General features: G+C 34.6%; 3 pseudogenes; 2 read left to right on the forward strand and 1 right to left on the reverse strand.

Annotated features, from left to right (window-relative positions):
- Window positions 1–7,620: 7,620 nt before the first annotated feature.
- Window positions 7,621–34,596, forward strand: LOC149537594 (phospholipase A1-Igamma3, chloroplastic-like; annotated as a pseudogene).
- On the forward strand, window positions 9,575–10,821 carry LOC149537595 (cytochrome P450 709B1-like; annotated as a pseudogene).
- LOC149537596 (cytochrome P450 709B1-like) lies at window positions 31,296–34,293 on the reverse strand (annotated as a pseudogene).
- Window positions 34,597–72,089: the final 37,493 nt, after the last annotated feature.

The following is a 72,089-nucleotide window of genomic DNA, read 5'->3' on the forward strand; positions in this document are numbered from 1 at the left end:
TGACCAACAAAACCAATTGTGTACATTTATTTGTATGCAAAAAAAATTTAATTCACCATAATTATTATTAAATTTTGATATAAAAATTAAAATTTCAGCAAAATAAAATAATTTTTTCCCTTGCCTCAAACAAAACAATCACCCTCTATTAGAATTTTTTCCTACACATTAAATTTTGAATTCATTAGGATTTTAGATATTTTTCTTGGGAGAGGTTTCCTAAAGTTATCCCTGCTCATTAGATCAATTTTAGAAAAATGTCTTGCACCCCTAAAATAGTTAACTAAATATCCTATCATAAGCATGTGAAATTTGTACCTTAGGGAGATTTTTTTAGTGCTCTATAATTGGTGCAAAGTCTCTAATTTTAATCTTTCTTGGGTGCTAGTATTGCACATGGGCTTAGGCTCTTTTCAATTAGACCGACTTCAAGCATTTATTTTTTTAATAAATTTCCTCATTATGTTGTGGTCTAATCTTGTATATAACCTTTTTGGGAAATTTATATCCTAGAACAAGGTCTATGCAATGAATTATTTCTCTCATGAGAGGTAGGATTCTAGACATTCCATTAGCTATGGCACATTTGTACTTATCAATAATTTTCTTAACTTCTTCCTAAGACACAATTGGTCCCTTCTTTTTTGTAGCTTCTACCTTCAAACATGAAATGTTAGGTTCTGATTTTGTATTCTTCCTTCATCTAATTGACAATAGTTTCTTGGAATTTAATATATAGGACATGTACCTAATGCAAAAAGTGGGTCATTTTCTCCTTTATCTCCTTGACAAACTCCTTCTTACCCATCACTATGATGTCTTTTGGTCTAATTTTTTCCTGTCTTTGTTTAATTAGAGGCCATAATTCAATGACCTTTCCATTATTTATGATAGCGTATGTGTTTTTGACTCCATCATGTTGATCTTTTAGGTCATACTACCATAGCCTACCAAAGAATAAATAACAAGCATCCATGTTGAAAATAACAAATAGAAATTTGTCTTTATGTGCTCTATATAAAATTTAATCCAAGCTTGTTCTTCCACTAATGTTTTGTAACCTTTGTTGAGCCAAGACACATTTTAGGGATATGGGTGAGGTATTCCTATTAACTTCAATTTATCCACCATCTTAAGAGTCACAAAGTTATCTATTGAACTAGAGTCTATCAAAACTTTGGAACATTTCCACCCTGACTTACAATTTCTCTTAAAAAATGGATTCTCTTTGTGGTGCCTTTGATTATGTGAGCATCTTCATGAGTGTTATGCTCATCATCATGAGATCCTCTCCTTACTCTATATATCTATAAGAGTCAAGATCATGTTGTGAATCAGACTCATGTGCAAGATATTTCTTTCTATCTCCTTGAGATCTTGAACATGTCTTCCCTAGACACTTGGGTACCATATGCTCTTGATGGTTATAATTGTCACATCTAATTGTGTCAATGATTCTTTGTGGTGATCTCTCTCTAAATTTTGGTCTTCTTTCCTTATACTTACATGTAAATTTTTATGTTTTTACTTCTCTATATGTCTCTAGTTCACACTAAAAATTTAGGAATTCTTCCCTTGAATTTACATTTGTCCCTTAGGAATTGTCTTTCTCTATTTCTAGTGCTATTCTCTTTCCTTCTTTTGATTTCCGTCTCTACCTTTAAAGCTAGTTGATAGCATTTAACTACTGTATTGGGGCTCAATAGTTGTAACTCTTATTGGATGCATAATTTTAGGCTATTTAGGTACCTTTCTACCTTATCAGTCTCAAGATTTGTGATATTTGACTGGAGACTCAACTTTTGGAACTGTTTAGTGTAAGTATAGATGTCCATGTCTCTTTATTTGAGATTCTGCCTCCTTTTTTGTAGTTTAACATCGTATTCTTCAATAATGTATGTCTCCTTCACCATATACACCATTTTATTCTATGAGCATATTTTGTTCTTATCTTCCTTGGCTCTTTCCTCTTGCATTAAACTCCACCATGTTAGTGCAACTCCCTTCAATCTTTGCCTGTATAACTTAACCTTTTTTGCCTCTCAAATTTTCTCACAATCAATATAGTTTTCCAAATCCTCAATCCATTCTAGGAATATATTTTCCTCCATATTGGTATGTCTAGATGACTAAGATATCATTGTATGAAAATTGCTTGCATAATTATTTTTCCTTAATCATTGCTGTTGCATGTCCAAACTTAAAATGGCTCTAGATTTTTCCTTCAGTATCTAATTTGGATGAAATATAAGTTGATTGAGGGGTTTTTGAACCTCCTTGATAAGATGTCAAGATTTGGTTTTAACCAACAAGCTTTAATATTGAATTGCAATAGAAAACCATAGAATACAAAATCCTGAGTTGTGTCAATATTCTCCCAAAGTAGGATACATAATAGTGATGCCCAAATAGAGTTATTTTTCACCCATGATCAAATCAACCCAAATTTTCTACTCTTGAGGAGTCCTCGCACCTAGAGAGCTCTTATAATATGTTAGAGTTTTAGGTGACTCTACAACACCCCGATGATTAAATGAAATACTAAGATAACTTCAACAAGAGAATGGAAAGACAATTCCAATAAGATTTAAGAGTGATATTATTTCCAATGGACATCAATTATGTTCTAATAAAATAATTAATGTATTCCATTAATTCAACAATAATGAATTATAATGTAGAAGTGTTTTCTTATATAGGAAGACAATAAAATACAATGATAAGGAGAAGATAAGCTCATCCACACAAGGTGAGATCACATGTATACCAAAGGTGGATCACTATCCATTATGCAGTGAAGTGTGTGTAACATGTGGAGGATGATAATGTGATAAGTACAATAAAGGTGGATACCACACATAAAGTATATTGTGATAAAAAATATCACTATCTACAGTGGAATTTCTCCTATGCCATGTGTAAATGGAGGTATGAATTCCTAAGTATCTCATATGAAAACCACTTTTGTTTCATCCAAAATAGACACTAAAGGAAAAATCTAAAGCCATCTAAAGTTTGGTGATGCAATAATTCAACAATTTAGAAAAAAAAAAACTATGTAAGAACTTTTCAAATAGTGATCCCTTAGCCATCTAGAATCCTTCACAACTGGCCAACATGTGTCCCTAAAGATAGACTAAGATATCACTAAAAAAGGTGAAGACTGATAGATTTAATGAACCTATGATCAAGAGATGCAAGATCTATAGCCATAGTGGCTTCACAATAGGTTGACACATGTTTGTAGCTAATGGAAGACAATGTAGTGGGGCTTGCTTTCTAATTGATATCCAAGTGTTTTATTTTCATTGATAGAATTTCTGGTCAATGTAGAAATATGGAGGCACTAGTACTTTTTGAAAATGAATCAAAACCATAATAATGTGCCTGAATAAAAATTGATCAACAACTCAAATTTGAAATTGTTACATGGTAGTTTTTTTGTTAATTTGGTTGCAGTACTCAATTTTAGTGAAAATTAATGTGGAGTGCATGACCATTAATGTGTAAGTTAATAGATTCTTCCATGGTGATCATCGCTCCAAAAATCTTTTATGGAACTCAGATAAAAATTGCACTGTGATAAGATGTTGTTAAGAGAAATTGTAGAGCTTGGGTTTTCATGGTGGAAATTGTAAGTTCCTATATTAAAATAGTTGAAGTTAAGGTGGAAAAATAAAATTGCAATGGAATAGAAAATAGTTCAATTTCAATGGCACGATACCACTATTTTCAATGTGTGCGAGATAGTATACAATTAAAATGTAGAAGATACATAGGTGGCAACTGATATGAAAAAAAGAAGAAAGTTGAAGATCATATGCCATTACTTGAGGATTGGGTGATCATTACAAAGAACTGATAGAGGAAGGACATATCACTTGAATATGATTCTTTGCCTTTGAAGATAGTTTTCTATGAACATACCTACATAAAAAACCAAGACTGGCCCTAAAAATTTGGGTTGTCATCTATCTTTGTAAATGTTTTCTTTGTCTTTAATAAGTTTTTTGAGTAATGTCAATATTTTTTTCTTTTCATTGATCATTTTTTTGTTGTAATTGAAGATTTGTGTCAAAAGAATATGTGACATGTGTATTTCTCTCCATTTTGAGGTTTGCTACAATCCTTACCTATAAAAGGATTCCCAAGACCTAGAAAAAGGGTCAAAATTCTGATCTTGTGAATAAAAGCATTCATTTATGCCAATCCAATATTTAGTGTTAGTTATGATATGCTTGAAATTGGAAAATAAATTAAATGAAATGTAGATAGTATGAGTATATTTTGGTTTACTTTGAAGCTTAGATTTAATACTATAGATATATGAATTTCAACAAAAATCAATACAATGAAGTGATTTTTGGAGTTACATATTTTAGATTTTATCTCTTTTTATATTGTTCTTTAATTTACTATGATTCAATTACAAAGAAATTAAATCAAAATTGTAATTCATTTTGGGTTATATTTTTCATTGCTATTACTTCAATGCATTAAATACATTCTTGGCATGATATGAGAAAATCATAAGGTTTCATGACTAGGCTTTTATAAGAAAAAGATACAAAATGTGCATTGATTCTCATTTGCAAGTTAGAGAAGTAAGTAAATTATATTGTATGATTTTTGTGAGAAATTTGAATGGATAAAGCACTAGTCATAGTATTGGTTTAAATTAAAATATTGAAGATTTCATAATTGTAAACATTAAATTAAATTAAACTTACCATATGTTATATTATATATCTGAAGATTTCTCTCTAAGTTGGCTTGGAGATTGCTAGAATGGATAATTAATTGTTATTCATTTCTTTTATTTTCTCTAGGTTAGAAGAAGTAGGGGTTATTATCTTCTTTGTTGGGGATTAAACTAAATGTGATATTGTAAGAAGAATGGATTTAATCCCAAAGACACTTGCCTAAATTTTGCTGAGTTCAAAGAGGAGAAAGATGAGTTTTCTTTGTCAATTTGTCCTTAAGTCTATCACATGATCTACTTGTCATGGTAGTTAGCTACCCGCTAGACATAGTTTGCATTCCATAAGGTAGTTCAAATTCTATCAAATAATGAGCCAATAGGATATACAAAACAAATTATATTTTTTGAATACCCTTTTCAATGATATATTGATTCCCAAAACCTTATAAATCCACACATTTAGTTAAGTGTTATAACCATAATAGCCTACTAAGCCTAGAGAGATCTAATTAAACAAATATTATGAAGCAACCCTATCATAGGAATGTGATTTCAAGCTACTTCCACATTGATCATGTTAAAATAACTATGCATCACTAATTTGGGCCCTTGAAACAAATTTTGTAACAAATAAATTGACTTTTACATCTTCAATTTTAGGTGGACACATAGGGATGTTCACCTAGGGCATTAAAAAACTTGGTGTTCCCTGCATTTTAAGAAAAAGGAAAACTAGAGTCCTATAGTACATTATCCTAGCTTGAATCCCTTAGAAGGTCTTGGAAAATAGACCCAAGGGAGTCAAGTTATTTCTATTTTGTTGGGGAAACCCTTAAAATGACTTGTAATTGATAAGTCTGTGCTTAAAAATGATTTATTCCTCCTCTAATCATTTTATAGCTTCAAATCAAGATCCCATAAAATCCCATAGACTTATCTATGATGTTTGAATGATTTACAACTTTTATCAATCAAAATAAGGATATATGGAAAATGAGGACACCATAAATACTAGAAAACACACTTATTGATGCTTCTTCGATCCAAAAAATTGTGTACATGAATGAATCATCATTCCCTTTTGAAAGATCCATCACTGTAACCTCTAAGAATGTAGCTAAATCATTATTTTTCCCAATTCATGCAAGTTCAAACCAAAAAGAAAATATTTGACAAGTTTGCAATACTTGCAATCATGCAATTTAGCAACTTTGTGTCATTATCTTATAACTAAAGCTTTGTTTGGATTTTCTCCCCCACCTACCTAGACATACCTTAAGACATGTTGATACTAACTTAAAGAACTCCAACATTTTTTATTTGCACTTGTCCTATGTGGCTATGACTTGGAAGACTCATAGGATTGCCTAGCCAAACATGCCACCATAGCTAGGACTTATTGAAAAAAACCACACAGGCATGAAATTAGCTAGGCTAAACTATTACTTGATCCTATATGAATGTCAATCAACCTTGTTTAAATCTCTCATTCACTAATAGCTTGGCCTTCATCTTGTGCTTCTAGACCAGTTTCATCCTAGGATGCTTCCACTTTTTTGGTTTGTTGGTTATCTACAAGATTTCTTTTGGGTGTTTGTTGCTTTATTTTCTAGACTATTTTAGTTGTTATGGTTATCAAGACCCATTTTCCTTTAATATTTTTTTTGAGTTTGACAAACAAAAACTTGTAATAGAGATTAATTTATTAAATATAAGCATAAAGAAAATAAATCATAACTAAAATTTACCCTTTGCTCAAAATAATTTGGCAAATTTTATGTTATTTTTTTTACAAATTATAGAATTTAAAATGCCTTATGTTAATCTTAAAATTGAGTTATACATAGATTTTCTTTAACAAATTTTGATTGAGTGAACTAATTTATTAATAAAATAGTACTTTCTAATTATATTAAACACAATAGTTTAATATTAATTATAATATTATAATGATTGAATATTGATTTAAATATATAAATTAAATAATTATTTTACTTAAACAACTAACACTTATGATGTCTTCTCGCATACTTTTTCTACATTTTTGTAAAGATAAATATAGAAATATAAAAATTATTAAAGAATAATACAAATAAAAATAGTAATTTATTTATTTAAATATGTCTTGAAACACTTGTGTGTGTGTGTGTGTTTGTGTGTGTGTGTGTATGTGTATACATACATACATACCTACATATATACACACACATTTTCATTTATAAGTTGACCATTAAATCATGTAATATAAGTATCTATTATGTTAAATATTTAAAATTTAAAATACTTTATCATGCTTTTGAACTTAAGTTAATTTAACAAATGAAATTGTACTCTCGTACATGCTCATGACTATTTTCCATTCCATTGATCAATATTGTAAATTCTTCCACACATAATTTTATCCATCACTTATTCAAAAAGCTTCTCCGATTTGGCAGATCTCTTATTTTCGAGTTATCAAGAATATTAGGTCCGTTTGGTTCGTGGAATTTAAAAAACCTGGATTTCTACAAACCTAGGTTTAGCCAAATCAAGGTTTTGCATATCTTCATTATGATTTTTGGGATTTTACTGAAACTGTTTGTTTCACTCAAAAGATGCATGTGAAGTGCGTAAGCTTAGAGTTGAAGGCAAATTTCAAAAAGTAGGCCAATCTATTCTTTTTACACTTCTTAAAAAACAAAACTAGGTTTCGATTTTCAATTCCTGCTTGCTAGTAAGAATTTGGAAAACCTGGTTTTGAGGCAAAATTGGAAGTCACGTATGCTAATTCCATTTTGCAAATTTTGAAAGAAATGCACAAATTTTCAAATCCAAATTTTGAAAAAGCCAATTCCTGTCATCTTCTATGAACCAAACGGACCCTAAACTTATTCCACTTCTAATTTTCCTCCAACATATTTAGGATATTTTCAAAGATGGGAGCTTCACCGCTTTTGTTTCGTCTTTGTCGTTTCGACCTTCGAGACAATTGCAGATGTTTCGACCCAGCTACGGTTGTTCTGACTTTTGACTACGAATCACCTCTTCCAAATATTTTGTTGCGCAAAGGAGAAGACAACACGTACAAGTAATAATCGGTCTGAGAAATTCCGTGGCCAGTTGTGTTTTCATATCAGCCATTAATTTCTTAGTTTTGGACCAAAATAATACAAGTGGACAAAGTCAAGTAAAATGTTTTGAAGTCTTCCTGGTCTACCTTAATGCCATCCAATTGATCCGTCTCATTTCATTCTCTATTTATACCCAGTGCGCTGAGACTTTTAAAAAGAATGAGATTTGCGAATGAGGCCTAAAAACAGAGATTAGAGATTTGGGTATTAAACAGAAACTAGAACATTATTCCATCATCTCATCGCAATCAATTCTCTATTTATATCCGAAACGCTTAAGCTTTTAATACAAAGGAAATTCGTGAACAAGGCCAACGAGAAGAGATTTAACTATACACTTGAAGTAGAAAATTCTTTTTCCGTTTTTCCTTGATAGCTGCAAGTTTTTCTAACAAGTGTAAGCATTGACAGTATGAAGTATCTCGATTACCTTTTGGCCACTCGAAGGAGGCTCAAATTTACTTATTCACGGTCTGCAATGCCATATCTCCAAACAAAATATCTAATGGAGATGGAGAAGACAAAACAGAACAATAGAAGCTTTGTGAAATATGGTGGCATATTCAGGGTGCTAGTAATTGGAAAGATATGCTGAATCCCATAAACCCACTTCTCAAAGCAGAGATACTCAGATATGGTGATTTTGCACAGCAATGCTACGATGTAGTTGACAACACGCCGTCTTCCACATATTATGGGAATTGTAAGCGCAGCAAAAGCTCTCTCGCCCAGAGACTGGAATTCCTAAATCGTGGGCGTGGATATAAAGTTACCAAATATATCTAAGCCAATACGAGTCTTCTGGAATCCATTTTTGGGGAGGAATCAAGTGAGGGGGTTGCCTGGATTGGTTACATTGCGGTTTGTACTGATCCGGATGAGATAAAGAGACTGGGAAGACGCGACATAGTTGTCGCATGGAGAGGAACACAGACTCCCTTTAAATCGATGCAAAATCTGAGAGACATATTGGTTCCTGTTGTGACATCAGAGGCTACACCGTGCTCCAACGTCCAGACCATTTCAAATCCAGATGTCAGGATAGAAAAGGGTTTTCTCAGATGTTATACGTCTATCAACGAGAATTCTGTTAGATCCAAGCTGAGTGCAAGGGACACAGTAGTCGGTGAGATAACCAGATTAGTGAAGGAATACAAAGAGAAAGAAGAAGAAGAAGAATTGAGCATAACATTTACTGGGCATAGTTTGGGAGGTGCACTTGCAACCCTGAGCGCATATGACATCAAAGAAACCATGGTGAATAAGTTTGGTTGGACTTCAATTCCCATCACAGTGTTTTCCTTTGCGACTCCTCGCGTAGGGAACCTGTCATTCGCCCAACATATGGAGCAGATTGGCGTCAAAGTACTTCGTGTGGTAAACAACAGAGATCTTGTTCCAAAAATTCCTTGGATTTTCGTCAATGAAAAACTGGGATGGCTGACAAGGATTCTGCACTGGCTTCCATGGGCATATGTTCATGTGGGAGTAGAGATTTGTTTAGCTAGCAGCAGCTAGCCTTTCCTGAAGCAAACGCATAACCCTACGAATTTCCACAAATTGGAGGTTTATTTGCACGCACTTGAGGCCCGGCTTAAACAGCACACACTAACCTTTTGACTGCTTAGGTGGTTGTGGGCCCATTCTTCCCTCAAAACGTTCGTTCATGTCTGCTTCCGTTAAGAAAGTAATCGCCGTTACCATTTTGAATTCGAAAATTATTGCTGCTCGTTTGATGGCATAGAAAGAAGCGAAGGACATGAGTACAGTACTGGACTGTATACATCGCAGCTGTCACGGAACACTTCACTGCCGAGACACTTTTCACAATCTTCAAAAGCTGTTTAAGCCGGGCCCTTGTGAATTAGAGCTAACTGCTTTCATGGACAGACTTAAAGCAGAAATCTTAATGAGGGTCAGATTTGGAATGGACTACAGCAAATATGGGAAAGAAATATGCGAATACATGAGGAGATTAGAAGAGATAATGAACCATAATATTCGATATCTGTGGCTGCCAAGTTCTAGGTATGATATGATTCCTTTCAGAATGGGAAATTTGAGATTTGGGTTGTTTTCATCATAATAAAGATGACTGTTTAGAGCTCACATTTATATTTTTCTAAAAATAGATATATTCCCATACCCTCAAAACTGGAGACTTGGAAGCAGATTATAGAGAAACGAAAAGAGAGTAAATCGCATGGGAGTGATCTTCTTGGGTTGATACTCTCAGAAATAGAGAATGTTTCTTCAGATGGTAAGCATTTTAGCCACACACAAAAGCAAGTAATGGACAAGTGCAGAGCATTCTTCTTGGGAGGAAGAGAAGCAACGAGTGTTCTCATAACATGGACAATACTCCTGTTGGCACTCAACCAGGACTGGCAACGAAAGGCTCACGAAGAAGCAATTGCAAACGTTGGAAACAGCAATCCCACCGTGGACTCTTTAGCGAAGCTCAAAATTGTAAGTATTTGATAGTACAGATCTCGCTATGGAATTCCTCCAAAGAGAAACATTAATGAACTAATACTGCAAAATGTTTTTTGATAAATTGGGATGATATTGAACGAGACGCTAAGGTTGTACCCACCAGTAATAGGCGACGTCGGGCAGGCATTCGAGGACATAAAATTAAGAGATGATTTTATAATTTCCAAGGGTGTGAATGTGGTGGGAGAAACATTATTAGTGCACAGGGATTCTAGGTACTGGGGAAGTGATGCAAATGAGTTCAGGTAAGGGCGTTTCAGAGATGGAATAAACAAAGCTACAAAGAATCATCCGTATGCATTCATGCCATTTTCTGGAGGGCCAAGAGCGTGCATAGGCCAGAGCTATGAATTACTGGCAACAAAGGTTGTGGTGACTATGCTGTTTAAAAAAATTAGTCCATTTAGTGCCAGCAGTGGATACAGGCATGAACCTATAGCCTTATTCACTTTACGTCCTCAACATGGGATGCCAATTATGGTGGAAACAATTGAATGCGATGAATACTAGTTGATGGATATATAATTTAATATTTTATGTTTGTATGTTCACATTGATCTAATTAATTATTTTATATAGAAAAGTAATAGGTGTTTTTTAAAAATATTTTCTATAAAATATTTCTTATTGTATTGAGCCTATTTAATTAGTAAGAGTTAGTTATTTGGTAGACCCATATACAACGATTCCATTGTAGGAAGACAAAATGTACACTAATAAAACATATTATTTTTAATCAATAAAAAATAAAAATATATTCAATTTTCTTTTAAATGTATTTGGTGATGGAACATGATTGATGAGAGCTTCCTATGTAAAGTATGAGATCTAGTTTGTCCCTAACATACATGATACTAAAGAGCATGTCATGTCTAACAGAGCAAGTTAAAATAAAATAAAATAAAATAATTTTCTTTAATGTTGAATTCAAAATTGTTATTTGATATTGCACATTTATCAAATTATAATAACTCTTCTATATGCATTATTATCACTAACAGGAATAAGCAGATACTTTGTTAAAAATATTAATATAAATAATGGAATTTACAAAAAAGATGCAGTGCTTCTGAGGAAAACTAAACTTTAGGACACACTTGAATTTTTCTTAATGTCATGAGACCAAACACATCTCTTAGAATCTAGATTGAAGATATACTCCATCTACTAATTAAAAAGCACTAAATGTGTATTGCCATAGCTACATCTATACCATTTTATCCTTTTTATATAATCTAAATTCTATCATTTTACCAGTTCATTATTTTACTGGCCATTATGGAATCAAATGTCTCCTAAACTAAAAACCAACATAAATACTAGCCCAACATTATCAAATCATGAGTAATGCATGACCAACCCAATAGAACTATAACTGATCCACAAGTATTAAAACATATGTTCAATACATGATTCCTAGAATTTTTACAAAATAATTAGGATATATGTGGAAATTGAAGAAGTTTTTCATGCTTACATGGAGGGCCCAACTATTTCTTCCATAGAGGGTGGACAAGCATCTTCTATCTTGTTGTCTAGTCTCCCTTCTTCCTCTCCACCCCTTCTTCACCTTGAGAATATTTTCATTTAGAGGAAAAACTTGGATCATTCTGCATCCCATTCATCCTTTCATCATGTTTATTTTATTTACCATTCTTTAGATTCATCTAATGAAATCCTAAGCTCTTCTTGTAATACCTCAGTTATCCCCATAGATTTCTTTAGAAAACTCACAACTCTTTTGATTTCCACCTCTCTAAACACCTAAAGTTCATGCTTCCACTTCAGTAAAATAAAAAATATTCTAATTTGTTGTAGATAATAGAATAAAAAATTCCTATTTCTAATAGGAGTATCCATGATCATCCTTCCTTTTTCTGAGACATGTAGATTCCTCCCTAAAACTTATGCCCTTAATAGAATGTCTGGAAAAGCCAATAAAATTATTTCTTGAACCAAATTACCTCTATGAATTAAGGAAGAGGATATATATATAATTTTGTACATGGCATTCCTATACCTCTTTTACAAAAACATTAGGCATTTATGAGAATGTCTAGTTGTGGAGTATTTAACCATATTTATATTAAAAATTTGATCAATTCTGTTCCTCAACAAAGGTTCAATACTTTCAAAATTCTTTATGTATCCTCATCAGTGGTAACATCACATATTTTCTCTCAAATTTGTATCTTCCTCTACTACTCTTCTCTTGTTGTTTAGTAATCTATTATACAAGTCTTTAGAAATTTTATTTTGAATACTATAAGAATTTTCCTTAGGGAAAAATCAAACCAAGATCAAGAAGCACAAGACAACCACAATATTGACCAAATAATGTATGATTAGAATAATGATATGAGAATGAATAATTTTCTCAGATATTGATTTTGCACACACTAGGAGTGCCTATATATAAAGGCCTCTAGACTGACTAGGAGTCAACACACTGATAAGTCTTACAATAAGGCAAATGTCAACCAGGAGTGGATTATCCACCATTAAGCATAGGAGTTAGTGTAATGATGAGAAGATAAGCCTAAAAAGGTGTAGCACGTAAAATTATGTTGTAGACACCATGTGCTTAAAATAAGAGTGCAAATAACTGTGTTGTCAACATGAAAACTCAGTTAATTATGCAAATTCCATTGTTGTAGACACGATGTGCTAAATTAGAGTTACTTACTCCAGTGTTGTCAACATGACAACTCATATGAGTATGCAAACTTCTATGTGTCTAAGCTAGAAATAATAAAATAATGCATTTATCCTAAGTAAACTTAAGCATAAATAATAATTATTTACACTAACACCCCCCATTAAGTGCAACTTAAGGGAATACAAAGCTCACAAAAGCTATGATAAAATGTATAATGGGTCTCGGCTATTAGGCCATGTTAGGTACCCAAGTACAAATGCAATGTTTAACACACAATGTAATGCAATCCCTCTGCAAATGGTGAAAGAGGTTAAACCTCATGGGAAAAACCCTCCCCCAAAAAGAGAGATACATACAATAAAGAAGATGCATGAATGGATGGAGTAATCAAGACCCCCTACATTATGACATACATCAGGCATATACAATAGAGAATCCCTTGATGAAATCCCCACCTTAGTGAAGGATCTCTAAATGATAAGTGTCTGAAGACAAAAGAAAATCCAATGCTGACAAACAATGTTTCATCCTTGAGGAAGAAGAAACACCAAGTAGAGGTGCAAGTATACCTCCCACATGCATAGGATGATGGAAGAGGAATCAAAATGTAGTATGTAGTGGATATTGCCTCTAAATTTTGCTCAAAAGTTGACAATTCCTTGATGAATGAAGATGCCATGAACCAATGTCATGGATGCCAAAATGAAGGTAGCAAACAAGGTAACATGTCCATGGATGAAATTGAATCAAACTCCAAAGATGATGAAGCATCTAAAAGGAAGATGTAGGAAGAGAAGGAATGTCACCTCCCCTCAATGATGAATGCACACCTCTAAAAGAAGCTCCTTAATGACTAAAGAAGCTCCACCATGAAAGCTAAATGATGGTCCTCCCTATAGGAAGAAATGGTGCCATAAGTGTTATAGAGAATGCTCCCCAATTGGTAGAAAAAATTCTTAGAAAATATGATGTCTAAGGAAACTGGAATACAATCTCCACAGACTGAAATGTCTCCTCATAAGTGAAAAAGTCCTTCTCCATCCATTGTAAAGAAATGTCCACAATCATGTCAGAATGATCAAGTGGTTGAGGGTTAGAGTATGCCCTTTCAATGAGTGAAGAAGAAGTGTCCTCAATAAAGAGAAGATTGATGTCATCGATGATGTCTCCCACATCTTCAACGTGAGACTCCATGAACAACCCTACAATGTTTGGAAGGAATTCATCCCATGAAGCTGAAGTAGGAAGACTTTATGATTCCTATTGTACTAAATCAGGAGCATCTATGGTTGGCACTAGATCAATAGAATCAACAGGAGTATCAGGATGTGTGATCTCATCTAGAGTTGAAGGTACTATAATTGGAGTGACTAGTGATAGAATGTCTTCTAAAATGGAGGAATTGTGGGATCTCCATATGCTTTCTAGAGACCTATCCAAATGTCATAAGGATTATTGAACTTGTCAATGACTTTAAAGCAACAATGAGTGACACTAAAATAAATGACATCGAAAATTATTTTAATAGGTGTCTCACTAATGGAAGAGTACAATTTGTTGGAACATAGATAAGGAAATATTTCCTTATGCTCTCTTCTTACATGATCAATTATCAAGGCACTCCATTGTTGATAGTTCCTCTTTTTCAACCTCAGTCTAACACCAAACTAACATGTGATACAAAAATCCATGAGATCAATGAATGTTTACACCTCTCAAAATGCAAAAAAAAATCAATCAACCCCCCCCAATGCATGATTTGGCACTTTATAGGTAGTGTGATTACAATAGGCCACTTTGTAAATTTTATCGTTAGTGGACTTTTGATTTTTCTTTTTACAACCTCCTCTTATAGTTCAAATCTAGAACTTTACAATATAGCTTAGAAAAACAATAATTTTGAAGCAATACAACACAATGAAAGGACCTATTTCTAAAAGTGATATTTCTATCCACACAAACCTATAATCTAATTGCAGATCTAGAAAGTAGATGAAAAATTATTTGCTTTGAAAAAAAAGGAACCTATTTATGTGTATAGATGAGCTTGTATGAAGCATTTGAAGTTGCAAAATGCAGGATTAGATAGGTACAGTCACCAAAAACTATAATTTATAACAAATCCATGCACCAAAACTAGAAAATAATGGCACCAATGAAAAGTATAGAAAATTCTAGCGAAAATAAAAAAAAATTACACCTAATTTGGAGTTTGGATGAGTGAGATATGTGCTCCCAAAGTTGGATTGTCAAATCAAAACTAAATTTGGAGAGGAGTCTGAGTAGCAAACTATGAAGTTAAATGTGACATCGAAAGGGTCATCATGGTAGTGTGAATTGGCCTACTGATGATGGTCAAATAACCATCAAATTTAAACCAATAAAAAGGTGACATCAGTGAAAAAGATGTTCCTGGGTGACATGACAGGTGATGTCACTTCTAACATCAAAATTTGTACAAACATGGCGCCTAAGGTGTCTGTCTAAGTTAGCAACTTATGTGGCACTATCAAGATGTATGGCTATTGATCTATTGTTGACTATAATGTGTCGCATGGAGGAAGCTGAGGTGGCCAACTATGGAGTGACAGTAGTGTCAATGGCGGTGAGTTATGGATGGCAGGAATATTCGATGGCATCGACAGGGGTACCACGGGTGGGCTGGATGTCAAAAAGATGAAGATGCTAGTGAGATGATGATTGGCAGTGTGATTTTCAATGGGGTGTTGTGGAATTTAGTCCCACATGCACCCTTATTTAGAGTGCTATGGGATTTAAAAAGAAAAGCCTGCAAGTTGTAAAACAATTGGAAGGGTCATTGGAGTCTAGTGTTGTCAAAGGGTTAATGCCATCAAGAAGTTGTAGATCAGCTACGTAGCCATTGATAAAGCCCACTAAGTATGCGTTTGGTTGTGTAATGTGGTCAAAATTTATAGGAATATTGGCTGGAGAATATGTTGATATTATAGAGAATATTCCACTTGTGAGGGTTGGGATTTCACCACCCCATTCCTACCAAAAAAAACTTTCTCTATAGGCTTGACATGCCAATTTTTTTTTTTGACAAAATGCTCTGAAAAATACAGAGAAAATAAAATTAATAGATCTGAAAATGATCATACCGAATTTCCAAATTGGGCCTTCCGGTGCCAGTTTGCAAAAAAGGTGCCTCAATTTTGACTATGGCCCAATATAGGTGAATTTATAGTCAATTTTCACTGAATCGATGCTCTGGATGCAATGGTGAGGTTTGCTTTGGCTCTAGATGCTCCTAATAGTTGTGGATACGCTAGATTTGAATCAAGGTGTCCTCGGAGAGGTGAAGCAAGAATGATCTCCAATGGCTATGAAATGATGTCTCTATGGCTTTAATACCATGTAAGAATTTTCCCTAGAGAAAAATCAAGCCAAGAACAAGAAGCACAAGACAAGCATAATATTGACCAAATAATGTATGATCAAAATAATGATATGAGAATGAATAAAGTTCTCAGATATTGATTTAGTACATACTAGGTGTGCATGTATATAAAGGCCTCAAAACTGACTAGGAGTTAACACATTGATAAGTCTTACAATAAGGCATATGTCCACTAGGAGTGGATTATCCTCTATTAAGCATAGGATTTAGTGCAATGATTAGAGGATAAGCTTACAAAGGTGTAGCATGTAAAATTATGTTGTAGACACCATGTGCTTAAAATAAGAGTGTGGATAACAATGTTGTCAACATGACAACTCAGTTAATTATGCAAACTCCATTGTTGTAGACACCATGTGTTAAATTAGAGTTGCTTACTCTCGTGTTGTCAACATGACAACTCATATAAGTAGGCAAACTCCTATGTGTCTAACCTAAGAAATAATAAAATAATGCATTTATCCTAAGTAAACTTAAGTAAAGTGTAAATAATAATTATTTACACTAACAAATACTACCAAATATTTTATTTCTCAAAATCATGTTCCTCACTATAGCTTTTTCTAACTTCCTTTTATCCATGTTACTATAGAAACTCTAATATTTATTTAACTAAAAAAAATTATCATTCTCAATAATCTGCATATCCAAATTTTTAACCTTCAGCTTCTAGGCTTTCTTACCAACTGATATTATGCCTTCACCAACTACTTGCTCCACAATTTTCTCCTAAGTCTCTTCCTCAAACTCATCAGACTCACTGATCTACAATGTTTTCCTTCTCTTACTCAGACCACTGGTGGTTTGCTTGGTCCTCTTCCAATCTTTTAGATATCCTCTACACAGATGTTATAACTACCACATCTTCATTATGTTTCTTCTTCCTACTAGATTGCTCCTTGATAGGCTGTACTTGTGCAACTATGGCATAAGGTGCAATATGTATCTGTGAAGTAGATCCTACTACTATCACTCCCTCTGAAGGTGATGATATGGCAACAGGAGTAGCTACAAATATGTCTAATTGGCTATTGGCCCTCATTTCCAACGCTATACCCTTGATCTCATTAAATTCCTCTCTTTGTATTCCTAATTCTTTGAGAATGGATTCTATCCTTTTCTCAACATTCTTCTTTGTTTCTTTGCTATTAAGTTCAAAGAAAAATTCCTTCATCTTTTCTTCATAAGTTCCTCATCTAGGGCATTCTGTATCCATTTTGTATTGAAATATAATCTTGGCATATCCTTCAATGAGTTCTCTACTCATTTGATAACCCATAGATTCTATGAGTTTAACTCTTAGTTCCACTTTCTCCACACAAGTTGTGTAAGTCTCTACCATAGAACATATTTCATCCTTGTATTTCTCTACCATAGTAGGAGGGATACAATATCTGTGCTTCATTTTTTATTGAAAGTCCATCATTTTTTCAATGTCCTTATCCCTCTCATCTTCACATTTTTTCCTATAACACTAAGTGATTAGCTTCATTGTGCACTCATCACTATTCCAACTTGTCATACCAGAAAATTGCTTGGTTGCATGGAAAAACAAATGGGTCAGTAAGGACTCAAATCTAAAAACTACATTCTTAGATTTCTTGAGCTTTGTAATGTTGTCCAACAGTTGCACTCTAACAATCTTGCACATGTTCACATTTTTCCTTTCAATAGACATCACATATGTTGCATGTAAAAATCTTGTCAGCACAAAATTTAGAATTGAATTGTGATTAAGCTTGTATCAAATATTCTTTCTCAACACTCTAACTCCAATATCCTTAATTTGATCAAAATTCATATTTTTTCCATCAAATTCAGTCCTCATATTTGTTTTGACAATTTTCCTAACATTTTTGTCATTTACTAAATTAAAACCTTCATTGCCCAGTCTAGTGACCTTATGAATTAGGTCATTATCAATCACAATAGGCATATCACCTACCCAATATATCTGTTTATGTACTCTACTTAGGATAGTCCTACTCCATTCATGATTATTGAATTTCGTATAAAGCATATACTTGATCTGATTCAACTCATTCAAGAATATGTACTTAGGTTTCAATGTTAGATTTCCATTACACATAATAGGTCTAAATCCTTATGAATATCTTCATCTCTAATAATCTCAAATTTATAGTGAATGTAGCTTGTAACATCTTCTACATGAAGTATGTTAGGTGGGATTTGCGAGAATGCTCTCGAAGGATCATCAATTAAAGAAACAAATGGGCACTTCTTAAACTTATACCTTGGCCTCTCACTAACATCACATATAGACTAGTTTACCATTATGCTAACTGACTATGCTGAAAATTCTAGTTGAAAGATTCATAAAATACCTTGATTATCATGTATTAGGGCTTCTTCAACTTTTCTCTTTAGACACTTTATCTTGCTTCTTAATTTGATGTCATATCTCTCATAAATGCTCCAAATTCTTTACACAAAAAAATGGTACCAAAAATATAGTTTGTTATCTATAAATTATTTTAGTTTTAACTTTGCATTAAATGTGTATCTACTTTATCTTGACAATCTATTTCTAATTACTAGTAAGCTTGATTTCTTCAATAAAACATACTATGATCCTAAAAATGTTTGCGTATTTAACCATAGCTTCTTCACTAAATCTTATACCTTTTGTTGAGTGCACAACTTCTAATTCATTTTTTAACAATAGTTCTAATTAACTAACACTCTACTTCTACTAGAAATGCTTAATTCAAATAGGATGAGTCACAAAAAATTTCTGACTTCAATCCTCCATCAAGTGCATCAAAATGCTTCCCTTCTAAAACTATATAAGAACCTATTTCAAGGAGAAGTCTTTTCAAGACTAGATGTAAGATGGTTGGAAAATGTTACAAAGTGATCTTTGACAGTGGAAGTTCTACAAATTTGGTAGGAAAAGCTAGTTACAAATTTTCAATTGCAGAGGCTAAAGCATCCTAAACAGGCTATCATGTCTCATCGATCAAAGATGAGCATAAAATATTGGTAAGTGAGCAATGCCTTGTGAAATTCAAGATTGGACATTACTTTGATGAAGTTCTATATGATATTATGCCTATGGATTGTTGTCATATTTTGTTGTGTAGACCTTGGCAATATGATAGATATGCTATACATGATGGAAGATTGAATCAATATACTCTTTGGGTGAATGGGAAGAAGCAAATATTGTTGCCTTTGATTGAAAGTCCAGATGAGGTAAATTGTACTACTATGAAAATTTGCATGGTGAATGGAAAAAAATTTGAAAAGGAAATGGAAAGGAATCAAGTTTGTTATGCTATAATTCCTAGAGGATCAAGTTGTGTGCTAGCAAGCAGTGTTAGTTGAGTACTAGTTAGTGGTGATCGAGTGGTAGCAAAAACTAATGAAAGAGGAGTACTAGAAGAAATTGTTAAATTGTTGAATGAGTATAAAGAGATTGTCGCTGATAATATTCTTGATTGTTTTCCTCCAATGAGAAGTATAAGTCACTCTATGGATCTGATTCCTAGAGCTAGTTTTCCAAACAAAACACCATATAGATTGACACCTACAGAGAATGAAGAACTTAACAAACAAGTGCATGAGCTATTGCAGAAAAGTTTGATCAGAGAAAGTTTAATTCCATGTGTTGTACCTACTATATTAGCACCTAAAAAGAATGGAGAATGGAGAATGTGTACTAATTCCAGAGCTATTAACAAGATCATAGTGAAATATAGGTTTCCTATGCCAAGGATGGATGGAATAATGGATTTTTTTGAGTGGAGTAAAGTATTTTACCAAGATTGATTTGAAGAGTGGCTATCATCAAATCAAAATCAGAGAAGGCGATGAATGGCAAACTGCTTTCAAGACAGAAGATGGTTTGTATGAATGGTTGGTTATGCCTTTTGGTTTAACTAATGCACCTAGTAATTTCATGAGGTTGATGAATGAAGTTTTGAAAAGATTCTTGGGTAAGTTTGTGATCATTTATTTGGATGATATTATGATATTCAGTAAGATTAAGGAAGAACATCTTGAGCATATTAGACAAGTATTGTAGAGGTTGAAAGAGGAGAAGTTGCCAATTAAACTAAAAAAGTGTTCTTTTATGCAAGAGGAGATTTTTTATTTGGGATTTGTGATTTTAGCTAATGGATCTTGAGAAAATTAAAGCAATTTTGGAGTGGCCTACACCTAAGAATGTGGGTGAAGTAAGATCATTTCATGGTTTGGCTAGTTTCTACAGAAAGTTTATAAGGAATTTCAATTCTATTTGTAATGCTATGACTAAGACAATGAGGGGAGATAAAAAAGAATTCAAATGGACACATGCAGCTGATAAGAGTTTTGAGACTTTGAAACAAAAGGTTGCCAAGTTACCTGTATTGGCTTTGCTTGATTTCAATAAGGTATTTCAAGTTGAATGTGATGCAAGTGGTAGTGAAATAGGAGCTATATTAAGTCAAGAAGGTAAGTTTTTACTTTCTTTAGTGAAAAGTTGAATGATGCTAAAAGGAAGTATTTTGTGTATGATCAAGAATTTTATGCCATTGTTCAAGCCTTGAAGAAGTGGAGACATTATTTGATTCCTAAGGAGTTTGTGTTGTATACTGATCATAAAGCTTTACAATACTTGGGAAGTCAACATAATTTGAATCAGAGAGATATTAAGTGGGTTGAGTACGTTTAGAATTTCACATTTGTGATCAAGCATATGAGTGGAGTTACTAACAGAGTTATTGATGCATTGAGTAGAAGATGTTCTTTGTTGACTAAAGTGAAGGTTGAAGTTCTTAGTTTTGATGAAATGAAATTTTTGTATGATGCTGATCCTAATTTTTCTGAGGCGTGGAGAGAGTGCAGAGCACCAAATCTAACAGATCACATAAGTAAATATGATGAGTATTTCATTCAAGAAGGTATGTTGTTCAAAGGTATTCAGTTGTGTGTTCCTAGAAGTTCTATGAGGTTGAATTTGATTAAGGAAAAGCATAGTGGTGGATTGGCTGGACATTTTGGAATTGATAAAACATTAAGTTTTCTGAAAGACAAATATTATTGGCCACAAATGTATAAGGATGTTCAAAAATTTGTAAAGAGTTGTGGAGTTTGTCAAGTTGCAAAAGGAGTAAGTCAAAATACAGGTTTGTATACACCTATTACTATTCCTGAGAAACCTTGGATTGACATCAATATGGATTTTGTTCTTGGATTGCCTAAGATAGTGAAGGGATATGATTCTATATTTTTTGTGGTGGATAGATGGTGCGGGAGCACCCACATAAAGTATTTAGGTCAAAGTTTTATATAAAGTATTTAGGTCAAGTTTTATGTATTTAGGTCAAGTAGGTCAAGTTTTATGTATTTAGGTCAAATTTTATGTATTTAGGTCAAGTTTTATGCATGATCCGACTTGAGAAATTTATCTTGATTTCATAATTAGGATAAGATAATTTTCTTGGGATTTGTATAGATCATTGTGGGGTCATTCTTCCCCATTCTATACTAATCTAGAATTTTCTATTTTGTAATAATCTAGAATTTTTCATAGACCATCTTAGCAAGTATAAATAGAGTTTTAGGTTTAGGTTTAGGTCAAGCTTGAGAGCAAATTTTATGGATACAAAGTTACGAAAAGATCTGCAGGAAGAGCTAATGTATGTACTGTTCATTTGATATATTAAATAGAAGAATTTTACTGTCTATCTCTTGCTAGTGTTGGTTCCTATTGCTATTGTGTTCGCTTCCATTGTGTTTTACCTCTACATCATTTTTGGTATCAGAGCTTGGGGAAAGCTCTTGAGGCAATTAGATTTTATGTATGGATCGAAGTCAGAAGCTAAAACATCAAACATGGTCACTAATGCTAAACTGGCAAAGAAGAGGCAAGAACAAGAGAAAATCAATAAGTGGTTATTAGATGAATTTGAGAAGATGAAGGGCCGAATGGAAAAGAAAGCAAAGGTCTCCTTAGAACAACAGGAAGAAGGGGAAGAAGAGGATACCCCAGAGTAGGAGGTGGTTAACTTACCTGTAGATCATAGATACTTTATAGAAGCCCTTGAGAGAGTTGGTAAGAAGGATGCCAAAGGTGACCTACCCATCTTCTCAGGAAAGATGGATGCTGATGTTGTTGTGGATTGGATAGAAGCCTTGAAAAACCATTTTGAATGTGAAAATATAGTAGAGAAGGATAAGGTAAAAATTGCCAAGTCAAAGTTGAAGGGACTAGCCCTCACTTGGTGGAATTTCATTCAAGGAGAAAGGGTCAAAGAAGGTAAGAACATGATAAGTTCATGGGAAAGGATGTGCGCCAAGGTGAGAGAAACATACTTACTTGAGGATTATGAAATCCAACTTCATCAAAGGAGACAAAGTTTAAGACAAAAGGAGCTAGATGTAACTGCCTATACTAAAGAATTTCAAAAATTAAGCCTGAGGTCAAAGCAGAGTGAATGTGAAAGTATAAAAGTTGCTAGATATCTCAATGGATTGAGCTTGAACATTCAAGAAGAACTTAATTTATTATGTCTAGATATAGTACAAAAATGTTATCAACTAGCATTGAAGGTGGAAGCCAAATTGAAAAGAAGGCAAGAGCAAAATAGTAGAGGAAGAGGAAGAAATCAAAGGGGAAGAGGAAATTTCCAAGGAAGAGGACAAAACCATGAAGATCATAAGGAGATAAAGCAAGAAACCAGTCAAAGTGAAGAAAATTTCAGAGGTAACTTCAGAGGTAGAAGAGGAAATCCAAGAGGTGGATTTGGTGGTAGAAGGGAAAGTTCAATTGTTTGTTTCAATTGTAATAAGGAGGGACATTATACATCTAGGTGTCCAGATAGAGCAAGTTCAAGTTCACAAGGTGAAAGAAGAACCCATTTGGTTCAAGATGATGACTACCAAGAGAAGGAGATGGCTGACTCAGATAGTGTACCTGAAAGAGGAGAAAGTTTAATGATGAGAAGAACACTTTTGAAAGTGACCACTACCATGGAACCACCACAAAGGAAAACTATCTTTAGGACTGCTTGCAAATCTGGAGGTAAGGTATGTAAAGTCATTATTGATTCAGGATCTACTAAGAATTTAGTTTCTCTTGAGATGGTTGAGAAGTTAAAATTTAGGAGAATACCTCATCCTTTTCTTTATAAGGTTTCATGGCTAACAAAGGGTCAACAAATTCTCGTAAATGAGCAAGCATGGGTTGATATTCAGATTGGAAAGTATAAGGACAGAATTTTGTGTGATATAGTTGATATGGATGCATGCCACCTATTATTTGGTAGGCCTTGGCAGTATGATTTACAGGCACAACATGATGGAAAACTCAATATATACACCATCAAGAAGGATGGAAAGGTGATTAGATTGATTCCATTTGCTGATCATGAGGAAGTGGAAGAAAATAAGGAGAGGGAAGCCAAAATTATGATGGTTAATAAAAAGGATTTCTTACGAGACATAAAGGATGAACCTAAGCCTTGTTTTCTTTTGATGCCTAACCCACATCCGCAAGAACTCATTAGAAAAGATAGAAAGGAGGTTAAAACAAAGAAGGAAATTCCTAATGAAGTGAAAGAACTTTTGGATAAATATGAAGGTTTTATTTCAGAAGGTATGCCAAAATCTTTACCACCTATATGAGACATTAGTCATTGTATTGATTTCATTCCTGGAGCTACTTTACCCAATAAGGCTGCATACAAGATGACACCACAACAAAATGAAGAGATTGCCAGACAAGTAAAGGAGTTACTCGATTCTGGCTTGATTACAAAATGCTTAAGCCAATGTGTTGTACCTGCTATTTTGGCACCTAAGAAGGAAGGCACCTGGAGGTTATGCATTGATTCTAGAGCCATTAATAAGATTACAATAAGATATACGTTTCCAATGCCAAGAATTGAAGATTTGCTTGATTGTTTGGGAGGTGCAAAGTATGTCTCCAAGATTGACTTAAAAAGTGGGTACCATCAAATAAGGATAAGAGCTGGAGATGAGTGGAAGATAGCATTCAAAACCAATGATGGATAATATGAATGGAAGGTAATGCCTTTTGGACTCTCTAATGCTCCTAGTACCTTTATGAGACTTATGAATGAAATACTCAAGGACTTTAATGGCAAGTTTGTCATAGTATATTTAGATGACATATTAATTTTCAGCAAGACAAAGGAAGAACACCTAGAGCACATTGACATGGTTTTGAGAAGACTTCATGAGGAGAAATTGGTAATAAATTTAGAAAAATGTTTTTTTATGCAAGAGGAGCTGACATACCTAGGTTTTGTGATCTCTCAAGGTTGCTTGAAGATGGATAAAGAAAAAGTAAGTGCTATAATATCCTGGCCACCCCAAAAAATAGTTGGAGATGTTAGAAGCTTTCATGGTCTTGCTACATTTTATAGGAAATTCATAAGAAATTTTAGTCATATATGTGCTCCTATGTTAGAAACTATTAAAGGATGAAGTGTGTGTAAGTTTGCATGGAGTGAATTAGCAAATGAAGCTTTTGAGTTGCTTAAGAAAAAGATTAGTGAGCAGCGAATTCTTTCTTTTCCTGATTTTAACAAAGTTTTCCAAGTAGAATGTGATGCTAGTAAGGTTACTATAGGGGCAGTTCTTAGTCAAGAAGGAAAACCAGTGGCTTTTTCAAGTGAAAAACTCAATGAAGCCAAGCAGAAATACTCTTCATATGACTTAGAAATGTATGCATTGGTTCAAGCTCTCAAAAAATGGAGACATTACTTATTGCCAAAGGAGTTTGTTGTGTATACCGATAACGAAGAACTTAGTTTTCTAAATAGTCAAGACAAATTAAGTCATAGGCACATGAAATGGATGGAGTATTTATAGGCCTATACCTTCACCATCAAGTATAAGAAGGGCATATCAAATAAGGTTGTTGATGCTCTTAGTAGATGGAATCTGATTGTCTCCCAGATACAACTAGAAAGTGTGGGCATTGAAGCACTCAAGGACATGTATGTAGTATATCCAGATTTTGGTGACATCTACAAGGTATGTATGGAGTTTGGTGAGAGATACCATGATGATTTTCCTAATTTCTTGATACAAGATAGACTTCTTTTTAAAGGAGGACAATTATGTGTACCTAGGTGCCCTATGAGGAAAAACATTATCAAAGAGAAGCACAGTGGAACAATGGGTGGACATTTTGGTTTGGACAAAACCTTAGAATTAGTTAGAAGGTACTACTATTGGCCTCAACTTTAGACTAATGTGAGAAACTTTGTGGCAACATTTATGATTTGTCAAAGGGCCAAAGGAAGGAGTACAAATGTTGGGCTTTATCAACCTTTGCCAATACCATCTAGACCTTGGGAAAGCATAACAATGGATTTTGTAATGGGGCTGCCATGGACACAAAAGGGGTATGATAGTGTATTTGTTGTAGTAGATGCTTCAGAAAAAATGGCTCACTTCTTACCCTGTAAGTCAATCAATGATGCTTCTCATATAGAAAATCTCTTTTTCAAGGAAGTCATCAGGATTCATGGGCTACCCCTCAATATAGTTTCAGACAGGGATGTGAAGTTTGTAGGACACTTTTGGAGAACTTTATGGAGGAAACTTGGAACCAATTTATCCTTTTCATCAGCCTACCACCCTCAAACTAATGGCCAAACAGAGGTAGTTACTCGAACATTGGGAAATTTGTTAAGAACCCTCACAAGACAACATGCAACAAAATGGGATCTAATCCTACCCCAAGCTGAATTTGCATATAATGACTCCATCAATAGAAGTACATGAAAATCACCATTCCAAGTGGTATATGGAATTCATCCTAGAGGGATTTTTGAGGTAAGGGATATGAGTTCACAACCACAAGTTAGTGCCCAAGGAGAAGAATTTTCTATTGCAATAAAAGAAATCCATGATGAAGTCAAACAAAAACTCTAGAATAGCTCTGACAAGTATAAGAAGCATGCAGATTAGAAATAGAGACATTTAGAATTTGAAGTGGGAGATTTAGTATGGGAAAATCTCAAGAAGGAGAGGCTACCAAAAGCTAAATCTACCAAACTTATGTTGAGAAAACTAGGTCCTTGTAAAATATTAAAGAAGTTTTGACCAAATGCTTATGAGATTCAATTGCCACTTGAGATTGGTATTTCTCCCATCTTCAACATAGCAAACCTCACACCATTCAAACCAACCATTGAAGAAATTGATACAAGACAAATTGCTAATACAAAAGACATTCAACATCTACCATTTAAGCAAACACCACAACTAGATAGGATACTTGACACCAAAGTCATTAAGTAGCGAAAAGGACATGAGTCCAATTATTATTTGGTAAAACTCAAAGGTTATTCGGATGTAGATGTTGTGTGGATGACTGAACAAGATATCAAGAAGCAAGGTACCACTCTACAAGAGCTCATCTCAAGTGGGCTTGAGATAAAATTTCCTAGGGAGTATGGTGCAAGAGCACCCACATAAAGTATTTAGGTTAAAGTTTTATATAAAGTATTTAGGTCAAGTTTTATGTATTTAGGTCAAGTAGGTTAAGTTTTATGTATTTAGGTCAAATTTTATGTATTTAGGTCAAGTTTTATGCATGAGCCGACTTGAGAAATTTATCTTGATTTCGTAATTAGGATAAGATAATTTTCTTGGGATTTGTATAGATCATTGTGGGGTCATTCTTCCCCATTCTATACTAATCTAGAATTTTCTATTTTGTAATAATCTAGAATTTTTTGTAGACTGTCTTAGCAAGTATAAATAGAGTTTTAGTTTTAGCTTTAGGTCAAGCTTGAGAGTAAAGTTTCTGGATACAAAGTTACGAAGAGATCTGCAGGAAGAGCTAATGTATGTACTATTCATTTGATAAATTAAATAGAAGAATTTTACTGTCTATCTCTTGATAGCACTGGTTCCTATTTCTATTGTGTTCTCTTCTATTGTGTTTTATCTAAGATGGCTCATTTCATACCATGTAAGAAGACATTAGATGCTAAGCATGTTGTTGAACCTTTCTTTAAAGAAATTGTGAGATTGCATGGAGTACCGAGAAGTATTATTTTTGACAGAGATAGTAAGTTTGTTGGTTATTTTTGGAATACTTTTTGGAAGAAGATGGGTACTAAATTGAAGTTTAGTTCTACATTCCATCCATAGATAGATGGACAGATAGAGGCTGTGAATAGAAGCTTGGGTAATTTTTTGAGATGTTTAGTTGGAGACAAGCCAAGTAATTGGGAGATGGTATCAGCACAAGCTAAGTTTGCATTTAATAATTCTGTGAATAGGAGTACAGGGAAGACACCTTTTGAGATTGTTACTGGAATGCATCCTAGAGGTATATCAGATTTGAGAGATGTTGTTGGTGAAGAAAGAAGAAGTGCTATAGGAAAAGAATTTTTTGATTTTATGGTGTCTTTGCATAAGGAAGTGAAGTTGAGGTTGGAACGAATTAATCAAAAGTATAAGGAGAATGCTGATCAATCTACAAGACATCATGATTTTCAAGTTGGTGATGAGGTGATGGTTCATTTAAAGAAAGGAAGATTTCCTACTGGAACATACAATAAGCTGAATATGAAGAAATTTGGACCTTGTAAGATCTTGGAAAAGTTTGATAGTGGCAATGCTTATGAAGTTGAGTTACCTGATGACATGGATATATCTCCTATATTCAATGTTTTTGATCTATATAGGTATCATCAGTTAGATGATGAAGTTTCTATACTTGATGGCTATCCTAAGAAGTAGATTGAAGAGGTTGAACAGGTATTGGATCAGAGAATTGGTAAGAGTACAAGAGGAAAGGATTACTATGAGTATTTGGTGAAGTGGAAGAATAGACCTATTAAAGATGCTACATGGATTTCTCAATCTAAGTTGGATTTAGCTTAGGTTGTGATGCTTTTATGATTCAGGAGAATCATTTTTTTCTCCAACCCTTCTTGTTTGATGCAGGAGCATCTTGGGTTTTCCTCGTAACCTTGCACATTTTTGTTCATTCTGTTAGTTGCTACCGAGTTCTAGTTTCTAGTTGCTACCAAGTTCTAGTTGCTATTGAGTTCCAATTGCTATCAACTTCCAGTTTCTAGTTGCTACCGGGTTCTAGTTTCTAGTTGCTATCGAGTTCAGTTCTAGTTGCTATCGAGTTCTAGTTGCTACTAATTTCCAGTTTCCAGTTGCTACCAAGTTCTAGTTGCTACCAAGTTCATAGTTACTGCTATCTAATTGCTTTGGATGCCGAGCTCGTGTGGATGCCGAGTGCTAATTTTGGAAAGCTTTCTTTTGTCGAGTAATTTGTGTTTAGTTCTTGTTTGGGCTAACTTTGTTGACATTTAATTTTGGTATAGGTAGTTATATTTGCTGAGAGCTGACTTGTGGCTTCTCTATGTTCTAGAATGTTCTGTAAGCCATTTTGACAAGTATAAATAGGGTGTTTAGGCATAGAGTAGGGCAAATTTTAGAGAGTTTAGAAAGATAAGGCATATATGTTTGGAAATGTGAATTTAAAGCTAGATCGTGTATCTAGAAGTTGTATTTTGTACCTAGCCATAACCCAGAAGGCCTTATAGCTAGGCATATATGTTGTTTACTTGATGAATTAATAAAGATATCTTGTTCTCTCTTCTCGGTGTTGTGTTTTCCATTGTGTGACTCTTGTAGGTTGGTTTGGATAGCTGGGTGTGCCCTAGGCCCTAGTTGTTCTATTCCTTCCTATGTCAACAACACTAGAGTAAGCAACTCTAATTTAGCACATGATGTCTACAACAATGGAGTTTGCATAATTAACTGAGTTTTCATGTTGAGAACATAGTTATTCACACTCTAATTTTAAGCACATGGTGTCTACAACATAATTTTACACGCTACACCTTTGTAGGCATATCTTCTCATCATTACACTAACTCCTATGCTTAATGGGTATAATCCACTCCTAGTTGACATTTGCCTCATTGTAAGACTTATCAGTGTGCTGACTCCTAGTCAATCTAGAGGCCTTTATATATAGGCACTCCTAGTGTGTGCTAAATCAATATCTAAGAACATTATTCATTCTCATATCATTATTCTGATCATACATTATTTGGTCAATATTGTGCTTGTCTTGTGCTTCTTGATCTTGGCTTGATTTTGTCCTAAGCAAAATTCTTATAGTATTCAAAATAAAATTTCTAAAGACTTGTACCATAGATTACTAAATAGAAAGAGAAGAGTAGTAGAGGAAGATACAAAATTGAGAGAAAATATGTGATGTTACCACTGATGAGGATACATAAAGAATTTTGAAAGGTATTGAGCCTTTGTTGAGGAACAAGATTTGATCAAATTTTTAATATAAATATGGTTAAATACTCCACAACTAGACATTTTCATAAATGCCTAATGTTTTTGTAAAAGAGGTATAGGAATGCCATGTACGAAATTTAATAAATATATATATCCTCTTCTTAATCCATAGAGGTAATCTAGTTCAAGAAATAATTTTAGTAGCTTTTCCAGACATTCTATTAAGGGCATAAGTTTTAGGGAGGAATGTACATGTCTCAGAAGAAGGAAGGATGATCATGGATACCCCTATTAGAAATAGAAATTTTTTATTCTATTATCTACAACAAATTATAATATTTTATATTTTAACAAAGTGGGAGCATGAACTTTAGGTGTTTAGAGAGGTGGAAATCAAAAGAGCTATGAGTTTTCTAAAAAAATCTATGGGGATAATTGAGGTATTACAAGAAGAGCTTAGGATTTCGTTAGATGAATCTAAGGAATAGTAAATAAAATAAATGTGATGAAAGGATGCATGGGGTGCAGAATGATCCAAATTTTTCCTCTAAAGGAAAATATTCTCAAGGTGAAGAACATGTGGAGAGGAAGAAGGGAGACTAGACAACAAGATAGAAGATGCTTGTCCACCCTCTATGGAAGAAATAGTTGGTCCCTCCATGTAAGCATGAAAAAATTCCTCAATTTCCACATATATCCTAATTATTTTCTGAAAATTCTAGGAATCATGTATTCAACATATGTTTTAATACTTGTGGATTAGTTATAGTTCTATTGGGTTGGTCATGTACTACTTGTGATTTGATAGTCTTGGGCTAGTATTTATTTTGGTTTTTAGTTTAGGAGACATTTGATTCCATAATGGCTAGTAAAATAATGAACTGGTAAAATGATAGAATTTAGATTATATATAAAGGATAGAATGGTATAGATGTAGCTATGATCAATATACATTTAGTGCTTTGTAATTAGTAGATGGAGTATATCTTCAATCTACATTCTAAGAGATTTGTTTGGTCTCATGACATTAAGAAAAATTCAAGTGTGTCCTAAAGTTTAGTTTTTATCATAGGCACTCCATTTTTTTGTAAATTCCATTATTTATATTAATATGTTAACCAAAGTATCTGGTTATTCCTTTTAGTGATAATAATGCATATAAAAGAGTTATTATAATTTGATAAATATGCAATATCAAATAACAATTTTGAATTCAACATTAAAGAAAATTATTTTATTTTGTTTTAACTTGCTCTATTAGACATGTCATGCTCTTTAGTATCATGTATGTTAGGGACAACCTAGATCTCATACTTTACATAGGAAGCTCTCATCAATCATTTTCCATCACCAAAAAAAAATTAAAAGAAAATTTAATATATTTTTATTTTTTATTGATTAAAAATAATATGTTTTATTAGTATACATTTTGTCTTCCTACAGTTGAATGGTTGTACATGGGTCTACCAAATAACTAACTCTTACTAATTGAATAGGCTCAATACAATAAGAGATATTTTATAGAAAATATTTTTAAAAAACACCTATTACTTTTCTATATAAAATAATTAATTAGATCAATGTGAACATACAAACATACAAACATAAAATATTAAATTATATATTCATCAGCTAGTTTCCATGACATTCAATTGTTTCCACCATAATTGGCATCTCATGTTGAGGACTTAAAGTGAATAAGGCTACAGATTCATGCTTGTATCCACTGCTAGCACTAAATCGATTGAACCTCTTAACCAACATAGTCACCACAACCTTTGTTGCTAGTAATGCATAGTTCTATCCTATGCACACTCTTGGACCTATAGAAAATGGCATGAATGCATACAGATGATTCTTTGTAGCTTTGTTTATTCCATCTCTGAAACGCCCTGGCCTGAACTCATTTGCATCACTTCCCCAGTACCTAGAATCCCTGTGCAAAAATATTTTTTCTCCCACCACATTCACACCCTTGGATATTATAAAATCATCTCTTAATTTTATGTCCTTGAATGCCTACCTGATGACGCCTATTACTGGTGGGTACAAAGGTAAAGGATTGGAAAAACATCAATAAGGAATCATAGAGCCTATTGAGCCAATAATGAGACCAAAGTATGAAGGAATAGGATATATGACATATGAAATAAATGATTATATATTTCAATAAAATTTGTTCAATGTAAACAATATATGCAATGTTCAAATTGTAATAGGAAAGGGCAAATGAGAGACAAGTGTTGGGATCTACATCCATGTAGTCTTTGTGGATTAAAGAGTCATTGTGAAAAGACATGTTGGAATAGAGAGTGTAAAAAGAATTCTATGGAGAAATGCTTCAAAATGGACGTTGGATGGAGTTATCACAGCTGATAGTATTTGATGCCACATTTTCATTTTCTTTATCACAAACAACCTCAACAAAGTCACACTTTTCTAGTGATGAATTCAAATTATCTATACTACATGAAACATCACATACTGATTTTTCTTTGACACATGCATTTTTTTAAGTGATGGATTGATTTAGTTCATCCTTTAACAAGTCATTTTCTTCTTTTAATTTCTTCATTTTCTCCTCTAATTCATCTTTAAACAAGTAATTCTCTTCTTTTACTTTCTTCATTTTCTCCTCTAATTCGTCATTTCTTTTCTTAACATTATCCAAAAACTTCAATTTTTTCTCTAGCTCTCCATTTGCATCTATATAGTCATTAATTTGATTTAAAAATAGCATCTTTCTAGATTCGTTTCATTTCTTAACTGTGTAAGTTCTTCTTGCAAACAATTCTTCTCACAAATTAAGTCTCCATTTTCTTTCTTCACATTTATTAATTATTTTTATAAAATGTCTATCTCAAAAATTTAATTTGCATTTGTCTTTAACACTCTTTTATCTTGCTTCCCCATTGCAATTAATCAACAAATAACACTTTCTTTGAATCAACCTAGCATTTTTTCCACATTTCACAATCACATGACAATTTCAGATTTTCTCATATATTCCTTTAAAAATTCAAATGTAAGATTATTGAACATGATCACCATCTCAACAATATCACACCAAACTCTCTAACCTTTTCTCTACATTGATAAAATATATAATTTTACCTCCAACAATCTCAATCTTCTCTTAATGTAGTAATAAACAAAATACCAACAACCCTTCTCTTGAGTAATCTTTTACCATACATTTTTGTTCTCCTTTAGACAACTACTTCAAAAAAAAAAAAAATCTATTCCACTGCCCATCTTGGCTTTCCAAACACCCAAGGGTTTCTTTGATGCTGCTCAATCAGATTATAACCTGTAATAAAAAAATTCATACAAAAAAATTCTACCACAGCCCAAGAGTCAATAATGCTCTGATACTATGTTGAAAACTAGATATCACAGAGAGACATTAGAATATGAGTAGAATAGAAGAAATATAACTCATTTTATTAACTCATAACTCTCTATGATTGAGATACATCTATTGTAGTTTTACCTCTAATTTATAAAGGCTTCCAACAACTAAACTAGTAGAGGAAAGTTTTAGGGTTTTGACAAGTGGATGGTTGAATGAGGCATAGGACTTAGTCCATAGGGAGATGTGGATTTCTAATATTCAAATTTCTAGGAGTATACAGCTGGTACTACAGTTTAGTTGCAACAAACAATTGACATGGTCAGAGGATGATTATTAATATTCCAATAGGGTACAACCTTAGCGTCTCATTCAATATCATCCCAATCTATCAAATTTTTTTTTGCAGTATTAGTTCATTAATAGTTCTCTTTGGAGGAATTCCATAGCAAGATCTGTACTATCAAATACTTATAATTTTGAGCTTTGCTAAAGAGTCCATGGTGGGATTGTTGTTTCCAATGATTGCAATTACTTATTCTTGAGCCTTTTGTTGCCAGTCTTGGTTGAGTGCCAACAGGAGCATTGTCCATGTTATGAGAACACTCGTTGCTTCTCTTCCTCCCAAGAAGAATGCTCTACACTCATCCATTAATTGCTTTTGTGTGTGGCTAAAATGCTTACCATCCGAAGAAACATTCTCTATTTCTAAGAGTATCAACCCAAGAAGATCACTCCCATGTGATTTACTCTCTTTTCGTTTCTGTATAATCTTCTTCCAAGCCTCCAGATTTGAGGGTATGGGAATATATCTATTTTTAGAAAAATATAAATGTGAGCTCAAAACAGTCATCTTTATTATGATGAAAACAACCCAATTCTCAAATTTCCCATTCAGAAAGGAATCATATCATACCTGGAACTTGGGAGCCATAGATATCGAATATTGTGGTTCATTATCTCTTCTAGTGTCCTCATATTTTTGCATATTTCTTTCCCATCTTTGTTGTGGTCCATTCCAAATCCAACCCTCATTAAGATTTATGTTGTAAGTTTGTCCATGAAAGTAGTTAGCTCTAATTCACAAGGGCCTGACTTAAATAGCTTTTGAAGATTGTGAAAATTATCTCAGTGGTGAAGTGTTCCATGACAGTTGAGATGTATATAGTCTAATATTCTGCTCATGTCCTTTGCTTCTTTCTCTGCCATCAAACGAGTGGGAATAATTTTTGAATTCAAAATGGTAACGGCGATTACTTTCTTAACGGAAGAAAACATGAATGAACATTTTGAGGGAAGAATGGGCCTACAGCCACCTAAGCAGTCAAAAGCTTAGTGTGTGCTATATAAGTCGGGCCCACACTTGATGGGTTTTAAGGGAATCACAAGTTTCCCTTTAAGCCCTCTGGAAGGGATCTAGCTCTAGTTAACTAACACTCTAACTTATTGATTGAGAGCCTGCACATCCCTCGTAAGTGGTGGGCCAAGAGAAATAAAGAAGTGGTGAGGCAGATAGATGGTATGTTGGTCTGCTCTCCTACAACTCCAACACCTGTTCCTCTTCCACAGATTCCCCTCTGATGTACTTATTGAACTTAATTGATTATTTTCATCTTTTTTTTTTTTCTTCTGATGAATATTCCTTTTCAATTAATAAAATTTACTAAGATTACAATTCACAAAAAAGGGGCCAGGGGATACAAGATCACCTCGCGAATGAGTTCAAATGGTCGAAGCCAGAATAAACAACATGGCCATAGTTAGAAATTATAAACTATTCATAAAAAAAAATAAAAAATTAAACAAGCTCAAGCTGCCAAGGCATTACTAGCAGAGGGAGGAGGATCATCTTTATAAGGAAATCCCCATTCATCAGTGGGATTGTGAGGCAGACTAGGAATAGTCCAGCCATCAGCAGCATCTACAAGATTTGGGGTAGTTGTAGTCTTCACATCCTTCTTGTCTGGTTGCGGAGGAGAAATTGCCAAGGCTAGTCGAGGAAACTTGCCAGAGTGCGCCCGTCCAGGGAGAGGAGCCAGAGGCCAGCCAGAAGCTCGCCCAGGGGGGTAGCTGGGGACCAGCTAGAACCACCACGCGATGGGGAATCAGAGCAACGCCTCCAACCGCCATGACCACTGCTGGGAGAGTAGTGGCGGAGACCCTAGGAGTGCGGCATGTGTGAATGGTAGCAAGAGGACTAGCATTGGGAATGGCGACCACAAGACGACGAGGCATCGGCCGAGGCATCTGGAGGCACTCTAGCAATGGTGCAAGGAGCATTTCCCCAATGATTTAACAATTCCTGTAAGTGAGCAACCTCCAGGGAAACTTTATTAGCTTGCACCTGTATCTGCATAATGACATTGTTACAAATGCATGCCTTAGTTTACATTGCAATGTTAACATCCAAAAAATTGTGAGTGAATAAAATTGCATTGCTATCTTTCCATAGAGAAAACAAAATTTCCATCCTGAAAGTATGCCAAATCTAGGAGAACTTCCAAGGAAATATAGGGGAATCACCCAGCAGGATCATGTGCCATGAAAAAGGTTTGGGCCTGAAAGGCTTGAAAAATTCATGAATCCAGTGCCAATAATTCTGAGCATGCTTGCAAAACCAAAAAATATGCAAAAAGGACTCAAGTTGGCCATAGAAGGGGCATTTGGGATCAGGAACCCCAATGTGCTTGAGCCCAGGCCCCAAGGGAAGACCTTGGAAGGCAAGGCACCAAGCAAAGTGAGAAATCTTAGGTTCTGTAATGGCACTCCAAATGGTGTCAAACCGTTTTCTCCATTGAGAAAGCAGAGAATGCAAATGCCATCGTTGATTAAGTGTGTCCACCATTGGAAGGTGGGGCGAAAGCCATCTGTATCCCATATTGGGCTTATAATTGGTAAATGGAGTGGCAGGAAACCACTTCCAATCATACCACCAAGGACGAATAGACTGAATCCCCACTTTATGAAGTAAGTGCACAGGGATGGAAGAAAAAAGAAGGTCGTAAATATGGCAATCGACACGAACAAGGCAGTATTCAACTTGCATATCCTCCCATGACCTGAAATTCATCGTGGCTCTTGAAAAAATGTCCTGGGTAGTGTGGATGCCACGTTTAAAGAAATGCAGAGCACTGACACCTTAAGTCTTGGCAAGAGGAGTACCTTGGAAGGCAAACAGGGGAGACCACCAAATGTTCTATTGATTTAAGGACAACCCATTGCGAAACTCATCACCAGCCCAACAAAGCCAAGGTTTAATAGCTTCCTAGGCTTTTCAAATGCTCTTTATAACAAAAGAGCCTTGTATGACCATTGGTTCATGCATAGTGAGAAGGGTCTGAAAACCAATCCCCTTCCACACTGGTCTCTTAGCAGGGAAGCCTGAAGAGATGCAATGCCTGACAAGAATTTTCAAGGCTTCATCTCTAGAAATAGCTTTGATAATCCATTTAGCATAGAGGGCAAGGCCTTGCTTCTGAGTGGAAAGAAGGTCGAGACCCCCAGATTCCCTTGGGAGACAACAAAAATCCCAAGAAACTCTGTAAAAACCATGATGGTCAGAACCAAAGGCCCAAAGAAAATCTCTGAGAAAACATTCTAATTTGAGATAGGAAGCTTTGGAGGGAGCGCAACATGAAGAATAATACACATGGGTGGCAGCCAAAATCTTAGAACAAATCTAGAATTTACCAGCAAGAGAGACCAGCTTAGTGATCCAATAATCAAGCTTTTTGCTAATCTTTGTAAGCACAGCATTCCAAAGTTCCATAGGGGAAGCCTAGAAAGCAAAGGGAATGCCAAGGAAGCAGAATATTTCTCCATGAGTAACCCATTTCCATTGGAATTGGTTGAGCCAAGGTGGAGCTAGCAAAAAAGATTGTCGGTAGCAGAGTGTTTTATGCCATTGAATAGCAGAGTCAAAGGCTTGACAAAAAGTGTCAAGACAATTTAAAGCATTTTTGATGTTTTCTTCATCTTCAAGAAGAGTAAGAAAAGAATCATCAGCAAAATGACCATTGACTAATTGGGAGGAAGAATTAGGCAAGGAAATGCCACGGACCAGTCCTGAAGACACAAAGTGAGCAAGTAAATAACCAAAACCTTCAGCAGCAAGAACATAAAGCACTGGAGCTAGCAGAAAACCTTGTCTAATGGAACAAAAAGTCCAAAAGCTTCAGATTGCAAATTATTGATGGTGATGCAAGCATTAGCGTCACCAAAGAGCATCTCCACAGACTGATGAAAATTGGGACCAAAACTCAGAGCCTGAAGCATAGCCAAAATGAAAGGCCATTCAATGTGATCATAGGCTTTAGCAAAATCTATCTTTAAAAAAATAGCCTGCTGCTTGGACTTATAGGCCCATTCCATACCTTCCTAGATAACAATGATGTTGTAAAGAATATACATGGATTTGATGAAGCCAGTTTGTTCAGGCCACACAATTAGAGGAAGTATATGGCAGATTTTGAGAGAGAGCACCTTAGCCATGATCTTATAAGACACATTCAGGAGGGTGATGGGCCTCTAGTTGCAAATGTCCTCAGGATCACCAGCTTTAGGTATGAATTTAATATTGCCTTTATTTATGATCACTCCTAAGCTTTTAGAATGGTATGCTTCAAGATAGACTTTCTGCAGATCAGGACCAATTTGCTCCCAAAGATGTTTGTAAAATTCACAGGGAAATCCACCACACCCAAGGGATTTTTCATTCACCATGGAGTAAACTACCTCTTTAAGGTCTCGGAGGAAAGAAGTTGCTCACAGAAAGTGCATTTCTCGACCGTGAGGTGGTTTGGAGTAATAGTAATATACTTTCTGAGAGCCTCCTCCTGAGCAACCGAATGGCCCTACGAAGCAAAAATGTTCTCATAGTGAAGAAAAAAAGCTTGCAGGATGTCAGGCAGACTAGAAAGAACATCAGTTCCCTATTTTATCTTTTTAATCCCAACATTGGTATGATGGGCTCAGAGAGCCTGGAATAACTCCTTCGAGGCTTTGTTGCCAACCTCCAACTAGTGGAGACAGGCTTTGATTTCGGCTCCTCGGGCAGCATAGTTATCAGCAATTTTCTTTTCATGGTGAAGCTTGGCAAGCTAAATTTGAATATCCACATCAAAGGGGTTGAAGGTGAGCGCTTCAGAGGCTTTTTTGAGGGCAAGGGTGTTGGCTTCATAAGACCATTTTTAAAAAATTGCCAGTTGATGCTCGTAGATGTGCAAAAAATGAGTCGTTCTGGTAATGGAATCATTCCACCATTGAATCCAACCTCAATCCAAATTCTAGACACGTTGTATGTGGGAGATGGTGGAAGCATGCAACAACACAGACATGTGGAGGAAGAATTGAGACTTGGCCACTTTGGGGACAACTGTTTGCCAAAAAATGCAAAAATAAATGGGATAGTGGTTTGACAACGTCACATCTATCAAGGGAATGACAGTTAGATCACGATCTTCAAAAAAGGAAAAAAAAGATTGCACCGAGATCACAGTACGATCAAGATGTTTTAATATGCAGTCAGGACCATCTTGAAAATTGGACCAAGTGTGCCAGGCCCCACTATCATGATGGAGGCTAGTATTGGGATCAAAAAGGCCCAATTTATGATGCATGTAAAACCAAGATTCTCTTTCTCCAGTTGTCCAATGGAAAGGCCGAATGCCATCTTTGTCAGAGGCCACTTCAACCATATTGAAGTCCCCACACAAGACCCAAGTAGCTGGCGACAGGTTGTCAGCAAGCCAAACCCATATTTGTGCCTTTTCCATAGCATCATTTAAGGCATAAACATTAATGACTCCAAAAGAATGATTTTTAATGGAAAGAAAAAGCCAAATAATACAGTGTGTGGGGTCAGAACGGTGCAAAATAATAGCAGAATGAAGGCGAGGTGACAGGAGAGTAACTACACCACCTCAGCCAACTTCACACTGAGAAGAAAACATGAAGCTATCTTGCCAAATGATGCGACATGCAGCAGAAAGCATGAAACCAGAAATCTTAACTTCTTGCAGGCAAAGAAAATCTAAATTCCCAAGTCTATGACGGGTATCCCAGATATAGAACTTTCTGGGGAGGTCTGTAAGACCTCAAACATTCCAAGAGAGGAAGTTCATGAGAACTCTTCCATATCATCCTCGTCCTCTAGAGAGGAGTAACTATTCTACAAAAAGGTAGAAATCGGGTGGAAGTTAGACAAGAAATCCTCTGGACTTATAGCCTGCCATTTGACCCCTGATATCTCCGCACGTCCAGGAGGACTGTGAGAATGCCTTGTTGCTGGTGGTACTATGGAAGAGACTGCAAGAGGAGAACGAGCCCCAGCCAAGGATAAGGCCCTGACGGTCGCCTTAATCCCCTGTGAACCAGTAGGGTTTGAAACTTGCGAAACTGGAACAAGTGCAACGGAAGCTGCTTGCATCTACATGCTAGCAGGTGCTGACACTTCGGTGGAAGCAAGAGGAATCGTGGTAACTTCCACATAGGATGGCTTAGGGGCCAAAGGATTCAAGGCAGACTTGCCTTTGCACCCAACAGTAACCCATTCTTCTTTTTTTCCTTCGACTTGTTTGACAAGCATCACTTTAGGCTGGGGTTTGACCCTAGGCATAGCTAAAGGACAATCCCTGATCTTGTGTTCCACAGACTGGCACATATAACAAGTGTTAGGTAGGTTCAAGTAAAGCACCTTCTGTGTGAAGGTTTGAGTGCCAATCTAGATTTCCACAGAATCCTTGAGATCTTTAGAAAGATCAACTTCAATGCGAACACGCCGTTGAGGGTGAGCATTAAAAATTTCTCTAGCTCCATGGTAACAACTTTTCCAAGGGCTTGGGCAATAGACTCAATAAAAGGCTAGTAGGGCAAGGGTAGACCTGGGAATTCGACCCAAAGAGGAACCCTACGCTTTTTATCATCTGAGACAAAGAAGTCTTGAGACCATTTTTGAAAAACAAACAGAGGGGAATGCACAGACCAAGGGCCGTTGGTAAAAACCATGTCTGCTTGCGACGGGTTAGCAAAGAAAAATTAAAAAAAACCTTTGGTAAGGTTTTGCACAGCATCAAGGCAGACTCCACGAGGAGTCGAGCTTTTGTTGATCCATTCTCTGAGAATAGCTTCAAGGGGAGTCCTACCAACAAAATACCCTATCAAGGTATGTTGTTCTAACTAGTCACATGTAGCATCAAATTCTTGCAAAGGAAGGACAATATCAAGATTACATCATGGAAAACCTTTGAGACAAACTTGTGCGAGCATTTTTTTTGTGGCAGCGCCATGGTAGTCCGAATCAGGAGCATGAACACCAAAAACAACTGGTTCACTGATGGCTGGAGCCATTATATCCTAACCTAAAGCTCCCACAGTAAATGCGGTATGACAAGTGCTAAAAGAAGGGGAGTGCAAGCGAAGGGCCATTATTTTCATCTTTCACCACAAAGAATCCCATTATTCATGATAAGACATCTGAATCGCTATTATTCATATTTTCATTGGTAATAAGTCATAATTTTATGAGATTAATATTGGAGAATGGTGCTATACAGGCTTGTTTATAGAACCACCGAAGTTTATGTCAGATAGTTTTTATTATTGAACTTGATTAGGCGAAATGGGGCACTGACTTTCTAAAATTGAGCTTTTCATGTATTTTTTAAGGCTTCGAAAAGGGATTTAAATTTGGACAAATGATGTTATGTCGGTGCATTCTGATATGATTCAGGCACTGCAGGTTTCTATTGTGTCCCTTTCTACCCTTTTTTGGAGTTAACCTCTATAGGGTTAAATGTTTTCATTGATTTATACTTTCCATTTGTCAGCTTGTATAGAGTTAATGAAACTCTTCATTTACCTTTGTACCGTCCATTCTTAGTTTGAATGGCTTAGTTTTTTCTAGTGGATCAAACAGAGTAGTTTAGTTATCTAAATTAATTAGATCCAAAGACAGTTCTTATCTAATATAGACTCCTTTTTTAAAAAAAAAGGTTGAGTGACATTCAAATATGAGAACAATGATTAAAGTTTTGAAAATCCACTTGTTCTTTTTTGTTCCTTTTGGTTCCAATAAAACATTGGTCTATGTGGGCGTGAGAGAAAGAAAATTTACTTCGAAGTTTATTTCAGTGGATGTGTCATTCTAATTTACACAATGTAGAAATCCACGACAACTCTCATACACCTTGTCAAAAGTGGATAGACAAAATAAACTAAAATAGAAAAATACTCAATGTGGTACAACACTAATATATTTCACTAACCATTTTGTCCAGAAACGACAAATAGACTTTTCTAGAACTATCTAAACATAAATAATTTTTACAATTTTACAAAAAGTTGTTTGGGATTTCATTTAAAATTTTAGGAATTCAAAATAAATTTTTTTTTTTTCATTATAAAATATAATACAATTTCAGTTAAAGATCCTAAGAATTCAAATTAGTTATTTAGATTTTCAAACTTCAAATTTAGTTAAATTTCTATCAATCAATAAAGTGATGCATTGCATTGCATTATGAGAGTATAAATTGACCTTATCACAATGTTCAAATCCTTAGATGTAATACATGTTATATTTTTGAAGTATTAGATAGCAGCCATAAGAAAGGGTGGCTAACCCTAGAGTACAAAAAGGCTAAAGAATCAGCCAGAGGTTACCTTCCGCTTATCCAACCGATACTAGTTTTATACTTCAAAAAATAAATAAAGACAAGCTCCAAAATAGAGCAATCCTTACCATTAGTTCTATTACCAACCAACAAATGAAATGGAAAAATATACTAGCAGCAAGGGGACATATTGCTGTTGTTAGCACAGTGCCCGATCATATACATATATTTTTAAAAAAAACTGTATGACACCAAGTTTAAAGTGATCCAAAACATAAAAAACAAAAAAAAAAAAGATAGGGCTAGTTTCCCACATTCTTTCTTTGTTCCTCTTTCTTCTCCTCCTCAGGCTCTTCCTTATTTAATTCTACCCCTTCCTCTTTGATAGATTCGTCCAAGAGCATCTTCAGCCAATCTTCCACTAGGAAGCCATATATGGAGCAGGTAGTTTTTCTCTCCTTGCCCAAATCCTTCTTAGGAAATAGAAAGTAGTGGTAGTTGAGTGGATGATCTTCATCGAGAATTCATCTAAGGTGTCAAATTTTAGGTAGATGCCAATGTTGTTATTGGCCATCTCCCTCATCGAATACTCCAGCCTCTCGAGCTGAGCCTTGCTTTTGCTTTGGCCATTTCTATGTTTCCATTTCTTCCCCTCAGCTTTGGGAGTGTCTTTCATAGGAGAGGTCCTATCCTCCCCCACACTTCTAGTTGGGGATGTGACAACTTACAGGGTATCCGAGATGTGTGAGGGACTAGGTGGGCTAGAGACATGGTTCTTTCTAGTGTCTTGGTGTGGCCTCTTCCTCTTGGAGATATTTTTCTCACTCTTAGTAGCCTTAAAGATAAAGTATTTTTTAGGGAGGACTTGAATTTCTCTATTTGGAGTCATTTATTAGTTATCTAAGTTGTTTTCTTACTCCTCCTCATATCTATATTTGACTCAATGAGGCTTATTTTTACCTCAGAGCCAAGGGTTTTTTTTAATACTCTTTTGTGGCTTAAGCCGGATTTAGGGTCCATGGAGATTTGGAGAGTAATGGTAACCAACAAGTTGACTAGAAGTAGGAGATTTAAGGCAAGGTGGTGTTTGTAAAGTTGTGCATGAAACCCTGGTGAATGATATAAAAGGGTTTGCCTTCCTCATTCTTTTTCCTGGCCTTAAAGACACAATCTTCCATGCAATACAAAATATGGTACAGAAAATAAATTAGGTCAAGGTTCCTCAAATGGTTTAGAATGGGGAAATGGTAGTAATTTAATACCTAGAACCAATCTTCAAGGGTAATATACCTCATAATGGTGTAGAAAATAACATCTTAGGGCTTTGGAAGATCCTCTTTAGAATACCTACTGATAGGCCAACACTGGGGTAAATAATAATAAACAATTAGCAATTTTATGATGAAGTTCAGCTGGCCTATACGTGTCAATCCGAGAGCGTAAGCTTGCGAAAGGTGTCAGAGTAGTATGCTATCAAGGGGTGCAGCTTATGATATGAGAGATTATGAATGCATCTACAACACATGAAAATGAACTTATAAAGAACTAAAATGAAATTACGACAAGAACTGTCCCTTCTTGCACCAGGGGCTTGGCTGAAATCTACTAAAGTAATTCTAGCAACGAAACATCAACAACAAAAATGTCTTTCTACCTGCAATAATAATATGATTACCTCTATTCAAAACTATGAAAATACATTAGTAATTCAAATTATGGAGAAATAATAATCATATTATACCAATGTAAATCTTATTACAAACTGCTACAGGAACAACAAGCATACAATATCAATACAAATTAGATTACTAGCTAAACAGTCAAATTAATCTTGAATTCAAATAAAACCTAATATTAATGTAATACAAACATGCCATATTGAAATAAAACCAGAAAACACACCAGACATTCCAAGAAGTCGGCCCCCTCCTCAATCCATCAGGTGATGAGATTAAAAATGTTTGAGCACAAGTCTGATCAGCACAATAGATAATATCTATTTCTCAGAGGAATGGTACAGAATTAATATATATCCCTTTGATTATGAATTACGTTTTTTATATACACAGCATTATGCTAGCTTTTACATAACAACTTTATAATAGAAATCTATTATTTGTAGATACTTCGTTTCAACAGAATACTCTTGTCCTCATATTTAATTAAGTTATGGTCTTAGTTTGACCAATAACCAATAAGTAATGAGGAGAAGATTGAATAAATATGTTTATAACAAGAACCACGTGTTTTCAGCATGTATCCACATAATTTGCCTGCTGCCATCTTCACGTATTTACATAGTTTTTCATTCCATTTTTATCACATTTTTGGTGAATGATATCTGTAGCAAATATATCTATTTCAAAGTGGATGGAGAGAACCATGGTTTGTTTTAGTTCATAAATATGGATCACAAGGCTTTTTAACATGCATCCACATAAGTGTCCTTCCTATCATCTCCACATATGAATTCATCTAAGCTGGAGAAGTTGAGCTGGTAACAACAGCAAAAACAAACTTTGAAAATTGAAATCCAAACTCGTAATAGAAAAATCACATTTTGAAAATAACCTCTAACTTTTCCGTCATGCACTTTTTGAAGATTTTACAGTGTGGGATTGTAATTGGGCACATTCTGGACAATACCCATGTTTCAGATTTTTGAAATTCATCCACATCTATTCACAAAATAAAATGCAATATTGACTATCCTCATTTTTAGTTGGTAATTATTTCAGCTAAGTTCTTTCTCAACATACTCCTTGGTCAATAATCTTGGAAGGAATAATGCTTTAAATAATGAATGTCAATAAGATATAGCAAGCAATATTTTCAAAGTAGATGAACTTTGTATTTCTGAAATAGCTACAGGAAGATCTGTAGGTGACAGGAAGATCTGTGCTACAAATCAGCATGTTGCAATATTAAAGATTAGTAAAACATAATAATCAATGAATTTTTCATGTTGTAATCTCAAAACAATATTAAATACTACTTAATTATATTAAACTATATGCAACGTAAAATGGTAAAATGGGTGGTAATGGAATGGAAATGGAATATGGAAATGAGTAGGTAAATGCATAAAATGGATTAAAATATGGTATTAAATGGGTCGTAAATGGCTCTCATCATTACCCCCAACTTAGCTTATTGCACGTCCTCGTGCAATCATTATGATCATGAGGTCTTTAGTTTTAACTGAAAGCACTTTAGGTTTATGGGTTTTAACTTTTTCTCCACCTTGAACCATGATAACTTATAGATGAACACAAATCCTGTTCTTTGCTTTACATGAAAAGCTTTCTTCTTCTTCTTCTTTTTTCTTTCAATAGGGATATCTCCTTTAACTTTCATAAATCATTTTTCTTTTCTCTTTTATTTTTTATCTCTTTTCATTTTTTATAGCATCATGGTTCAAAAGGTTTCATATAGGAGAATTTATCTCAATTTGCATAGGAGGAGCTTAAATGGGTAAAATAGTAGAGATGAGAGACAAAAAAAAGGTTATTGTATGATGGATATAATGGATAGTATGATGGGTGACAGATGGAAGATAATAGGGTAACAATCTTCCCCCCAACTGAAAGGTTGACCGTCCACAGGAAATAAGGAGAGGATAAAGAGGAGTGTTGCATAGTGATCAATATAATAAGTAATACAAATAAAGTTAAGAGATAAAATAAGGAAAACCAAAATTGATTATTTTACCAACATGCATGTGCAGAGAGACCAGGGTTGGAATAAAGAGTAACTCGGCAACAATAGCCACCAAAATGGAGGAATCTGCAACAATGAATGAAGAAGCATCCAAAACTGCAACACCACAAAATATCACCATTTGACTGAAAGCATCAAAGAGAAGATCACTTGAGGGAACCAAAAAACTAGGAGAATGACTGCAATTAGAGGGGCCTCCATCATCAACTGAACTAATATAGATCATATAAAAATAGCATACTCCACTGAAAACACCTCAACTAAATAGGCAACTCAAATTATGGGTGATCAAAGATTTGAGGACCATACAAAAGAGGAGTAAAGCTGCAAAAGTGAGTGATAGGGGTTGCCAAAAAGGAAAGAACCACTGAAACCAATAAGTGTTCCTGAAAAGAATGATTAGAAAAAAAACTAGGAACACCAACTATTGCATTTTATTTTATTTTATTGAATAAATGTTGATAACGACAAGTGACTGCTGGTAAGCCAATTTTCAATCACTCACTGCTCAATGGTGCTTTAAAAATAGTTTTCACCATTAAGGATTTATTTTGTAGTTAACATATGCCAAAAACTAGTTTTAAGATATTAACTAGCCAACAATGTCCAAAGGTTTTTGTTGTTGGATCTTTTATTGCTTTTTTTTTTCAATTTTTCAATAATTGCATAGAATGACCAAAGAAATGAAATCCTCACATGGATGATGAAAAATTATACCATCCAAAGCTCGATTTTTTTCCATGACCTCACAGAAGAAACTGTTGAAACTTGATTGCATAATGAACTTGAAATGATCACCAAGAATAACCTCATCAGAACTGGAACCACAAAACAAAGGATGATGATTCTCCTATTTCTCTATGCTAACAGAATAAGATGACATCTCTTGAAGATATGAAACCCTATTCTTATGAAGCTTGGGAAATATCCATTGCATGAAAATGGAGAGTTGCAAGTAACACACCTTCATTACCAAATACATGAGTATGGAGTGAAAACCAATAATAATTACCAATGTGTCCATAGAACTCCAGAGAGACACAACTCAAGGAAGGAGTGTAGTAGCTGGCACTATATTCAAATTATCTTTAGATGTGTTGTTGAATAATCATGAATCTCATAGACCATGCTGCATATTTTCCTCCAAGTGATAAATCACCAAAGACAAGAAATCTCACCTCAAGGTGCTAAACACTCTTATGCCACAATCTTCTTGTGATGTCCAATAGTAAAGCACAAGCAAAAATGATATGCACCAGATAGCTAGCAAGCCCACACAATGTGAACAAAGCCAACAAAGTGTATTATGAAATGCTTGCATAGAAAAGCATCATCAATTGGCATTGGTTCTAAGATTTGCACACCACAACAAGATACCTATAACCATATTCTCAAAACCAAGCATATCAAGCATAATAAATGAATATCATCCATTCAATAACTCTATCATTAAGTAGGCTACTTAGTATTACAAATGATAGATAGAGTTATGACTATGAATAGATGCTTGATAGAATGGATAAATACAAATAAACTCTTGCGTTCATATAATAGCAATGCGAATTAACACTACAACACATGCCTTCAATTGTGGAGACGTCACATGTGGAGATTTGCTAAAAGGACCAATGAGATAATCAACGAAACTTGACTGGAAATCATCCAAGAACCACAAGATTGGAGGAATTCCCCCCAAATTAACTTCATGCTACAAGGTCATGAAATCATTGGGATAGCCAAACAAATTAGGTAACCCACACAGAGTAACACATCTTTAGAATTTTGTGAGTATTATTGAATCAAATATTTCAATAATTCAATGGATATACTCCAAAATTAGCTATAGGATATAAAAACATAGGGAATTTGAATCATCCAAGGAATCAAGAAATCAACACATGTAATCAATGAATGATCATCTGAAGATAAGAACCAAGAATGAAAAATATATGGATAGTAATACCTTGGTCCTTTCTAAACAAATGAATCATCCATAGTGTATTTGGTCATCTTGGGAAAATGGAAAGATTTAACAATGACAAATAATACTCATCCAATTATAATAGTTGTTATTTGGTCATTAATGCATCGAATCCCATATGGTTGTGCTTAATCAATTATTGGTCCTAAATCAACAAGTGTGTGAGGGATACATATTTTAGCCATAGGCCTCCAAATATCAATATGCATAAGTACAAAAATAAAATATAAATCTTGGAGGATTTGGTACTGTGTTTTTGGAATATGGAATACATATGGTTTAATATTACTTAGTGCATGATTGATATTAACACACCTACTCATGAGTCCATTAATTAAAATTGATGCAATTTGGTGTATAGGCTCATTTCTAGTCATTTGTGATTCACTAAGTTGAAAAGAAGAAAAAATTTGATTATATTTCAATAAATAATATTGTTCTTCTAATTTAATTAAACCAAAATCACATCTCGTATATACAACAATACATGTCAATGTTGATTTATCAATTTCAAGCACATCATTGGATTGTATAGGGATCCTTGAAAGTGTATATGTACTATTAACCACCTTATTATGAAGCGTTGTATGAGGAAATATAGTTACCTTTGGTGGATAGGATGGAGTCCAGTGTGAAGGAGATAAAGTAGAGGGGATTAAGGAGGATGGGTGGAATGAAAATGGTAAGGATGGATATGGTGGAATATAAGAGGGATATACAGGTTGTTGTGAGCATGCATGATTAAATTTGTTCTGCATGCTAAGTGGAGAAGTACATTTTGAAGAAATATGTTGGATTTGTAATGAATTAAAGTGACAATACATGTTACCAGCATAATGCATACCTTGATCTTCTTGGGTTGGTATTTGACATGGAGTACTAGATATAAGGAAGAATTGTTCACTTTCATCCTTATCATGGTAAGGATCACAAAAATCTTGTACGTCATTCACCATCTTCTTTTGATTGTTAAGGCATATGCACTGGTCTTCTCTCCTATAGCAAAGAGAACAATAGTTGGTTAAATTTTCATCATCAAAATCACATTGCTCTAAGAATTCATCAATGATTTGTTCATGTTCAAATATAGGGATAGAATTCTTGCATACCTCTAATAAGGGAAGATCAAGATAAGAAAAGATGCATTCATTAGGTAGAGAGGGTATTAAAATATTACATTTGATTGGCACATTTTCCCCACCAAGTTGTTCTTTTGTTTTTAAATTTGAAGGCGGGGGTCTGGGGGCGACAGCCACCAGTGGGGTCAAGGGGCAATGCCTCTTGTAGGGTCTTAGGGCAGCACCCGAGGTGCACTCCCTGTCACAGTATAGGGCGGGGTCGAGGGGCAGCGCCCCCGATGCCAAGCACATTTTACTTCTTGAATTTCCTTCAAATTTTACATTTTTGAAGCAATTTTCAACCAAAATTGATGGACTTGAACAACCTTTAAAATGCATCATTTTAAACATTTTTCTTCAAGATAGCTTATAATAACTCACAACAACTAATGAATCTAATTTCTAAGGCCTACTTGCAAACTCTAAAACAAAACTCTAAAGCAATGCATCTATATGATTTACCCAACACAAATTAAGATTAGTTACTTAAGCAAGGCTAGCAGTTGCAAAAGTGTTCATCCCAACGCATTGTTCCTAACTCAAATCAGCAAACTAACATGCCTTTGACACCTTTCCCGGACAATGGCACCAAAATGATAGGCCAACACTGGGGTAAATAATAATAAACAATTAGCAATTTTATGATGAAGTTTGGCTGGTCTATACCTGGAGAAATAATAATCATCTTATACCAATGCAAATCTTATTACAAACTGCTACAGGAACAACAAGCATACAATATAAATACAAATCAGATTACTAGCTAAACAGTCAAATTAATCTTGAATTCAAATAAAACTTGATATTAATGTAATACAAACATACCATATTGAAATAAAACCAAAAAACACACCAGACGTTCCAAGAATTGCACCCCCTCCTCAGTCCATCAGGTGGTGAGATTAAAAACGTTTGAGCACAAGTCTGATCAACACAATAGATAATATTTATTTCTTAGAGGAATGGTACAAAATTAATACATATCCCTTTGATTATGAATTACGCTATTTATATACATAGCATTATTGTGGCTTTTACATAAAAACTTTATAGGCCATTATACTGGCTTTTACATAACCAAAATGATAGGCCAACACTAGGGCAAATAATAATAACGAATTAATGATTTATAATAAAGTTCGGCTAGTCTATTTGTGTCAATCCGAGAGCGTAAGCTTGCAAAAGGTGTCCGAGCAATATGGTATCAAGGGGTTCAGCTTGTGATATGAGAAATTATGAATGCATCTATAACACACAAAAATGAACATATAAAGAACTAAAACGAAACTGCGATAGGAACTGTCACTTCCTGCGACAGGAGCTTGGCTGAAATCTACTAAAGTAATTCTAGCAACGAAACATCAACAACAAAAATGTCTTTCTACCAGCAATAATAATATGATTACCTCTATTCAAAACTATGAAAATACATTAGTAATTCAAATTATGGAGAAACAATAATCATATTATACTAATGCAAATCTTATTACAAACTGCTATAGGAACAAGCAGCATACAATATCAATACAAATCATATTACTAGCTAAACAATCAAAATAATCTTGAATTCAAATAAAACCTGATATTAATGTAATACAAACATACCATATTGAAATAAAACCAAAAAACACAATAGACGTTCCAAGAAGTGGGCCCCCTCCTCAGTCCATCAGGTGGTGAGATTAAAAATGTTTGAGCACAAGTCTGATCAGCACAATAGATAATATTTATTTCTTAGAGGAATGGTACAGAATTAATACATATCCCTTTGATTATGAATTACATTGTTTATATACATAGCATTATACTGGCTTTTACATAACAACTTTATAATAGAAATCTATTATTCATAGATATTTCGTTTCAATAGAATACTCTTGTCCTCATATTTAATTAGGTTATGGTTTTAGTTTGACCAATAACCAATAAGTAATGAGGAGAAGATTGAATAAATATGGTTATAACAAGAACCACATGTTTTCAGCATGTATCCACATAATTTGCCTGCTGCCATCTTCACGTATTCACATGGATTTTCATTCCATTTTTATCACATTTTTGGTGAATGGTATCTGCAGCAAATATATCTATTTCAAAGTGGATGGAGAGAACCATGGTTTGTTTTAGTTCATAAATATGGATCACAAGACTTTTTAACATGCATCCACGTAAGTGTCCTTGCTATCATCTCCACATATGAATTCATCTAAGCTGGAGAAGTTGAGCTGGTAACAACAGCAAAAACAAACTTTGAAAATCGAAATCCAAACCCGTAATAGAAAAATCACGTTTTGAAAATAACCTCTAACTTTTCCATCATGCACTTTTTGAAGATTTTTGCATGAGGGATTGTAATTGGGCACATTCTGGACAATACCCATGTTTCGGATTTTTGAAATTCATCTGCATCTGTTCACAAAATAAAATGCAATATTGACTGTCCTCATTTTTAGTTGGTAATTATTCCAGCTAAGTTCTTTCTCAACATACTCCTTGGTCAAAAATCTTGGAAGGAATAATGCTTTAAATAATGAATGTCAATAAGATATAGCAAGCAATATTTTCAAAGTAGATGAACTTTGTATTTCTGAAATAGCTACAGAAAGATCTGTAGGTGACAGGAAGATCTGTGCTACAAATCAGCATGTTGCAATATTAAAGATTAGTAAAACATAATGAACAATGAATTTTCCATGTTTTAATACCAAAAAAATATTAAATACTACATAATTATATTAAACTATATGCAACGTAAAATGGTAAAATGGGTGGTAATGGAATAGAAATGGAATATGGAAATGAGTAGGTAAGTGCATAAAATGGATTAAAATATGGTATTAAATGGGTCGTAAATGGCTCTCATCACCTACCACGTATGCAAACTGACTCATCATTAAATTTAAAGAACTTTCTTGGACTATTTTCATCATTAATCGTGGCTTCCTTGCACCAATTCTTTCCCTCCGGAGAAAACCCTTTGACCCTAGCAATAAGCTCCTCCGTGATTTCAAATGCCATCCCATTGATGTTCACTTTCCTAACATTCCAAGAGTTCAAGAATTGCATCGAGATGTGCTTGTAATGTTTCTTAATTCCTTCCATGAATGACAGTAATCCTCCTTCCCAAACATAAACCACCGCAACTTCACTCTTCTAGATGCAAGCCTCAACCTCCACTAGTTCACTGCGGCCACTCGCACACATTTCTTCACCCAGCTGAACCACTAATTTCTTAAATTATTTCAATGTCTCCTTATTATAGACTTAATTTTTTTAGTCACAATAGGTCAAATAATTCACACCCAAGTTGAAATTGTTAAGGTAACAAAAACCCATCATAAAATTGCAAGGTTTTCTAGAAATCAAAAAACATCTCTCGGTGGCACATGTGATCAGTACCTTTCCTTTTGAAATTAACCATCACCATCTATAGTTGGAGTGGGGTTTGATTAAAGTGTCCTTGTCATCCATCTTGGTTAAAATTTTTTTATCTAGACAAATCCACACCATCCATCCTTTTCTAGAAATAATTAAGGCTCACGATGAGATGATCACAAAAAAAAATTCTCATGCAATCTTGCTAAAATTTAACTTTGTGAAATCAAATCTACTAGCCTTCCCACCCATGTATATTCATAAAGGCGCACAACCTTTTTTAATGATTTATATGAAATTATGAGAATTACAGTCACCTTCCATCATCACTTGAGTTGATGATGGAGTTTGGCTAACATCCTCCCATTCTATTATTCATGTGATATTATTGCCAAATTTTGCCAACTCATCTACCACTCCATTTCCTTCCTAGTAAATGTGGTCCACGTGGATCTCTTGACATCCCTCCATCAACTTGTGAATTTCATCTATTATCATTTTGATCTGCCACCTACTCTAGCCCTCTCCTTAAACTTCTTTAATAATTAACATTGAATTCCCCTCAATTGCTAATCTATTCTCTAGCTCTCACAATTCTCATTCTCCAGAGAAGAGTGAGGGCTTATGCTTCATTGTTCATACCCCCTCCACAATTCCTATATAAGCAACCACAAACTCCCCTATACTATTCCTGAAGACACCCCTAGTTACAGTGCTTCCGACCATGCCTGGCCCATCAAAATTAAGTTTTAGCCATGTTTTAGGAGTGGGGTGTGACATCATTCTATGCCTAGCCATAGCTTTGGAGTTATCAAAATGTACCACCATTGGGTCTAAGTCCCAAGTAAATTCCCACTTCATATCAAGTCTTCCTAGAGGGTTTGGGGGGGAGCTTCCATCCCAAGATCCCACTAAATTCCTTTAGGATTCTAGTAACATACTGGACCACTACCAAACTGGTAGTGGCTTTGTCCCTAAAGATTTTGTTATTCTGCTCCTTCCAAATTTTCCACAAGACATACTAGGGAATTATTCTCCATAGGGTTTTGAGGTTTGAGAGATATGACGACCTGTCCTTGTTAGATTCTGGTAACTAATCAAGGAAGTATTTTACATACTCCATAAATCAATGAAATTTTTTTGGGATGACTATATTGCCATTTTATGGCCAACATGTTGTAACTAATTTTAACCCTAAAACAACAAAAATACTTGCATAAAAGGGCTTAGAGTTAGGTATTATTTCATTTTGAGTGATGCCAAAATTGCTTCTTGTAGTGGTGTTGAGCTGTAAGGGATTGTGGATTGTAATCAAATTATAATTACTAGATCATAATAATATTGGACTTGCTATTTGGTGGACGTGGTCTAGGGTTTGGGTGAACCACGTTAAGTCTTAGTGTCTTATGTTCTCTTCTATGTGATCTATTATTTTTTGATATTGTTTATATTTGCATGCAAATATTATTTCTGTCTATGGTTTTATCCTAATAGTCCCAAAGAACAAATTGATGTAAGTTCACATTAGCACACCACTGGACCTCCCACAATGCAAGTACCCCCCTCAAAACATCTGACACAAAAGGGTAGTGGGTGATAAGGTGTGGGGTAGATTCCGCTTCTTGGCAACATAAAACACAATAGTTTACTAGCTAACACCCTCTCCTTTGTAGATCATCAATAGTGAGGATAACCCCACATAATATTTTCCACCAAAAGAAATTTATCTTTGGTACGATCTATGGGTGCCAGACCTTCCTCCAATCCCCCTGGGCAACATCCCCCCTTAGATAACAAACATAAGATGATTTCACCTTGAAGTCACCTAAGGGGGTAAGTCTCCAAGCCAAAGAAATATATGTTATGTTAAAAAATCATTCTTAGAACATATGTTTGTGCATACCACAATTCACGATATATGAATCAATCACTTTGACTCATACTTTGTAATTGAATCATATTAAAATTTTATAGTCTTGTGGTAACATATTTTTTAGAAATAGATTATAACCTATTGATTTATAAAAGATAAATTTATGAGTTTAATGTCATTTCAAGATTGTAATTATTAAATTAAAAATGTAGATGTAAAGTTTAGGTGTGAACCTTCTACCTATTATTGAAAGATTAAATTAAGATAGATGATTATTCTTTCTCACCTTTAACGGACCACTTTGTCTTCCATATTTTTTAGGAAGATTACTATTTAAAATATAAAGCATGAAAAATTATACAATAAGATATTTCTATAAAATCTATTATTAACTTAACAAATCAATTATATGTAATTAAATCTTTTTTCAAATATATAATTACCCATTTGTATACCAGATAAATCTTTGAGTTTATGTTCAAGAGTTGTATAAGTTTTTTTTTCTACATAATTTCAATTTTAGTATTTTGTTTTATTTATGCATTTGTTGGCCATAAGAAAATAAATGTATTCAATGGATTTGCTTTTAATTTATTTTTAAAAATAACAAAATTGTATGAAAGAAGATTATGAAAATGAATAATATAACACACTTCATTTTATAGATAAAGGTATAGAATGACTTAAAAATGTAGAAAAACACTAGAAAATAATAGAAAAGTTTTCAAGTAAACTAATTTAAACTTATATATAGATTCTCTAATAGTATATATATTACAATATGATTGCATGGAACATTAAACTGTGAGATATTGAGGAGATACAAGAGGCTTTAGATGGGATGATTAGACATATTTGATATTCTAATATCTTCATCTTGTTAGGATTTCTCACTATGAATTCAAATATTTCCCCTAAATTGCAAAGTTTCCTCATATTTTCTCATGAGTCGTGTATCCTAGTTTTTCCAATATAAAGTCAAATACTTTTCCTATGAGATATTTCAACACCAACCTTTAAATTGGGAACTTCACTGATTTTACAAGCCTTTGTTACAATTGGAATCGTTGTCCTAATTGTGAATTGGATAATAGTTTTCAAAAACAAAGTTAAACTAGATGATGTGTATGGGTAGTCAAAGATTATGAATCAGTTAACAAATACTCTAACTTACTAGTTCAAAGCAACTAAATTCTTCGTAACTCATGGTGAAAGAGTAATATAGAGCTTTTTTCATTCTAATAAGATAATCACCATCATTTAGGTTAGAATTCAATATATAGAATTTACATGTCGAGAATGCAACAAATTGTTATTTTCAATTAAAATAGAAATAAAAAATCTAAAAATAAAAAGAAATCCATGTACTTACTATTCAAATAAACCATATAAATAATTCTAAGAAATACCCACACCTTACTATATGAATTGGATAATGATGTCATCCTTTCAAAAATCTTATGCAAGGCCGAGCACCAATGTCAAATGCTTTGATTAGTACAAGAGAAGTTTCAAATGAAATGCCCCACCTTTATTCAACTAATCATCACATGATTTCTTTATATAGACTATTAGGTTTGAATGTCTATGGCCATAAATCATTTTAAAAATATTTCAATATTAAGCACACCAGAATAGATGATGATTTTTTAGATAGTTGTAACTTCTTTAGCCATGGTAAATGTTGAGAGTATGCAATTTTCCATTGACATATTTTTTTTGTCAATAGCAAACATTTAATATGTCAGGAAGTCGAATATTACTTATGAAACTATAGATAGTTAGGACAAAGAAAAAACAAAATCAAATTGCAATTTCATGATATTTGACAACAATTACTTATCAAATTTGGATAGCGGGGACAAAGATCACAATGAATCAATTGCAATTTGTTCTTATATAGCAAGATTGCATAGTTCTCAAGGCAAGGATTGTTGGGATATGGATACTTTGAACATATTTGACAATACATTTTGAGCTCGAGTTTGGGAATGAATCAAGCTTGTAAAGCTAAGAACTTCTAAGATGTCTAAATCTCTATTATTAAATCCATGTCCTAAGATCTTACTATATTTTTTATTAAAATTCTTCAACATCCTCTTCGATGTGTTATTATTTTATTTAAATAACTTATATTGGGGAAGTTATTAGGATTAAAGAGATGTTGTCTAAGATTTTGTGTTACTTGGATTTTGATTTATACCTTGACTCTTAATGTGCCCAATATGGTGAAAGAAAAAGTAGTTAACAATAGGATGGATCAATTGATGTGTTCTATCAAGGACACCCAAATTGAAAGGTACAACTCCCTTGTGTGCAAATATTTGCAATGAACATTGTTTTTAGTAGATCAACAATTTTAGGGGTATGCTCTTAGCCAGAGAGAAGAAGAGGTATGATGAAATTTTTGAACACTTCAAGCAATCTAGGGGATTTTAGATGATGACTCACAACCTTCACAACAATGAACATATATGAGTCACTTTTAAGCTCCTTTAACACCTAAATGCAATCTATTTGACTACTCAATGCAAAATGGAAAAATAAAAGACTATCTAATGATGCATACTAAATAAGAAGAGAAAATGTGATTAACTAGCAATGCCCAGAGCCTAAGTTATTGAGATTATGCAACAACCATTTGATTCCAATTTAGCACCTAATGTTAACCAAATCCCAAACCTCTCACACAACAAAGAAAATGCACATTAAACTAACTTGCATAGATTAGAGGAAATGAGAAAATAATGTAAATGATGGTAATATATCATATAACCACTAAATAATAGCAACAAATCCCAATTTATTTTCAATCCTATAGGTTTCATTAACCACACATTTCATTTCCAAATCAAACAAGAGCTAAAACTAAACTAAAATGAATGAAAAAATCAAAACATAGATGCAGAGTCTCACACAGTAGTCCTAGCTACAAGGGTTTTCCCAAATCAAAATATTTCCAATATGATTTACTTCTCAAAAAGTTACATTTATAGGCCCTTTAGAGCTAGCCAGTTTCATGTTATGATTACCATACAAAGCATCTTTGAACATGTGTATTCTAAAAATAGGATTGACTACTCAGTTGTCCATTACAAAGAATTAGCCTATGGGGAGGATGTCAAATATGGCTACAACATTAGAAAAAGATAGAGGAAGAAGGGGTGACACTTGTCACATCTTGCAGGGAGAATGTAATACTTTTGACAAGGCCTTAGTTCTTCTTCGGAGTTATATATTTGGCTTTATAGGCCTTCATTGCATTAGTTATATTCTTCAACTCCATGACACCTAGAATGAGGATATTATCATCTCTTCTCAATAGACTGGAACCAACCCCCGTATAATGAGAGAGAAGAGAAAGATATAGAAGAGTGAAGAATCTTGGATGTAATCTATATAGACAAGTGTCCACTTGAAATTTCATCTTGTTCTTTGAAAAGTACACTTGAAACTGCTCAATGATGAGGAAAGAAAAATGCTTGCAAGAAGCCAAATCTGCTACCAAAACTTGTGCCAAAATGTCTACCGAATCTAGAGATGACCCACTTTACTATTAAGCTCAAAACTGAATTTGCACTATCAAACAAAAATATAGTTGAGAGTGGAGCATGCTGAATACATCTAAAAATCCCAATTTTCCATTGATACCTACATGTGATCTAATGAAAAAATTCAAAATTTCATCTCTTCCCCTTTCTGGTGATATACAACACTCATATATTTCAAAATCACGCCCTTTCAAAGCTTAGTCAAATTTTGGTTGATTCTTCCTAACATGTGGCCTATTGTGACTGATCACCTGATCCCTATCACTAGCCTTTTCATATTAGACCTAGGTATTTCTCCATTTCATTGCCACATGGCATCATCTCACTACTTCTCATCTCTGAAAACTATGGCATACAGTTGTGCACAATTTTGACATGTGGAGCCTCTTGCAAAGTCACTTGGTAGCAAAGCATAACCCCAAAAGTTTTCAGATTTCACCACACGATGTTATACTTAACTTTCCATGTATGTACTCCTTTATGCTTCCTGTTTGGACATAACATCATGACCACCCTTAAGTTGCACTTGCGCTCATACGCCTTCCTTTTTGGGAATAAGTTTGGGAGACATAAAATCTTATCATAAAATCATTTATGAACTTACACTTACTATGTTGGTCGTACCTTCTAATGAATTTTCAAGTAAGATTTGATCCTTACAATATTAAACCTAAAATATGTTTGAATGTAGACAAGTACCATTATCCTAAAGACTTTCTCGAAAACTTGTGCTTTGATATTTAGGCCCAAAATATGACTAGGGCCATTCAATCTTTGTTGATCAAGCAGTTTGTAACACTATAATGGATGGGGATGCTACTTGTACGTCAAGTTTTCCACATGTCCTCTTTCCAAGGAATATGTGAATACAAGTCGATTGTTGCCAAAATTTGCCTGAAATTGATTTAAAATCGTTGATCTAAGTTGATCGAATGGTGGTCGACTTGATGTCCTATCTCTCAATTTTTATTTTTATTTAAAAAAATGCCCAGATCCTATACTTAACCACTAGTTGTAACATCACAACTTCCTCTTTGACTAAGTTTTTGACTCCTTCCAACTCATAACTATGTCACATCATCATCCTTCGTCATGACATCGCTACTTAAATTTCCAATTTTTCTTGTAAAGTGTGAAACCTTTATCACATTTGCTGGAAAAAAAAAGGTTAAGAAATAATAAAAATATGCATATGGACATAAAATTAGGGTTCTTCTAGGAAGATCTTTGCAAAATATAAATGCAAACCCAAATTACATCAATTTAGCTAAACTAACCTAGAGCACAAAATAAAAAGGAAAGCTATCTAGACTAGCTCTAATCATAGGGGTTACCTTCTTCAACTGTGTAACTAGTACAACTTTAGGTCTAGGCCATTGTAGGAAAATACTAGAGCCTCACCAGTGGGATAAGCTATTATGAAAGAGATATTCTAATTTACTTGCATAATCCTCCCAAAGAGAATCAAATTTGTGATGCATACCTTTGGGTTCAGGTCTCTTATACCACAACAAGACCAGATCATCTTTCATGAAAATTCTTGGCCTCACCTTTTTGCCAAAGAATATATTCACATGCTTCTAATACTCTATGATGTATTCAATCAACTTTTCACACTCCTCTTCTAGCTTGGTTAGGTATATTATTCATTTTTTTAGACCACTCTGAAATACAAGATCTTCAATTGTTTTCTGCAACCTACAAACTAATAACTCCATCATAAGGTGAAGAATAGCCTAAACTCCATATACTAGCTCGAATGAGGAAATACCAATGGCCTTCTTGGCTATTACCCTATCTTCCTAAAGAGCTTCATGTAGCTTCTTGTGCCAACTCTTCTAGTTGTAAGAGACAAGCTTTCTCATGATGTTGAGCAAATTTTTGTTTTTTGTTTCTGCTTGACCATTTCCTTGAGGAAAATAGTCTGAAGAATTACTCAGATGGATATTGTCATCATAGAAGAATTCAACAATTCCTATTGAAAACAAATATGTAGCATTTTCCATGACGAGCTTCAATGGGACACCAAATCTCACAAGGATATTTTCTTTAATAAATTCATAAACAATTTATTAGGTGGTTCTCTCCTAGTAGGTTTTGCTTCCAACCACTTAGTAAAGTAGTCTATAGTAGTAATTATATATGAATGTCCAATAGAGGAGGCGTTAGTTGGGCCAATAAAATAAGTTCCCCACTACTAAAAGGGGCCTTCTATTACTACTAGCCTTAATGACAAGGCAACCAATTGAGTTTTACCGACAAACATTTTGCACTTTTCACATTGGGCTACCCATTTAAAGGCATCTCTAAACATACTTGGCCAATAATAAAATTGCCTCAAAATTGTATATGTTGTCATTATAGCAGAGTAGTTCCTCTCACAAGCTTCATTATGGAATGCTTTGAGCAATCTCTCCTATTGAGGCTTATCTGCACATCTTAGGAATGTGTCATCAATTGCCCTTTTAAAGAATTTATCATCAGAAATGACATACTTGGTAGACTTAGTCCTAAGATCTCTTTTCTTCTTATAGGTTAATCCATTAGGACTCTCTCCATAAGTAAGGAAATAAACAATATTTGAAAACAAAGAATCTTGTAGGCTCACCATTATAACTTTTGAGATTTCTTCTTCTTTACTTACCTCCTGAGTTTCTGCAATTTCTCTACACAAGCCATTGCCACAAACCATCTTGGTACCTTTTAACTCAATGCCATACTCTTGGAATTTAGTTTTCCAAGCTCCTCTTGAGTTACATCCTATTTTTTTCTGAGTTAAGATACTTTTGACTATTGAATTAGGAACAAAAAAAATTGAATGTGAATGTAGAACATGAAATATGAAGCTCTTAAGGGCTCTGACCACAACATAAGCATGCTTTTCTACTTGGGAGTACTTTAGTTCATGCTTCTTGAGAGGAGTTCTCATAAAATAAATAGGTGCTTGGATGCCTTCCTTTTTTCCTTGCATGAGTATGGTAGACAATGTATGGGCTAATGCATAACAGTATAAACTAAAAGTTTTGGTATAGTCTGGATGAACTAAGGCAAGAGCATGGGCTATGATAGCTTTGATTTCATCAAAAATCTTTCTTTTAGAGTCACACCACTTAAAAATGTGACTGCCCTTCATCATGTCAATTATAGACTTTGTAATTTTAGAAAAATCAGGAACAAAGCACCTCAAAGAATTTACCTGACCAAAAAAATATTTAACTCTAGTTTTTTTTTCTAGTAGGTTGAGATGTTGCATAGCTTTAAAATGTTCTAGATCAATCTCAATGTCTTTTTGAGACACTATGTGCCCCAACAACTTCTCCTTTGTAACATAGAAGACAAACTTCTTGGGGTTGTGGGAGATTCCATGTTCCCTACATCTCTTCAACAATTTCTCTAAGACCTTCAAATGATCTTCTCTTTTCTTCGTGAATACTGTCAAATCATCCAAATAGATAACAATTATTTTTTCCTTTAAATCTACAAAGGACAAAATCATGGCTCTCTAAAAAGTAGCTCCAACATTAATTAGACCAAAGGGAATTTTTTTATAAGAAAATGTCCCCCAAGGAGTGGTGAATGTTGTCTTAAACTGATCGTCTAGATCTACTTCAATCTGGGTGAAGCCTAAGAAACCATCTGACATGGACATCATTTTAGATCATTCCATTGTCATTAGTAAGTGATCCATGTTGGGGAGAGCATAGTTGTCTGTGAGAGATGCTTGGTTTAGATTTTTATAATCCATACAGATTCTAATCACCCCACTTTTCTTCCTAATAGGGACAACATTCGCTATGCATCTTGAATGGTGTATAGGATAAATGATCCTAGCTTCGTAAATTTTATGAATTTCTTTGAAGATGGCATCTGAGATCATTGGGTTGGAGTTACATTTCTTTTGCCTAAAAGTAAATGTATTAGGATTAAGGGGAATCCGTTGCTTAGACTCACCATTCTTAGAAGGTTTTAAATCTTCATAACCCCATGCAAAAACATCTTGATATTCATAAAGCAATGCTTTAGCTCTAGTTCTTTCTTTAGTTGAACAACCATTACCAATCTTAATAATTTTAGGCTTAAACTCAGTGCCTACATTCATTCCCTCATAATCATCTGAGCGTCCACCTTTCTTAACCTTTTTTTTCCTTCTAATAAATGCATCATGTTTATTAAACAATTTTTCTAAATAGATTAGGTATCTAGCCATTTTGTTACCTTTTAATTGTTCCACACCTAGCTCCAAATCTTTCTTGTTATTAGGAAAGAACTCTTGGTAGGGGCTTTCACTTCCTTCAAAGTACTGGTTAGTGAAATGCTTGACTCCTTCTAGAAAGCACTGGATCTTCTTATCACTATTAAAGACTTTCCATGATTCAACAATATCAAGTACATTAGGTCTAAAGAGAACTTCAACCTTGTATTATTTGTCTTTGAATTTTTGATGAGGCAATAGAAGGAATGAAGAGGTAGCTAACATATCCGTCCTTAAATTTTTCTCCCTTATAATAGCTTCCATACAGAAGGCATCAAGGTCTTCTATCTCATCCTAAACTTTGTTCCTATAATTCCAAAGTCTTAGGTTTTTCACAGTATAGTGACTTCAAACTTGTTTCACTATGAGTTCTACATAACCTTAGGGTTTTAGAATTTTCACTCCTCTTTACTTTGCAACATTAATGCCTAAAATTAATGCTTCATATTCATCAGTGTTGGTTGTGTTCTTAAACTATAGCTTGTATGCTAGTTGTGTCAGATCTCCCTCAAGGGAAATGAGCACCACACCTGCTCTTGATCCAATAGTTGTACAATTTCCATCAAACTCTAAGCTCTAGATTCTTTGATCATCGAGAGGTTTTGACTCTTCTTCTAGAGTACTAGAATTAGAAAAGGAAGAAAAAATTAGTTTGAAAACCTATAAGAAAAGGAAGAAAAAATTAGTTTGATCGCCAATTGCTATGGGCTGTGAAGTATTTTATGAATCTAAATATATAAGCTCCAAAGAAATATACACCTATGGAAAGTGTTATACTTGTTGCATGTATCGTGCACTAGAAGAGCCCAAGTTAATTGGAAGTTAAAATGAGTAGTATACACATGGGACCTTGCCAAGTAGAAGCTACTATGACTTTTGCAGATTTATGAAAGAAGTTTACTATGAATGATGTTATTATCTCCTATTGCAGAAAACAAATAATATTTCTATACTATTTCTAAAAATGAATTTATTTTCAGTTTATGCAATTCATGAAACAATTCTAGAATGTTATGTTTTGGAGCAGGAAAGAACTTAATGGAAGGAAATATGTCATTCAAAGAATACCTTGTTTTCCAATGTGTACTAATTTCTTTCACATGCTCCTTGAATATAGATTTAGTTAATGTGGACTACAAAGTGAACACAAAAATAAGAACATTGTAATCACTCATTCATTTCTTTCATTTTTTGTGAAGCTCAAATGCACTCAGTGAAAGCAAAAGGTTTATAACATTTTTTCCTTTAGACTAAAAGAAAAATGCATGCTATATGGTGTCAACTTCTACTTTGTGAACAATGTTATTATCTCTTATAGTAGAAAACAAATAATATTACTATACTATTTCTGAAAACTAAGCTATTGTTATTTTATGCAATTAGAGAACATGAAACAAATCTAGTGCTATATTTTAGAGCAGGCAAGAAGAATCTAATGGAAGGAATTATGTCATTAAAAGCATACCTTTTTGGTAATCTTTGCTAATAATTACTTGCACGTGCTCCTTGTGTATAAACTATAAAGTAAGTGTATAATATTTTAATAATTTGTTTGTTGTATAAATTGTGTCAACAACATAAATTTTATTCTCACTCAGAACCTTCATCTCATTTATAGTTGCTCAAGATGCACGAAAAACCACATCCCTTGATTTAATGACATTCATGTTCTCCCCGCACTTCTATAGGTTTATATTGAAATCACAACACCTCCAATTCCTCTAAAAAAATCTGATGGCCAAGCTTTCATCCAATTCAAAGGATTCCAACTTGAATGACTAGTGACTTTCCATTTTCTCCTATTCATGAAAATCCAACTTATAGCTTAATATTCTCCATAAATTGTCCCCAAAATTCATTAACTGCTTGTTGATAGACACAAATGTTCTCAGTCTAATCTACTTAATTTCCACCAGCAACTTTGGTAAGTATGTAGAAAACCTCATCCAAAAAAGACCTTTTGACCTTCACGCTGCTACCAACTATAGATTCACAAAAGCCCTCAACCAGAAAAGGTATTTTGACCTTTGCACTACTACCAATTGTAGATTCATGAAAAAACCTCAATCGAATTTTTTTTTCCTTTGCAGTCCTACTGACTGTAGATTTGCTAAAACCCTTAGTTGGAAAAGGGATTTTGACCTCCACTGCTATTGACTATAGATTCACAAAACCCCCCAGGTAGAAAAGGGCTTTTGAACTCCTCACTGCTACCAACTAAAGATTTGCAAAAACCTTCAATTGAAAAAGGGTTTTTGACCTCCTCATTGTTGCCGACTGTAGATTTGTAAAATCCCTTAGCAAGAAAAGGAATTTTGACCTTGATGCCACTACCGACTATAGATTCAAAAAAACCATACTTAATCCTGCATCATAAAAGCCATGGTTCATGGGATGGAAACCCTCATCAAATAGTGGTCATTACAACCGACCTCTAAACTGATTGGGTAGGATCCTAATATTGTGACCCTTGCTATCGTGACCATTGCCTTTGTACCCCTATTTCTAGGTTTTGATATCTATCTATGTGCATAGGTATAATATGCCCAAAACAAAATCTCCTACCAAAGACAATGTCAAAAGTTCATTTCCCACTATTGGAAAATACACAGTGTCGTAATTTTCAATTCAAGACAATACAAATATTTAAACATTTATTTTGAGAAATTTAAAATTATAATTAAGATATTTAAGACAAAATACTAATGTTGTCTTTAAAAAACATCTTAAAATCATATTATATCATTGTAGTAGTGGTGAAAATTAATAAGTCCACTCCTGCAGTAAGCATATTTCCACTGGTGTAGCTTGGATCTAAGAAGAGGGTATATATAAATTATTATTTTGGTGCTCAGAGATCTCATTTTTAGGGGCAAGTTTGTAGTGATCAACAAGATTCCCCACACACGGTCCTGATGGATGAATTACCAGTGTTGATAACAAAGCATCATGATAATTGTGAGAAATACTACATTGTAGCCCTATTTGAGCATTTATGTCTTCAGCATTAAGGTTCACTGCTTGCATGATACTTGAGGGCAATAGAATAGTTGAACAAGTTGGCATCCTTCTCAAATTAGATTTCTTACCCACTCACCAAGGCAAGAACACGCCAGTGCCTCTAGATTCTCAACTTGAACCATTTGGCCCAACACCAATGGATCTCATGCCAGACTTGCAAACTTACTATAGAGGAGGCCATGGAAAGGAAGAGTACTCTACAGACTTCGTAGAGCAGTTGACAACACCAGATTTGTTGCCTGTCCTAGATTGCAACTGTTGAACATTTGTGGATTTTGTTTGTCTTCCCCAAGAAGATGTATTATTTTTATTAGTTTGCCTATATTGTTAAGGAAGGTTATTCCTATATTCTTCCTTAAACTTATCATTCCAACTTAATTAAAGTGCTTGAGATGAATAAACTCTATTATTGGAAGGAAATGCAAAGAAACTAAATCTTCTGGACTGAAAGTCCTTGTTGAAAAGAGTTGAAGGATGTGTTGTAGGGGTGCTCTACCATCTAATAGCTCTGAGCATGCCTTGGACATGTATATGGAATGTGGGTATCTACCATATACCATCCATCTCTAGCCTTTACGACTTTCTCGATTGCTACAAATAGTAAATCCCATGCACAAGTGTTCTTCATCAGGGGTGTAGCAAGAGGAAATGAAACTCATAAAGGCCCTTTGGAGCTTGATGTAGACCAACTACCTTCTGCCAACAAGATAGATTGTGGAGACCCAGCCATTCTATTGAACTTGCATGTATCAAAGACATTCAGCCTAGATGGCCACTACAAATCAAGAATTTGTAGTTCTTGTCATCATCAAGTATGGAGTGAGCAATTTGATGTGCTAGACCAATGACACTTTCATCTTCTTCATCACTCTCCATTTCATTTGAACCTACAACTGACTCAATGGGGGAGTTATCGAAGGATGAATATAGAGGAAGCCCAAGGGAGGTCCACTCATATGAAACTTTAAAGGAATCTATGGCTTATTGATTTTATTGCTCTACATGACTCTTCTTTCCTTGGAAGGCTTTCATCACTCAGGAAATTAGAGGGCGTTGATAGCTCTTCATCATCTAAGTTTTTTGTAATCACATAGGAGTTACCAAAGGTTCTAGCTAAGAAATATGACTTATATATATCTGTGCATCAATTATTTATTACCATGAATTATATGACTTTAGGGTGTACATAAATTAATAGTGTATAGAATAGAAACTCTTCAACCTTGTATTCAAATTCAAGCATTCTTCTCATACACAATGTTCAAACTCAATTTCCACTTTGCACCAAGTAAACTAAAAATGTTAAGAACTTGAGAGCTACATATGGGGTTGCAGTATTCTAATGTCAACTCTGCTATGTTTAAATTCTATGCTCTAGTTCTAATTTCTCAAGACCCTATCTAGACCTCACCAAGTGGTCAATCCCTCAAGTAGGGATCACCTTATGAATGATAAGGTTGATTCACTCTTTATACCTTCAGTAATGGGGAGTTTGTGCAGTTTTGGGTCAGCTAAACACCTTTTCTATGGAAGTCAAGGGCTATGATTACCATAGTCATAGTAAAATGTAAGTACAACCAAAAAAAAAATGAACAATGACATTCAAATTAGCCATTCTTGGACAAGCTTCTAGAAGATTGTAAACTATGTGCTCAACTTCATTTCTTTTGGATATATTATCAAATAGTCCATGTGCCTTGTCTACTAACCTGTTAAAAATATTACTAGACATAATGATGTTTCAGAAACTAGACAACTGAAGAAAGCCCATACTGAAAAGTACATGATAATATTAAACATGAGGCTTTGAACCATAAATGTGAATTGATTTACAGATACCATAAACTTTTGAAGTCTTATTCAAAAATAAAAAATGCAAAACAAGAGATAGTTGAATTGAGAATAATTTCTAGCCAATCACTCATAGGTTGTGCCAATTTTATAAGTTTAATAAGTACTAATCTATATTCTTTCTTTCTTTTCTATGTTTGAAAATTGAATAATTGATGTTTCCAGAAACAACATGGGCTACAAACAATTCTATGTGGCATCACCAAGAGTTGGGGGGAGGAGGAAGACCCAAGTAAAACAGGGCTGAAGCAATCCCATGGGACTTTGCCAACCAACCAAACTTTTAGTGGTGTAAACTTGTTGTTTCCTAAGAACAACCACCAACCTGCAAGGAAACATTCGTAATGGAAAATCCCTTGATCACAAGTGAACCCTTTCCAATGATGCTTTGACACTAAAGATAGCCCTTCAAGATGAACACAAAGACAAAGATGAAACACAAGTTCTTAGTTATATGATTGTTTTTCAGCTGGTCATGCACACTTTTTTTGCTGCCAATCTCCTCCTCTTGCCTCCTTGTGCAACTATGGTGCAGTCTTTACACTTCTAATTTACCATGTATTAGTATAATATGTTAAATCAAAGTTGCATGGATACAAATACAGATAGAAATATGGATACGGTCTTGGGTATAGTTACGACCATTTTTTAAGATCCTTAATATGGATACAGTTGGATACAACATCAATAAATATCACATACACATATTTAACACAATTTTCTAACTTATTAGATGAGTTTTTCATTAGCTTAGAAACAATATGGACATAGGAATGCTACATAAATATTTACAAGTTATTTTTACACTTCACAATATGGAGAAATAATAGAGTTGCATTAGATGATAACCCAACAAAACGGGCTACCAAATAGAACAACATTTTAGTTGTCTTTCTCATTTGGTGTCGGTTTTGTTTATACCATTTTTTAAAACAATTGTATTATTATTATTTTTACATTAAATTTTGGAGGATTTATGCCTAATCTTAAAAAAAATCAAATTATGTAGTATTTGGCACGGTTGGAAATTGACTTTTTTTAGGCTGACATGGGTGCAATATTCAAAGTGTATCCAAGGAGTATTGGATACGTGTCCAAATTGGATATGGGTATACATGTTCCCAAGGAGCGACAAAGGAGTTTCCAGCAACTTTGTGTTAAATATAGTAATATTTGATGACCCTACATGACCATGATAACTAGTTTGCCTCTAGTCCAAATTGGTTCTATTTGGAGACAAACTTCCTAAAATACACTTTGCTTTTTAAAATAACAATGATGGAGGAGATAATACAACTAAAATTTGTAATCTTGTGGAATTACTTGTTTTAATTGGAATCAACTCTATTTGGGTATGATAATTAAATTAGTGAGAAAGATGCCTTCTCCAAACTCAGAGACATTTCCCTGTGCCTTCCGTGGGATGAAAAGCAGTTGTCTCTTTGCTTTTCAGTGGAGGACAATTCAATTGGAGCAGAGTAACATCACCAATTGAAAGAAAATTAAAAAACACATACAAAGTGACTAACACTAGTCATATAGAGAAGAACTCATTAACAAATATCAAGTTGATGATCCTTTTATCCAATACTACTTATGATAAACTATCAGACTCCCTCTATGTGAATGGTGTTAGTCACTTTGTATATATGTTTTTAATTTTCTTTCAATTGCTTATGTTTCCTTGATATTTATTGTTTCCTTTCCCTAGGTTGGAGATAATATGTTGAGATGGAGAACTGATATTATTATCATTAGTCTAAGAAGAACATTATATTGATGATTGGCTTTCTTATTGACCACCCAATAGTTGGAAAAAGAGAGTTGGAAAAAGAGACTCCAAATAGTAATTAGCCAAAACTAGTTGAATAAATGCAACACTACAATTTTCCAAATCACCTTGCACTGATATAGAGCATCTTCCACAGTCAATGCAGAAAATAAATTGGTATTGCTGAGAAAGGGTACGTCTTTTGCGTAAATATGATATGAATTCTTTCTAAAAAGATTCAAAGGTTATTACAGATCAGGATCTCATCTTATTTCCATCTTCTCATGTTACAGAATTTATTAAGTTTATATAATTGTTTGCAAAGGGACATGTCCAAACCTATCTCTTCTTTCCATATCTGGATCTGCAACTTTATCAATTAGAGTAAATCACAAATGTCCAAGTTAGTGATAACTATAGAAACCACTACTTCCAAGGAAGATAGTGACAAAGAAGGGAAGAGAACGTGATACCTAGTTGATAGTCTCCAATCAAGAATGAATAAAACAAAGAGGACAAATTTACAACATCAAAGTCTAGAATCCAACTCATGTGAATAAGAATAGGGGAAATTACTATCATAACAAGATAGCAACATAATAACCTGTGTCAAAGATCAATTCAAATACCTGGGAGCGATAAATGACTTTCTTGAATCCCTCTAGAGGATATTTTGTATATACTCAACCAGTCAACATGTGGACCTTGAAAGCTAATATTAGAGACAATGATACATAATTTGCAAACTGTACTGACCCCTTTGAGTTTACCATGATAGGTTGAGATATTGAAGTTATTATATTGAAGAATATAATCTATCACAGTCAGCGACATATACTAACAACTAGACCACATGAAGGTAGAGGAATAGAAGGAAATTGAAATAAAATGAGAGAAATACCATTTGAGTCTATGGTTTAATAAGCCTTAGCATTATCATCTTGGTGGAGCAGTGTATAATATATCTTGGGCTATAATTTAACCCCAATGAATTCTATAGAATCATTTAAGTGTGCCTTGACTAAAAGAAATCACATGATAGAGTCTAGATACCATCTGCAACAATAGGACATACAAATCCATTTCGAGGTATATGACAGAAACATTTGATCAACATAATATAGTAAGCAAAATATACCATAATAAATAAGAGGAATTACATCTGTCATCAGATCTCCCAATCACTATCAAGCAAGAGACTCCCTCTTATAAGATTGAGGTTAATCATAACAAAGTTAAAAGACATTACATAATATTGGACCAATCTTATGATTTCTTAAATAATATAAATTACTGGCAAACCTATATTATTATATTGAGACATACACATATTGGATTTATGAGTCAAGTGAATTCAAACAGAATTGGCTAATTAATTGAGTAGGGTATCAAGACAAATTATTGGGAGTAAAGGTTTCAATAGAAAGAATCCATTCATGAATTGAAGTAATATGTGCACTATTTTGATATTAGAAGACAACAATACCAGGGGACATTTCAAGCTGGATTGAAAGTGGTTTGGAATGCACTCCACATTTTTATTATTGATTGATATGAATTGATTTTATTAATGTTAATGTAGCTTCAGTTGGATAACTAAGTAATGTCTATCAGCTAATGAATACAACAAAACTAATGTTGGATGTAGTAAAATAACATCTAGTTGGATATTTGAGTTAGAGATTGCAGTTATCTAATATCAGGAGGCATGCTTGTAATGCCAGGATAAAACTCTGAACTCTTATTGTGTTTTTATGTACTTAAATGTGATGTGATGAACCTCCTTATAGCAATATCGCGAGAATGCTCGAAATAACAGAATACAAAGTGATAGCAGAACTCAGAATGAATCTACTGATCGCAGGCCACTTCGAGGGGGTAACCTCCTTTGAGCAAGCTCAATACAATAAATTCGTCCGTGCCCATCAAGGGCCTCAACCTATTCTTATATACTGGGTACGATCTAGAAAAGTAATACTACCTATGCATGTGGGATAATAAAATATACTCACGGGACGACTTACAAAGCATATGCGTCCAACAACACTACTCTAACAAAATAAACAGAAGGAACACACAGGTTCCTAACATCCCCTCTCCCTTAGAAAAAAGCTTTGTCCTCAAAGCTTAAGGTGTGGAAATTGTTGTTGAATCTGAAGAAGGGGTTCCCAGGTAGCATCCTCTGGTTGCATGCCATGCCACTGAATCAAGACCTCAGAGATGGAGCGAGAGCGAAGCTGGCGAGTGCGCTGGTCAATGATTGCCACCGGCTCCAGGATAATGGATCCTTCCGTATCCATTTCAGGGAGAGTAGTTTGTGCTCTGACAGTGGTACCCAGAACTTTCTTTAGACAAGAAACATGAAAGACTGGATGAATGCGGGAAGAAGGAGGAAGTTCCAGTTTATAAGCAACTGAACCAATCTTCTGTAGAACCTTATAAGGCCCATAAAATTTTGGGGCCAGCTTATGACGCCCTTTCAGCTTTAGGGAGGATTGTTTGTATGGCTGTAGACGAAGAAAAACCATATCCCCAACTTGAAATGAGCGCTCAGAACGGTGTTGATCTGCTTGCTGTTTCATCCGATTACGGGCCATGTGAAGATTATCCTGTAAGGTACGAAGAATCTGATCCCTGCTGCGGAGAACTATGTCAACTGCCTGGACTGGTGAGCTGTTGGGAGTGTAGGGAAGGAGCACTGGAGGTGCCTGACCATAGACTGCTTCATATGGAGTCATTTTAGAGGCAGTGTGGTAAGAGGTATTGTACCACCATTCAGCTAAAGGGAGCCACTTGGCCCACTGATGTTGCTGTTCGGAAGTGAAGCAACGAAGATAAGTTTCCAAGCATTTATTGACAATTTCAGTTTGACCATCAGTTTGTGGGTGATAGCCCGAACTCATCTTCAGTTTGGTGCCAGTTTTCTGAAACAGTTCAGTCCAAAAATGACTGGTAAAAGTTGCATCACGATCAGAGACAATGGAAGAAGGGAGTCCATGAAGACGAAATATCTGGTCCATGAAGATTTGTGCAACAGAGGAGGCAGTATAGGGGTGGCTGAGGGCACAAAAATGACTATATTTCGAGAGACGATCAACCACAACCAAGATCATTGTCTTGCCACCGGATTTAGGAAGCCCTTCAATGAAATCCATAGAAATATCAGTCCAAATCCATGTAGGGATGGACAATGGTTCGAGCAAGCCAGGAAGGAGGGTCGTTTCACCCTTGTGGCGTTGGCAAGTATCACATTCAGCCACCATCTGTTGAATCGTCTGTTTCATCCCTTTCCAAAAGAAGTTTCTCCTTGCTCGCTCATAAGTTTTGAGGAAGCCTGAGTGCCCTGCTGAAGGAGAAGCATGGAGTTCATAAAAAATAGCCTGATGTAGAGCTGGGTTCTGAGGAAGCACTAGCCGACCCTTGTATCGAAGAGAAGCACCATCCCAAGAATAATGTGGTATAGCAGAAGGATTATTGGCTAGCTGGTGAATGATTTGAGATAAAGAAGAGTCACTGTCATAGCCCTGCTGAACAGACGCTAACCAATTGGGAATGGGCATAGAAATAGCGGAAAGGGAAGCTTGATTATCAAATGTGCGAGAAAGAGCATCTGCCACAATATTCTCCTTACCCTTCTTGTAGGTGATCTCATAATCATACCCCATGAGTTTTCTGACCCATTTTTGTTGTGTAGGAGAGGATACCCGTTGTTCCAGGAAGTATTTCAGACTTTGGTGATCGGTTCTGATGCAAAAATGACTCCCTAAGAGGTATGGCCGCCACTTCTGTACAGCATGCAAAATAGCCATCATTTCTTTTTCATAAGTAGAGAGGGCTAGATTCTTACCAGAGAGGGCTTTGCTAGTGAACGCAATAGGATGGTCATCTTGCAGGAGAACAGCACCCAATCCATTGCCGCAAGCATCACTCTCAATAGTGAAGGGTTTGG

This window comes from Cupressus sempervirens, chromosome 9, assembly GCF_028749045.1.
Source record: "Cupressus sempervirens isolate cs-2001-9-10 chromosome 9, ASM2874904v1, whole genome shotgun sequence".
NCBI lineage: Eukaryota > Viridiplantae > Streptophyta > Pinopsida > Cupressales > Cupressaceae > Cupressus > Cupressus sempervirens.